Source organism: Dama dama, chromosome 11 (genome assembly GCF_033118175.1).
Source record: "Dama dama isolate Ldn47 chromosome 11, ASM3311817v1, whole genome shotgun sequence".
Classification (NCBI taxonomy): domain Eukaryota; kingdom Metazoa; phylum Chordata; class Mammalia; order Artiodactyla; family Cervidae; genus Dama; species Dama dama.
The window spans coordinates 89538933-89610708 of NC_083691.1; the positions used below are offsets into that span (position 1 = coordinate 89538933).

The window sequence follows — 71776 nt, forward strand, 5'->3', positions numbered from 1 at the left end:
TTAGCCCAAGAAATACAGTGCTGAGTGAAAACAGATGTGGTTGTGCGTTCATGAACCAGGTCAACATACCCTTTTGAGTATCTTGGATCCTCAAACTCCCTGCTCCAAAATCATAAGTGGATTTGGGAGGGAGGATATTTTTCCACTATTTTACCTGACCCCTCCCCAACTCCGCAGGAAATATGGCCTCCCTGGAGTCATGAGGATTAAGTAGAGAAGACAGAATGAAACTGGCTTGCAGATTCTTAGAGGACTTTACCAATCTTGTGAGCATCACAGGAGCAGCTGCGAGGGCATTGCAAGGCCAGTAAAAGGGGCACTAAACCTTAAAAAGCTATACAGTCGTTAACACTTGTCTGCATTGCAACATCTTTATTTCCTTCCCATTACAGTAACTACCCACACCCATTTTAAGCAACATCTTTTATTTGTGTGAGCCTAGGCTAATTACTTTGATTTCACAGTTTCCTCACTTGTAATATGTGGTTAGAAATCTGATATTTTCATGGGGTTGTTGGAATGATCAAATGAGATAAAGATACATAAAATAACTTTATAGAACTTTAATGTACAACACAAATGGATAGTCATTTATTCAACACAGTTTTCTTCTTTAAATCAATCATATTTCATAAATAGGTACTTAACAACTTTGAAATATTCTGGCCCGGATGGCTAGGAGACAGGATATAGAATAGCACAGTGCTAGCGGTAAAGAATCTTTCTGCCAACACAGGAGATGTAAGAGATGCGGGTTCAATCCCCGGGTCCCCTGGAGGAGGGCATGGCAACCCACTCCAGTATTCTTGCCTGGAGAATCCCATGGGCAGAGGAGTCTGGTGGGCTATAGTTCATCAGGTTGCAAAGAGTTGGACAGGACTGTAGCAACTTAACATTCATGCACATGCAGTAGAAATGTGATTCACATATGTAATATTTAAAATTTCTAGTAACTATATTTTAAAAAGATAACAGACTGGCAGAATTTATTTTAATAACATCATTTTAATTCACTATCTCCAAATAATATCAACATGTCACTTGTGTAAAAATTACAGGAGATACTTTTATACTCTGTCTTGGTACTAAATCTTAGCTGTCCTATATTTTACACTCACAGTGCATCTCATTTGGACTAGCCACATTTCAAGTGCTCAACAGTCACGTGTGGCTACTCTGTTGGACAGCAGACACTAATTAGCAAGGCCAATAAAAATTAGTTAAGATCCATGCAGTACTTTATGATTTCCACAACCCTTTTGATACATAAATCCCGTGTAAGTCTGAGTAGGTGGCTGTTTAACATCTCCATTTCATAGAGGAAAAGAATCAGCAATTCTGTGTACTTTGCTCGAGGTCATCCACTAGCAAATGGTGAACTCAACTCTTATCTTCAAACCTTTCTTGTGCTTCCTTTTCTAACAAGAAATACAAAGGGAAACTTTAATATTATCACATACATAGATCCAAAGGCTCATTGTACCAAGGCATGAAAAGGAACAGTTCTTTCAAAATCTATCTACAATTTCCTCTTCAAAAATCCTGCCAGTTTAATCTCACCAGAATATTTTACTTCCATTATCCTAGAAATGTGTGCTTTGGATAAACACTTTCCAGGTCTGAAGTACTATGGATGTAAATGATACAGGTGGGCTTAAAAAAATCCTACCTGTCTCTCAGATACTCTCTATGATGTAGGGGTCTACTTTTAATTACTCTTAGGGGTTAAACTGAAGTGTTTCAGAGTCCCAGATAGGTAAGAAGTGAAAAGACTCCTCTTTTCTAGTTTTTTTTTTCACTGTTTAATGGATTTATTTTTTCCATTTATTTTTATTAGTTGGAGGCTAATTACTTTACATGGTAGTAAAGTAGTGGTTTGTAGTGGTTTTTGCCATACATTGACATGAATCAGCCATGGATTTACATGTGTTCCCCATCCTGATCCCCCCTCCCGCCTCCCTCTCCATCCCATCCCTCTGGGTCTTCCCAGTGCACCAGCCCGGAGCACTTGTCTCATGCATCCAACCTGGGCTGGTGATCTGTTTCACCCTTGATAATGTACATGTTTCGATGCTGTTCTCTCTAACCATCTTTTCTAGTTTAAAAAGCACATATGCCCCAAATGTTCAAAGTATAAACAGATCCAGTTGGCTGTCAGGGGAAGAGGCGCCTAGAGCTGGGTTTCTTTTATAAGATCGGCAGGCATGTCCGGGAGATGGGGGTGGGGAATTTGGGATAGGTTAGCTTGAGAATTGCCCTGCGAAGTCCCTCTCCCTAGACTGATGTTCCTGAAGAGATGCCAATGGCAGCTGACTGCCCTCCTAGCCCAGGTTGCTGCCCAGAACCGCCTGGAGATGCCCATGGAGGCGCACAGGTGCCCCAGCTTGACTCCCAGACCGGACTAGTATTGTCCCCTTCCGACCTCCCTTTCCCTGTCCCCATCCCTATAAAGAATGAGAGCTCAGTGGTGTCTGGAAGGTAACAAAAGGCTTCTAAAACCTGTCAACAACAAATAATCAGTCGATCTAAGAAAGAAATGGAAAATTTTATTCGCGCCAAATTTGCCGATTATAACTCAAGAAGAGCACCTCAGAAAGCTCTAAGAATTGTTTCACCTGTTAGAAGTGGAAGCACAGGGATTTACCTGGTGGCCCAGTGGCAAAGAGTCCATGCTCTCAGTTCAGGAGTCCTGGGTTCGATCCCTGGTCAGGGAACTAGTTCCCACATGGCGCAGTTAAGACCCGGCAGAGCCAAATAAATAAATAAATGTTTAAAAGGAAAAAGAAAAGAAGTCAAAGCACAGTAATACAAACTGTTTGAAAGACAGCTGTACATTAAATATTATTGACAGTTTACAGAATCCAGATCTAAGTGCCATGTGACCCTCTATCAAGAATGAGTGTTATCTTTAAGAAGTCATCTTACTGATGCCAGAATTTTGCTCTTTATGGTTAAGCAGATATTTCTGCCGAAGGGGAGGTTCGCAGAGGCTTGGTCCACGCCTAACGCAGATACGCAATGCACAATAGGTGGGGGAAGAGGAGGCCAAAGGGCAGATAAAACCTTGAAAGTTTACATTTTTCTTGCCAAAAAAAAATACGAGTTTTTTTTTACAAACCAAATCTGCTAGTTTGCCTGGCATACTACAGCCTCCAAACAGCCTCCACAAAGAACCCAACATTCTCTGTAAGACAGTAAAAACTGAACGCTCCCTTCTCGGCTTACAAGGACAACCTGGAGAGCTTTCTCGGTTTCCAGCCCGCTTCTAGTTACTCTCGGTTACGAATATTCACACAAGGGAAGTGTACAGTGTGCGTGGGTACTCATGGGCGCATGGTGTGACTCTGCCATCGCCGGGCTTGTGTTGGGTTGACCAGTGCGATAATTCTTTAAGACCTCCAGTGATCCCCAGTCCCATATCGCGAGGCTCTGCCCCCGACCTGCGTCACGGTCGGTTTCACCTACAGTCTACGTGGCGCCCAAGCTTTGCGCATGCGCGAGGCGGAGCTGCCACCAACTTCCGGGCAGAGAGGGGCGAGCGAGGCAGTGATGGGTCTGGCCTGAACGCCCCTTTCGGGCTCCCCCACTTGGGATCCCGTATCCGTCTCCAGAAGCAGGGCCTAGGAGGTGGGGAGGAGGCCTGCAGGAGCCGCCGCGGACTGCACTTACCCAGCCGGGCGCACCAGCCAGACGGGCCGCTCCGGGGCTGGGGCGGGCCGCGGCGCCACGCCCCACGCACGCGCACGGGGAGTCAGCCGGACCGCACCGGTGTTCACGTGACGCGGGGCGGTGCCCTGCGGACTGGAGGGAGGGAAGCGAGCGGCGGGATCCGCGGTGGCGGCAGCAGCAGCATGGTTGCGCTGTACGGGGGCGTAGAGGGGTGAGTGCGGTCCGGAGCGGGGAGGCCGGGAGGGGCGTCCTGGGCCACTCTCGGGCACGACGAGCGGGGGTGAAAGGAAGGCCGTAGGCGGGCCGGCAGGCTGGTGACCTCCCGCCTCCGTGAGGGTTCGGCCACCTGGGCTCTGGGGCCTTGAGGAGGAGTGTGTGCAGGCGCAGCGGTGCCCTTGGGTGCGCGGTCGTGTACTTTGCAGGCACTGTTTGCCACGGCCACACCCCGGGGTCCCTCCTTTGTGTTTTGTGGCGGAAACACGCCCCTTTCTCCCACGAAAGACCCACTCCATCGGAGTTCTGCTGGAGCAGCTCTTTTTTCCTTTTTCCCCATTCCTGCTCCCGAGAGTTTTGCAGAACAGGTGTCGGGTGTGAAGTTGCTGGACTGGGGGTGGGGAGCGGGAGTGTGGTGGAATCCGGAACAGTGAGCTTTGCCAGAAGGTATCTGGGATTTAAGGGACATCACAGGTGGCGCAGTGGTGAATCCGCTTGCTGCTGCAGAAGACGCATTGGATCCCTGAGTTGGGAAGATCCCCTGGAGGAGGAAGTGGTAGTCCGCTCCAGTCTTCTTGCTTGAGAATCCCATGGACAGAGGAGCCTGGTGGGCTACAGTCCCTAGGGTTGCAACGAGTCAGAAGCGACTGAGCGCGGGGACACACAGACAGACCCACGACCTAAAGCTGGGGTGGTCGGAGTGCTAGCCTGTCCTGATGTCTGAAACCTCTCCATTTTTTTTCTTTTTTTTTTTTTAAATCCTCTCCGTTCTTATTGGCACTTAAGGCTCCTCACCCTAGATCCAGCCCTCTTGTTCTTGCATATTTCCTGCTGGGAAGCTTGTCTGCCAGACTTTTTGTCAGACTTTTTGTAATAACTTTTCTCCTCCGTATCACTATGGGCAAGACTCTTGCCCTGTCTGGGCTTCAGTTACCACATGTGTGAAGTGAGAAGAGCGATGAACAGAATGATCGCCAAAGTTCCCTGCCAGTGACAACATTCTATGAATCTGGGTGTGTCAGATCAGAGTAGAGAGTGGCTTTTGTCTGAGCTAGAGCATTTTTTAATCTGAGCTTGGACGACGACTACAGCAGTCACATCTCACTGCAGACACATACATGGACCCTAGAGTCTTTTCTTTCACATGCATGGTTATGATCGATCTCTCCTGCCCTGTATCTATTGCAGTTTTTTAAACTAAGTACAGAAGTTTGTGTTCATCCTGGTCATAGTCATGTGTAACATACAGACTTTTTTTCCAGTTTGTTAAGTTCTTTGGGGACAGTGTGCCACCTCATGCATTAACTACCCCTTGAAACTTCTTGTCATCTTTGAGTTTGATCAGCAGGTCTTCAGTGTCCTCTTCTGATAGTCCTAAAAGTACTGATCAATAAAGAAACATACATCACACCACCACAGACCTCCCTCCAAAACTACCATGTCCCGGGATTTGACCATTTAGTTGCTTAAGCAGGTATTAACTCTCCCTCCCATCTGGTCAGTGTCTCTCACAAGGGTGTCTTAAAGACCTTGGCAGCTGAAGCTGCTAAAGGCAACCTGTAGCTACTGTGAGAGAAGTAGAGAGACATGCAGTTCCTTTTATCTACCTGTGCCAGGTGTGAGGGTAAATAAATGATCCAGAGCTTGACCCCATGGAACTTAGAGTCTAGTGAGAGGCAGACAGGAAAACAGCTTAACACACTTAATACAGAGGAGTCCGGGGTGAGTGGGGTGGCGAACAGTGACACGGCTGAACTAATGGCGCTGTGGTGGCTGGCCACACATCAGAGGTTTCAAGGGCAAAGGGTCTTGGAGGATAAGTAAGATGCCCCCTAGGGAAGCTGAATGGGAACTGCATTTCGGAAGTCCAAGAGAATAGCAATCACCCAGCCACAGAGGGAGGTTTGGGAGTGTTAACTGGGTTTGCTAAAACTATCTCCCTCGCACTGGGCTCTGCCTGTGACAAGGACTGCACAGGTTTAGCTGTATCTGCAGGTTTTTGAGTTAAGACTGAGTGCCCCCTTGTGTTCTGTAGGGGAGGCACACGATCCAAGGTCCTTTTACTCTCAGAGGATGGGAAGATCCTGGCAGAAGCGGATGGACTCAGCACAAACCACTGGGTAAAGGCCACACTGAGGGGACGAGTAGGCTTGATTGTGGTTTTATCCTTTGTAACTCCTGTTAAGGTGGTGGCTGGGGGCTCACTTAGCAGCCTTTGGGGCAACACAGGTCATGCACGCCTTTGTAACGCCTCCTTCCCTTGATTGGGGCCAGCTGATTGGGACAGACAAGTGCGTGGAGAGGATCAACGAGATGGTGAACAGGGCCAAGCGGAAAGCAGGGGTGGATCCTCTGGTTCCTCTCCGAAGCTTGGTGAGTCTGGGTAGCGCTTGGGAATTAGGTCACAGCAGCGCTGAGACAGTGAGTTTGGACTGGAGGAGCCTGGTGACTGCAGAGGGAAAGACACATACATTCTTGTGGCTGCACTGTCACCTACAAGCCACAGGATTGGAAGAGCAGAGGGCTTTGGAGAGCCTTGAGGCCTTGGTTTGAATCCCAGCTTTGTCACTCAACATCTGGGTGACCCTCGGCACGTTACTTATCTTGTCTAAGCCTCAGTTTCCTCATTTGGGAAATGCAGATAACAGTAGCTACCTCAGTTGCTGGGAAAGTAAAATGACATGATACATCCCAAAGTGGTTCGCACAGAGCCTGAAGCATGAGCGCTGGTTAAATGTTAGCTAGTATTCCTGGCTCAGAGCTTAATCTCAGGTCACTGTAGCGCAGGCTTCTCCCTGGATGTGTTCGTGAGATGTCCTGCAGGCCTGGCCAAACCCCATGCATTCCAAACCAAGCTCCTCTCTCCTCTGCTTGCTCCTCTGCCTGGTTTTTCTGAGGGCACTGTGTCCTTCCCAGCTCCAAACCTGGCAGTGTTGACTCCCTTGTCTTGTCCATGCTCTGTCCCAGTTCTTGCAGCCTCAGCCTTCTGCTGAGGCTCTGTGGGGTGGAAGGAGGACTGGGCTGCATGAACAGGGAAGGCCCAGCTGTAGAAAGCAGGGGCAGTCATCAGGAGGGGAGGGGGTTGAGAAAGGAGCTGGGTCTGGGCCTCTGCTTGCTCGCTCACGTCCCGCGTGGCCTAGGGCCTATCCCTGAGCGGTGGGGATCAGGAGGACGCGGTGAGAATGCTGATGGAGGAGCTGAGGGACCGATTTCCCTACCTGAGTGAAAGCTACTTAATCACCACCGATGCCGCCGGCTCCATCGCCACAGCTACGCCGGATGGTGAGGAGGTGGAGGGAGGGGTGAGGTTGAGAACCGGTTTTCTTGGGGAAGCCCCTTAGGTTTAGCTGGCAGAACTTGACTTGCAAATGTCGGGGGAGCAGCCTCCACCACGGCCCCCACTCCTTTCATTAGCAGAAGCTTGCTAGAGCAAGGACTGGGCAGAGGAGGGAGAGCAAGAAGGGTGCCTTCATAGGAAGTGAGAAAGGAGTCAAACACGGGAGTCCACTGCAGAGGAGGATTGGGCCGTGCAGTGATGAAGCTGGCTGGGGGCAGCGACCAGTGCTGAAAAGACACTGGGAGGAGCTCTGTGTTGGGAATGTAAAAGCTATGGCATCATGAGATGGCCTGTTTTGCCAGCTGTACCATCTTGGAGAAGTTACGGAACTCTCTGAATTTAAATTTCCTCATCTGAAAAATGGGGATAATTGTCTTGAGGTGGTTTAGGGTCTTGAATGAGTAGCACCGTGTGAACGGGGTCTCACACAACCCCTGGCACACGGCAGGGACTTGGTAAAGCAGGTAGTCACTTGAAGGCTGGCTGGGCAAGGAGACACAGACTCGGGTTCCTCTTTGGAGAAGGGCTCTATGTGACTGAAGTTCTTTTGAGACCCAGGCCCTCCACCTTCAGGCAGGAAACTAGCTTGGCTGGGTTTTCTTTACAAAGCTGGGTGGTGATCCCTTTGCTTGGGGCTGGTTTCTGTCCTTTCTCTCCTCAGTCGGAAGCTGGGAGCTCTGTGCAGAGCCTCGGCCACGCTGAGCCTCCTGTGCCCTTTCCAGGTGGGATCGTGCTCATCTCTGGGACGGGCTCCAACTGCAGGCTCATCAACCCCGACGGCTCTGAGAGCGGCTGTGGCGGCTGGGGCCACATGATGGGAGATGAGGGCTCAGGTGAGCTCACGCCGACTGGGCCTGTCCCAGGGTCCTGGACCTTCCCTCCCTGCAGCTCTCCATCTTCCTCTCCCCTCAGCCTGAAGACCCCTGGGGACTCTTGGGGGGAGAGCGCCTGAATCTGAGCACAGGGTAATGACTAAGAGATCGTAGAGATGCAGTTGCTGGGTGAGTGGCAGGCCCTGCTCTTCAGCAGTAACTTGCACCCTGAACTCAGATTCATGCCTCAGCATCACAGCTGTTGCTTACCTCTGTTGACCTTTGGAGGGAACTGACACTATGAAGGTTAAGGTCATGGATGTCAGGCGATGCATGCTAGTCTGCTAGTGGGAAAAGGGTATAGAAACTCCTCCCACCATCACTTCTTTATAGGTAGCAGGTGTAATGTTTTCATGAAGGCCGTTATGGTCTGGTTCCTGGCAGTGATGACAGTGGTTTGAGGGGCAGCTGGCTGACCCAGCCTTTATTTGGGGATGGGAGCGGAAGTGACACAGCTTCACTTGTTCTGTCTCCTCCTCCAGCTTTCCCTTATGTGGATCAGGTACAGTTTAATTAAAGGACCCCAGACTGGGAATCGGGGCACCTAATTCTCTGTAATACCCAACCCCGTCTAGGTCTGAGTTTCCTTCCCTGTGAATTTGGGGAGATTGCCCTATCTTCTTAGTCCTCTCTGCTCTCTGCAGCCTACTGGATTGCACACCAAGCAGTGAAAATAGTGTTTGACTCCATCGACAACCTAGAGGCGGCTCCTCATGACATTGGCTATGTCAAACAGGCCATGTTCAACTATTTCCAGGTACTTGCACCCAGTAAACATGCCCGTGTGGATAGGACAGCGGGAGACTGAGCAGGAGTGGGTTCGGGAGAGGGACTGGGTGGGCCAGGGGAAGTCAGGGTGAATTGTGGGTCAGAGCTGGAGGACGGAGAAGTCGTCAGTGGGGACAGGATTCAGAATGAGGTGGGTGCTGCTTTCCCCGAGTGTCAGGCATGAGAAGTGGGGCCAAACTAGACTTCATCCTTGGGCAGCTAGACTCTGCGGGGAGGTGAAGGCAGATGCCATTTTAGGCTGGAAGGAGAGGTGCAGGGTGAGATTGGGAGCCAGTGCACACAGACCCAGGGGCAGCAGATTCGGTCTGCCCAGGTATGCTGGACTGTGAGCCACCTCTGGCCTGTATGGTCAGGGAGGAGAGCGGTTAAAGAGGTGGGCAGGGAGAGCTCTTGGGAAGGTACAGCCTCCCACCCAGGGCGGCAGGGATTGACTGTCCTAGTCTGGGCTGTGCTCATTTGCAGTGGGTTAGGAAACAGTTGCCTTTAGCTACACTAGAGGTGGACGTGGGGAGGAGAGAAGGGAAATCAGTTTATTTGATAGGCTTCTCTGGTTGAGGGCCCTGTGAGCAAGCAGGGCTCTCACCTGACTCAGCAGATTGGTTCTGAACTCCACTAATATGTCTGCTCCTCCCTCTCTTATCCTTTAGCCATTAAGTTGTTACAAAGATTAACTGATAGGGTGTGTGACATGCTTAACATGCTCAAATTTTTGTGCCTCTCCCCCCTCCTCCCCCACTTCATTTTAGTAATGTTATCTAGGGAGTCCCTCGTTCTTTGGGACCTTCAGAGGCGTCACAGGTGTGTAAGTTTGTTGTGGTAGAAGATGGACCTGTGGTGAAATAAACGTGTGGGGAAAACAAATCAGTTTCTTTCCGATCTACCCTGTGACATTTAAGGGAGAGGTGTGGTGAGCAGTCGTCCTTAGCACCTGAGTTCTTTAGTGAGACCAGACTGCTCAGCATTGTGTTCCAGCGACCCTTAAAGAGCAGTAGATGCCATGCTGGGGAAAACAGAACTTTTCTCAAACGACGCATCTTAAATCCTTGTACTCTCTCAGGCTTAAACAAATATTACTCCAGCTTTTCTGACAGCAGAGACGGCAGGAAGGCCACCTGGGTGGGCAGACTGGGAATTTCCCTTTGCCTCTGCTGACTGTCTTGTGCCCTCTGTCTCCCAGGTGCCAGATCGGCTAGGAATCCTCACCCACCTGTATAGGGACTTCGATAAATGCAGGTTTGCTGGGTTTTGCCGGAAAGTTGCAGAAGGTACTAGAGATGGGGCAGGGTTTTATCTGATTTTGTTCTGCAAAGACCTTCCTAATAGGAGGATGGAGTAGGATTCAGATGGGGATTGGAAGTCAGTTTCCCTTTGACCAAGTGACCTTAGTTTTCTGCTACCATGGGCCTTGGTACAGTAGGCCATAGGGTGGAAGCAGAAGGATGCTCAGGTTGTGTGGACAGGTGTTTCATGCTGCCTGTTTCTCTTCTTGACAGCTATCAGGGCTCGTGCAGGCTGTATGTCTATATCTGAGACATTCATGAAGCAGTTGTCCTTTGGGTGAATCTATAACTTTGTTTTTTAACCGGTGATACCCAGAGGACGAGGGGATCACAGAGAGGTTAGGCACATTTGGTTAAACATCAGGAGAAGTTGAGCGAGGTCTCGTGTGTCTGCACATTGCTTTTTCTCCACTGTACAGGCCATACTCCTATAATTTCGATTCCTGCAGCCTCAGGGCATTTTAGGGCCCCCTTAGATCCTGCTGGCCTGAGGCCCTTTCAGAGCAGAGCCAGGAAGGGACTGGGCTGACCAACAGCAGACTGTTGGAGGTGGGTGGCGGGCCCTGGCAGCCAGTACCAGCTATGCTCAAGTTCTGGCTTCCCAGAGCTGAGAGACCCTCAGAGACAGACTGAGTGACTCAGTGAAGTTAGAGACAGACCAGGCACCGGGTGGGCTCCTTTCTTGAGTGCCTGGAGTGAGCCCCCTCTGTGCAGGACACTGTTCTAGGGTGGAAGTTCCTAGTGGGGGGTGGGGGAGTGAGGACGAGAGGCCCCCTCGGAGGCTGGCTTACCCACCCGTCAGCAGGCGAGCCTCGACTCTGACTGAGCCCTCGGCTGGCCATGGTACTCCTCCAGGGCTGCCCAGCAGCAGAGAAGGAGAACAAGACGGCAGCTCCCTCGGTCCTCACCCGCTCCATTTCCTCCTCCCTGCCCAGGTGCTCAGCAGGGAGACCCCCTTTCCCGTTACATCTTCAGGAAGGCCGGGGAGATGCTGGGCAGACACGTTGTGGCAGTCTTGCCGGAGATTGATCCGGTGAGTTGGGGAAACGGAGGTTGGGAAGCTGCTGACCCACATCCGGCTCTTTGCTGTTAGGATGAGGTTGTCCCTTCAAACTCTGTGTAAACTGGATACAGCTCTAAAGTAACTGAGGATATGAAGAAAATTCTGTGGGAAGTCTGTAACCAAAGCAGGGTTTGGTTCAGTGCCTGCCCTTCGAGGCTGGTCCCTGGTGTTTGTATCTGTAACAGATTGGTTGACCGTCGTGTCATGCTGATGTGTCTGGTTCAGTCCTGCTTCTGTCCCTTCCCCTCCCTTCTCTTTCCTTGCTCTCTGTTGCTCTTTAACCCATTGTTCCTTTTCCTTCTTTCCTTTGCCTTTTTAAATCTATTTTCCTCCCTTTTTTCTTTTTCCTTGAGTCCACCTTCTGGCTCTTGGCTAGAGGGAGAATGTCTAGGGTAGGTTGGGTTGGTCCTAAGAAACTGCCTCCTCTGGCATCAGCGAGGCTTGGTCGCCCCCAATTTCCATTTCTGCTTTCCGCCAGGTCTTATTCCAGGGAGAGATGGGCCTTCCCATCCTGTGCGTGGGCTCTGTGTGGAAGAGCTGGGAGCTGCTGAAGGAAGGTGAGCGTAGGCTGGGGGGCCCTGTGGGGATGGGCAAGGGCGAGGGATGGGGCTGGAAGGCGGGTGGCCTGGGCAAACTGCCTGCCTCAGGGAGGACTTGGGACCTGGGCCCCGAGGCCTGGACAGGCTACTGATGTCTCAGGCCAAGACCCTCAACCGTCACGCTTCCAGGGAGCCTTTGTTCACTGTCCCGTCCAGCTTCCTTAAACTCTTAAAAAGAGTTCTTTTACAAAGGATTTACTAAATAAGCCCCACCTTTTAAAAATTAAAGACAGATCTAACTTGAAGTTGGAGCTTCTGACCAGCATGTCGTGACAGCCCAGTCATCATAATCCTACCTAGAAGGACAGAAGTGTGCCTTCTGCTACCTCGCAGCTTGTGTAGGTGGCTCTGTGGTTTTCATGACACTGCAGTAGCTCTAGGACCCGACGGAACCCCCAGGCGGCAGGGGGGCCGCGGGCTCCAGGATCCCACAGCCATCCCTGGGCTCCCACTACCGGCTGCACCATCTGTGAGGGGTTTGGCAGGTGGCTCCCCCACAGGAGGCCTCCGAGCCTGGGCCTCTTCTCTCCCTCCCTCCGTCCCCACCTTTTTCCTGGTCTCTTATCTCTGTCCTCTGCATTCTTTGCTCCAGGTTTCCTTTTGGCACTGACCCAAGGCAGAGAAATCCAGGCTCAGAACTCCTTCTCAGGCTTCACCCTGTTGAAGCTTCGACACTCCTCCGCCCTGGGCGCGGCCAGCCTTGGGGCCAGGCACATCGGGCACCTCCTCCCCATGGACTACAGTGCCAATGCCATTGCCTTCTACTCCTATACCTTCTCCTAGGGCACCGGCCCTGGCTTTATCCTCTCTAAGCAAGCCCAGTGGACATTGGGTGCTGGAAGGCGGAGGCTTTTTCTCCTTTTCCTTTTTTTTGGTAAAAAAGAAACACATATAAAAGAAAATAAATGCACTTTAACCACTCCCCAGCTGGATGGTTATCAAGCACATTTGCTGTGTACATCCTCAGCTTACTTGCCAGCAGGTATCCCAGAGGGCTCTGAAATGGTTTTAGCTCGGGGTGTAAAGCCCCCCGCTCAGGTGCTTGACCTGTGGTCTGCAGTCTGCTCCCCACGCGGTTAGATAATCCATCTGTGTGCTGCCCCCGCCCCTCATGCTAGAAACTCATATGCTGATCTCAATTTTCTCCTGTCAATCTGGGTAAAAATCCCTTCCTGACCATGTTTAGTGGAACAAAGTGTTCTCCATGGGGAACATCACCAAGAATAACTTGAGACATATCGTAGCCTGTCTTGATAGTTCCTGTAGGATTTAGGGGACAGGAGACAGTTCTAATCTGGGATAATTGTTACCTCGCTGGATTTGGTACTTATAGGAAAACAGCAGTTTGCAGTTCTTCTGCTTGAAGGAGTTCTGAAGAGGTTGTGAGAATGGCTGAGCTCCAGGAAGGCCAACTAGACGCAGCTAGGGCGACGGCTGGCCTGGCTCCCGTTACAGGGTGACACTTCCTGTTTGTCATGTGGCACTGGGAATGAGCCGCCGAGGAGCAGACACGATTTCCTGTCCTCTGGATACTGCAGTTTGATTGATGAAAACAAGCCCAGAGATTCCTGTTCTGTCCATGCTGCACGGAGAAGACTGAAGACAGAATCTTGAGCTAGAGTGGCTGCCTCTCTGGGTGTCTAGATCGTAAGCTGTTAGCAGGCACGGATCATGTCGTAGACATCAGTTCTCAAACTTCTGTGCATCAGTTATTGATGAGCTTGTTTTAAACTTAGATTTTTCCCCGTTTCATAAGCTGATTCAGTGGGTCAAGGATGAGGTGACATGGTGTTTTCATTTCTACTAAATATTTCGGGTAATTTCTGCTGCGGAGGTCCTGGATCTGCCCTTGAGGGAGCTCTACCCAGTAACTTTGGCGTTCTTATTAGGCTTATTTCCCAAGTCAGATGACACTGTTAACTTCACTGTCTAGAGCAGAACCGTGAAGCAGAGCTTCAGTCCCATCAGCCTAGCTCAACACAGTAAGAACTCAAGCCAACTCCCTTCTGGAGGGACAGTCAGCTCTCTAGGTACGGTTCAGACCACTGGGGTCAGCTCTCCGTCAGCCTCCAGTGCATCCTCTGCCAACAAGCGTGCGGAGTTGGGGACACAAGCAAAGTGCCTTTACTCCATCTCAGTAACACAACTGATGAGCCACAAACTTTGGAGACATCTTCACATGATTGCAGGACCAGGGTCTAACAGTATTTTGGATTTAGAATCTGAAACTATTGGTGAAGAATTTAAATAAAACATATTTATGTTCTTCAGGGAACAGCCATCACTTCATACTGTTGTCAGGGCTCCACTATTCCAGTTGAACAGTGGAGGTCTTAGGAGCACAGCGAGGAGCACAACTTGATTGACTTTAGTGCCAACTCATAAGTGCTCACTAAATGCTAGTTGAGAAAATGAAGGCAACACTCAAGTGTACAAGGTCAGACGTGTTCCTGTTTCCTTTGGCCAAAGGAGATGTGATGGGGTAGCTTATTCTCCTGTCAGGCTCTGTAACACAGACGTTGCGTACAGGTCATAAGTGATTTTTAATGAGATTCTCCTTTAAATTTATATAATATCCTTCCCTAATAAGATAGGATAAATGAATCGAATTCCATACTGCCAAGCCACTTGGAATGCATGTATTCACCTGAGCTCAACAGCCAAGCAAGACAGCTGGGAACAAAAACTGCACTTGAAGAGGCCAGCATTGCCTCACTCTACCTGCGTTACCTCGTGGACAGCATGCCCTCATCTGCGCCACCCAGTCGGCAGTTACTGAAATGTCTGCCAACTGTGATGAGTGCTCTGAAGGCTTTTAATATAGATTAAAAATGAATGATACCCTTATACTAACAAAGTTTGGTGAAAATATGGGCTGTACTGTTTACAGTATCTGTACTTTATTATACTTAGTTTAATGAAAATTTTGAATGAAAGTTCTAAACGATACACATCTTAAACGCTGGGAATCGTTCAGGCCCTGTATAGAATCAGTATCTCAAAAAGCTGTAAATAGGCAAGTCAGCTCAGATTTTTAGAAACCTGATTGTAAGAAGGAGGCAAAGAAAGGCACTCAAAACCCATCAGCTAGGGTCTGAACTCCTGATCTTTCTACCATATAAAATAAAGCCTCTCAGGGCATCAATGGGAGGTTCAAGGGAGGTAAACAGTAACAAACTAACCTCCACAAGAGCAGGAATGATGCCTGCTTATTACCCTCAGCAGCCCTGGTGCCTAGAACAACGCCAGGTACCTAGCAGGCTCTCAGACTTGTTCAGTAGTTGCAAGGTAAATACAGAATCCCTTTAATTGTTTTCTAGAGAGGAGCAAGTTTTGCCCAGGAACAGGAAAAATAACACCTATCCTTCAAGCTCAAGGATTTCCTGTTAACCACCTCTGTTCAAAGGTACTCACATTATTGCCAATATTACTACCATGTATTAAGTGCTGATCATATGCCAGGCTGTCTTTGAAATTAAATGTGGTCAAATTTTCACAACAGCCCCAGAAAGAAGGTGTTAATACCTTGACAGATAAACAGGTTCAGGCCAGAGGCACTAAGTGATGGAGATGGGATTCACTCAGGTCCGACTTGCAAGACAATGCCCTTAATACTTTGTAACTTTAGAGTGGAAAATTGTGCAACTAAAACTGATTTATATTGAGACAAAATCACACACCCCTCCTCTAATATAATGACCCCACTGAAGGAAAAACAGTACCACTGCCAGCAAATGCATTTTATTCTCATTTTAATGAGATTTTCAACAGCTGCCACTTTGTTTGTATAGCAAATTTTTTAAAAAGTAACTTTTTTCCATTTTTGATATTTTTATGAAAATTATTTTCTTCAATTTTAAAGCTCTGCCCCTCCCACAAAGAAGTATTAACAACTACCATGTAATGTATACATAGGGAAAAAAAGGAACAGAAACAGCTTTTAAACACCTGAGAAATAGGGAAAAGGTCCAAAGTCCAAGCCTGGGCCTGCTGGAGGTGCTGAGCTGCCCTGGCCTTGTCAGCACTTCACCATCCACACCAGCAGATGCACAGGTCATGCACAGACCGCTGGGATGTACCACAAAGTTCATTCCCTTTCTCCTCTTGACGGCTTCTGCTGGCTGGCCTCTTCTTAAATCGATCCAACAAAGGCAGCACGATCTTAACACATGTTCAGCTTTGTAATGGAAATAACATTAAATTCAGAGATTCCTCTGTCTAGCTGAGGAGATAAAAATATCCAACACAGTATTGATGGTTTCATTTCTTTCCACTCAAATACATGCTCATTAACTTGTTAATTATCAGATGCTTCAGAAGCCTGACAATAGACGGCATGAAATTTTCATACAAAAAATAAGTTGCAAAATTATAAAAATTTCTGCAGTAGTTCAGGCTCCTCATGGAGCTTCTGATGACAGAGCTGGTTCTGATAAGCAGTTCCTTTGACAGGCACAGCAGCTCCCCCATGAATCCTATGTTCTCAGGGTTCCATTTAGACCCCAAGAGGTTGAAATCCAAGTTTAGTAAGACTCCCTGCTGACAAAATGTGGTATATCCATCACTGGAATATTATTTAGCAATAAAGAACAAACTAGTAACATAAAATACATGTCATGGATTAACCTCAAAAATACACTAAATGAAGTAAGCCAGATACAAGAGACCAGATTGTATGATTCCACTGAGATTATGTCCAGAAAAGGCAAATTTATAGTAGTAGATTAGTGGTTGCCTAGCTAGGCAAGTACCATGGGTGCCATGTAAACAGACATGAAGGATCTTATTGAGGGGGATGAAAAGGCTCTGAAACAGAATTGCATGTCTGTGCCACTCAGGAAAGTTACTAAAATCACTGACTTGTACACTTGAAATGGGCGAACTTTATGATAATATGCCTCAATAAAGGTGTTAGAAAAAAAAGTCCCTGTCTTGGAAACCACCCATCAAGCATTAAACATTTCCAAAGGCCCACAATCAACAAGAGAGATTCTTAATTAGTGTTGAGTTACAGAGTGAAAACATTTTCCACAGCCTAGAGTGTTCCCTTACTATTTACAGTATTAAAAGGGAGCCAGTAAGAAGGTAGGGCTGGGAAAGAAAGCTCAGCAGACCTCACAAATGAGACTCCTGATAACAAAACATAAAGAGCGTCTTTCTTGAAAGATGGTGCATCTGTTCCTTTGTAGATTTCTCTTCTGTCCCCTGGGGGTAGGGTGATAAAGCTGTGACACCCTGTAGAGATCAGTGTAGTTAGCTGTCTCACTGTATGACACCCCCTGTCCCCTGGCAAAATCTGGGCTGTGGATCGCTATGGAGGACTGGGCAGTGAGACCAGGTAGAGCTAGTGTGGTAAAGAACCTGACTGCCAATGCAGGAGACTTAAGAGGCTTGGGTCCGATCCTAGGCTGGGAAGATCCCCTGGAGGAGGATATGGCAACACACTCCAGTATTCTTGCCTGGTAAATCATGGACAGAGGAGCCTGGTGAGCTATAGTCCATAGGGACTGCAAAGAGTCGGACACAACTGAGGCGACTTAGCATGTACACACGAATAGTGTGAACTCAGGACGCAGTGAGCCATGTACAGAGGCCGCGTAGGAAACCTGAATATGTCCCTGGGTCAGCCTCCTATTCCCCTGTCCTTTGTCACTAGTGGCAGCTTCAAGATGGGAGAAATAGAAGATTAAAAACAGAGGGGAAAAAAACCTTACTAAATTGTGACTAATCAAGCCTGTGGATGAAATTTGCAACGCAGCAGAGCAGTGACCGCAGAGAGTAGTACACTGTCTACCACACGGGGACCAGGAACCAACATCTGTGTGGGCAGTGAGAGGGGAAACGATCCACATGGTTCACATGGGTGACTGTGGGCAAAGGCAGGAGGAAACCAACATTCCTGATGCTCAACAGATCTCAGCCAGTCCTCCTGCTCTCTCCACCCACTTCCCAAATGAATGAGCTCTGCATCTACCCCAGAACAGAGTGGCCAGGGATATACAGTCTTTCCCAATTGCTCTCCAAATCTTGGTCAAAACTGTCAGGTCTCTGGCTGAGCTCATACATCAACATAATCCAAATCAAACAACACTATTAAAGGTAATGCCAGGACCCCTAGCGAAGAACACTTGCGCCCTCCCATCTCGGCAGTGTGGCGTCCTGGGCTCCTGTGTTTATATACTGGCTCTGCAGATGCCAGGACCCCTAGCAAAGAACACTTGCCCCCTCCCACCTCGGCAGTGTGGCGTCCTGGGCTCCTGTGTTTACATGCGGCTCTGCAGCAGCGCTAATGCAGAAGTTTCCTTTGGTTACTTCTTCACACAACTTTCCTCCCTGACATACATGGATTTACACTCTGAGGTCAAAGTGTTTGACTGACCTTACTTCCCAGCATCTCCAAACACAAGACAGAACTTTGCCATTATAGTAATACACAATTTGAAAAATGCTGATTACCTCTAAAAACACTTTAAAGTCATAATTAGCATTGTAACTTTAATAAAAGAGACCCCAGCTGTTTTGACTTTGGAAACTAAAGGTGCTGCAAAGGTCCAGCCTTTTCTTTACAATTTTTTGGGGTTTGACCTTATGTGACACCCTAAAGTCAACTGCCGCAGTCAGAAACTGGCCCAAAGACCCAAAGCTGCAGGTGCTCAGACCTAGACTGTATCCATCAAATTCTCTGTTGCAGTTCAAAGGGCTGGAGAAACTAAAAGGCATTTCTTTTTTCTCCTTGAAGAGCAAGAGATAAAATACTTTTCATTTTGGAGTTGAAGAGTCCAATAACCACAAAATCAATCACTAATAAAATAACACTGGGACCAGTCAGAATTACCAATTGTTAAAAATACATGTTCTGTTTCTATACTTAAACTTCCAGTTGCCAATAAAAACAAAACAAAAACTAAAAGAGTAGTGACTTAAATTCAACATCATAATCATCACTTAAAATAATACCAGCCTCATCCTGAAAAGGTAAAGGTATCTAGTCTGGCTTGCATCCATAACCTCCCCTAAGAGGCAAAGTCTGAGTCCAGCCTTTCTTCACTGAAGACCCAGTAAGACCCACATGCATTTCCTGCTAAGGAGCTGGCAAACTGACTACAGCTGGACCTGTGGTCTGGGTGACAATCGTGCTCCCACCTCACAACATAAAACAGATGGAGAAAAGTTAGAATGCAAGAGGAACCATCAGAAGCACAAACATACACATTAAAAAGGAGGTCACATGCTAGCCGCTTCCTGATCCTGGGATCAGCAAACTGCATCTCAATAGGACTGGAAAGGCCAGTCCTCAGGTTTCACTGCTTATCTGGCAGGAAGCTTTCTTAGTCCTGACCAAATATGCCTTCTGAAACCACACCGACATCCAAGACGAAACCCCACAGCAGGAGGGGAAGCAAGCCACTGGGACCACACCTAACAGTTAGCCTATCCTGTTGTCAGAAGGGCACGCCTGCGTCAGGGTGAGGGAATGGCTCGATGCAGATCCCTGAAGGACTTCCCAGACCAGGGGCCACATAAGAAAATCCGCGGTCCTCTTTGTGATGGAGACACCATGGTCTAGAAAATGGCTCCTTCTGCAATCCCAACACACTTTCACCAGCCTTTAGAATTCTGAGCTTGGACAAGTTAATGCAGACTGAAGGAGGAACAGCAGTCCTGGAAGAAAGAGACCTCTGTTTCTACACTTCCAAGGTCCTCGCCTTATCAGAGGCAACAATTCCAGCTGAAAGCTGAAGCTGAAATTAAGACATTTCTTTATTTGTAGCCCTCCCTGATCACAAGTTAAAAGAGTTCCATTCTCTCAAGGTAGAGGCTTTGCAAATTCAGGATCCCATCTGGCAATACGGGCTCATATTTCAATCTGACGTTAACCTGCGGCTGTTAGAAAAGTCAGCAAAGGACCTCATAAGAAAAAGGAGAAATTCTTAAGTTTTCCAGACCCTAGCCCTTTCCTTCCAACCTCTGTCCCATAAACACATACTGAATTTACAGACTTTATTCAAGTTCCATGATCTTTTCCTGACAGGCTTGTCATATATGACAGTGGCGGTCATACAGAGGGGCCACTGTTCTCCTCAGGCCCCTGCCAGTCCTCGCCCATTCTGGGAGAATGGCCAGGACCAGAACGCTCTTTTTCAGACCTGACTCTGCCACCAACCTCTCCAGCACACAAAGGCATCTCCTGGTGCCCAGCTTAGTTCCTTAATGAGTATCAACAACAACAACCAAAACATCTGTGACCTGTGGGCAGGAAAAGAATATACCCAGAAAGTTCAACCTAGAAAATGCAAAAAGCTGGGTGTGTGGGAACAGCAAAATTTTATAACTGCTGAAACTGTCCCGGTGCATCACACAGTCACAGGGTCAAGCGGGACTCACTCTCCTAGGCTTTTCTGGAGTCCTTTTGCATAATTCTGTAAGGTGGGGAGGCGCATCAAACTGAACAGAGCTTCTTGCTAGCGTTCTGAAAAATACATGGGCTTATAAAAGTACACAAACCTTTCTAAGGAAAGTAAGATACAGGTGGACCAAGTCTTCACAGGGCCAGGAAAGAACTGTCAAAATAAATTTAAGACGATAACTATCAGGATTCAAGGATGATCTCTCCAGACTGAAGCTGATGGCCAGCACTGCATGCCTCTCACACACCTTTGGTAACAGTCTCTTCTTAAAAACAGAATAGGGTTTGGGGCAGAAAGGAGACAGGGGATTAGACACCATGAGAGTCGAGGTGGCAAATCCACCCTAGAGCTCTTTTACCTTGTAAATAATGAGTCTGACGGTAGCTGTAAACAGAGGCTTAAGAGTAGGTCAACAGTAAATCAATGACTCAAGTGACACCACCATCCCAGTCCTCTCCTTCTATACTTTCATTAACCATCAAAAGGTGGTTGATGAAAGCTGGTTTATCAACCATCTAAAGTACTGGTAAACCAGTACTTTTAAGCCTGTGTTTTCTTGAACGGGGTTCAGGCAAGGAGACATGAGCTCAGCAGGCCAGTGGTAATCCCAGCACATTGCAGGAAACCCCCAGGGGTCGGGGAGCTGTATACTCTGGTTTACAACACCTGCTTCTTCCAACTGTCCCTCTTCCCATCCAGCTCAACAGACTGAATATGTAGTGCTCCAGGTGTTCACTGCCCTTGGTAAGTAGACAGCAGGGTGGGTAGGGCATCTTTAAACACCCAGATTTTCTTGGTCAGCTTATTCTTTTAAACACACAGCAGAACATTCCTGATGAGGGCATGGGGAAAGATTGCAATTTCCCTAAATCGAAAAGCTAATAAAAACAATAGGAAATTGCTTCAAATGAAAGTCAGTAGAACAAAAGAGAAATACTCAGAGGCTTGTAGAGAAAGACCGAGCACATCAGTTACTCTGCTCACAGTGCCAAGCTAAACCGCTGTTCCCTTCCCCGCTGTGCACCCCCTGCCCATCCCCCCCTCAGCTCCGCCTTCCTGTGCAGCGCTGTCCCCAGAGGCGGGACACACGAGTCCTCAGAGCTTCCCATCAGCTCAGTACTTCACTCCTGGTATAAATTCCTTGGCATCCGGGTTCAGGTTACTTTTGCTCTGAAATAAGAACCAAGAGATAATAAATCCCAAGGCAAGCTGCACTTTAGCACTTTAAAATTTATTTTCTCCTTGCTTCTGTTATTACCAGTACCTTCCTCTCAGCCCAAAGGAGAGAAACAAACAGAATTCCTTGCAACTCAGGCCGTTATTACTGGACTGTTCTCAGTGGCTCCTGATGGACTCAGCCCGCTGATAACCTCATTTTCTCCTCCCTGCTTTAGACTCCTGTTCCCTTCATGATGCTTTCATTAGAGGCTTGTTAACTTGGACTCAAAAAATAATTTTTCAGTTCACAAGTACCTTAACTCAATGAAAATCAAAGTACTCCATCAAACTAGACTGGTTACCACAATCCCTATATTATTTTTGTCTATCCTCTCTTTGGTTAGCTACTCTCTTTAATCACAGGATCTTGATCTAAAACCTCAGCAAACTGCCAGGCAAAATCATTCAGACATGAATTGTGCAAGAACAATGTCACTTATGGAATTCTGACATTAAGTAAACATGGAAGGCAGGGAATTCATTTATCTGGTCTTCTAATTATAAGTGGAAAACAGTCTGTTAAAGTATGTTCCTTCCAAAATGAACCAGCAGTTTTTATAAGAGAATCATTCAAAACTATAAATACAGATTTGAGGGACAGTAAAAGAAAAGGACAACAGTAAATGATAATTTGAAACCAAACCTCTTCCATGTTCAAATTTTTATCCTTAATCCCAATTCTGTTTTGAAAATCCTGCTGGAGAAAACGAAAGTTTGTGATGCCGTAGCAATCACACTTCCACAGTGCTTTCAGAGGTGCAATGCGTCTTCAGTGCACCCCCTTGTTAATGCCCAGTGATGAGGGAAGAAACAGTGACTGAGAGGGCGCCAAAGCTTGCCCGAGGTTGTTGGGCCAAAAACAGAGACTGTGACTCCAAATCCTATATTCTTTTCACTATGTCACATGTGGAACTACGTATGCTCTTACCAAAATATCTTCAGAATCATGACCATCACTGACCGACAGTCCATTCAACTGTTGTTGCAACTGTCCCATGGCCTGAGGCAGGTCTCGAGATGGAATAAACCAGTCTTGGTCTTCCTCGTCCAACATCTCCTGAAAGCAGCGGTCCAGGAATTCTTGCTCCTGCAGCTCCTCCTCCACCTGGCAAGCAAAGGGGAAGAGCTCAGACTTAACTGTCCCAGTGGGACTCACACTTTCTAGCTTTTTTTCTACCTCTTTCTTTCAGAGGTTATTACTTTGCAACTAAGAATGATCTTGTATGAGATCTACTAAGAATTATGATGCTTCTAATGAAAGGCTAGAAAAAAATATAACTTTTAGTATTTTCAATCAAATTCCATAAAAAATAAGACTGAGGAAATAATCAAAATAGCAGAAATTCCAGGTCTTCACAGATCTAATACACAGATATTTTTCACTCATATAGCACTTAACAGAAAATCATTTTAAAGCTTGACATTTTTTTTTCAATCTTATTGAGAGGCAGTTCTTAAATTTCCCATTTTACAAGTATGAAAAGGGTCCAGGAACTATGTAACTAGACTACTATGTAACTATGTACTAGACTACTACCTGGACAATGGAGATTAAACCAAAACCAACTCCCAGCTTCTGGTCCACATTTCTAGTAATAAGGCCCCTTTGGGAGAAAAATACTTTCAGAACCTTAGAAAGATATAAAGAACACTTTCTGGCATACCAGTAGAAAATTCTTTCAAAACAAGAAGAAATAATACGAATGTTTAAACAACTTGCATATTTCTGAAAAAGAGTGTCTTAAATCTAAAGCAATATATAGTAAGGATATTTTATACTTCTTTGCAGACCTGTTAACTCTTGGTAAAGAGTATGCTTCACTCTGGAGACTAGTGTGATTTTAACAGGCCTCCCGCTTCATGTTTGGCCATCCCCTTCCTGCAGGCTGCCTGGTGACTGATTCACATTTTCATATGCCACCAGCAGAGGGCTGGTCAAGCAAAAATAATCACCCAAACTAGCTAATATAGTTGAATCCAAAGGAAAAGTCACCTGTAGCAAGACTTCCAGGTATCCTACAGTTGCCAAATGCAACTGTAGGCAGAGCAACATGATATGATGGAGGGCATCAAGTTGTTGCAGAGTCACCTGTCTACCTGAAGTGCTTACCTGGGGCTGTTAAAACTACAGAGATATAAGACAACTGATTACTGCCGGATCTTTGTGGAAGCAGTCTAGCCTTCCCCCACCAAATACACTCTCTACCTCAGACTTGCATTCTGCCAGTCCCTGAGTTCCTACTTGGGGCATGCCAGGCTGGTCTGTCTGCACACAGCTACTGTTTCCCAGAAGCCTACACCAGAACACCATGGCATTAGATCCTCTTTTAATTAGCATGATAGAAAAATTTCAATATCATCCTCCAAGGTATCTTCAGTTTGGTCTCTTAGCAACTGAAGTTGCTTTTTGGTCAGCCCTGACCAGGCTTCTACGTATTTTCAAGTTATTCTAAAGCCAATGAACACATTTCTCTTTTGACAGACTGATGGTAAAATATAGCTGCTGAACTACATGTATCACTAGCCTTTCACTTCTTTACCTGTCTGTTGAAATCCTCTTCATTCTCCATCCACATGTACTCTGCAAATGGGTTTTCCTTCTCATCATGTCCATTTAACACCTGGTCCTCCTTGGATTTTATACTGGATGATGTATTTGCCACACTGGATCCATTCATTATGACAGAACCTATACAGGAGCAAAAGAAAGGATAAAATGATACAAGGATCAAGGAAATGAAAAGATTCTTACAGATGCTTCTGATGTTCTAAATCAAAGTTGTCAACTACAGATAAACAGAAAATGCTAGTCTGTAACTAGTTACCTATACCGATGTACAATTCTTTAAGAGTTAAAAGAAAAAACATCTCAGCTTAGTTAGCCTTTCTAGGCAAGTGGGATGGGTGCTGGGTGGGAGGGGACCTTTTCAAGATAAATTTCTGTAAGTTCTAGAACCTAACCAAGATCATAGCTTCCCTAACATTTAAATAGGTAGAAAAAATACATTCTTAATAAACATTGTAAACAGCTGCCCCCTATTTTGATTTTTTTGTTTTCTTTAATTTTTTTTTTTTTTTTTTTGCTTGTGCTGGGTCTTAGCTGTGGCATGCAGGATCTTTAGTTTCAGCATGTGAACTCTTAGTTGCAGTATGTGAGATCTAGTTCCTTGACCAGGGATTGAACTCGGGCCCCCTCCACTGGAAGCACAGAATCTTCGCCACTGGACTACCAGGGAAGTCCCTATTCTGATTCTTATTAAGCTCTGTTTTTCTTTAAAACCTATTTCAAAAAATAATACATGTTTATGGAGTTGGTGATGGATGGGGAGGCCTGGGGTGCTGTGATTCATGGGGTCGCAAAGAGTCGGACATGACTGAGCGACTGAACTGATCACACTGGAAAGCAAAAAGGAAAAAAGTAAGGTCATCAGCTGTCTAACTATACAGAGCTAAAAATGATTCACAATGTGGTGGATATAAGCTTGCTGACTTCCCCTATGTACATACAGACACATATACACACACCCATTCCCCAAGCACCCATTCTTATAGTAACAGCATGATGCTCCATCATTTGCTCTTTCTCACTTCCATATTAATAGAGACATTCTGTCAGTTGGTGTGTTTCCAATGTTTCTGTATTATAAAGGTGGGATGAACTTCTTGTGTTCATTTCCTCTAATGATTTTCTTAAGATGATTCCTAAAAATAGAACTGCCATATAGGAAAGAATGCTTGTTTTTTTAAGGCTCGTGATTTGTTGCCAAGTTGCCATAAGAGTTTAAATTCCCATTGGTATTATGTAAGTGGCTGTTTCTCTGCACTCATGAGTATTCTTTTGGCTTCCAAATTCATTTTGGTACGCTTGCTATCATCTGGAATGTATTTATTTTCAGTTCTTTATTTAAAATTTAACCATTCTTCAAAAACAGTTGTAGGACTTTCCTGGTGGTCCAGTGGTTAAGAATCTGCCAGCCACTGCCGGGGACACAGGCATGACCGCTGGTTCAGGAAGATCCCGCAGGCTATGGGCCAACTAAGCCCTCGCACCACAACTACTCAGCCCAAGCGCCTAGAGCGCGTGCTCTGCAACAAGACACGCTACTGCAACGAGAGGCCCTTGTGCCGCAACTGAAGAGTAGCCGCCAGTCGCTGCAACTAGCGAGAGCCTGGCACAGCAATGAAGACCCAGCACAGCCAAGAATAAATAAATAAAAACTTAAAAAAGCAAAACAAAACACTGTAGTCTTTACTCTCTATAGTACCTCCCCTAAGCACTTGTAGGTGATGAGCATGGTGTTAACATTACTTAACTATTCTGTTTCATATGTATAATTTTTCTAGATTCTCAACTCCTGAAACACAAGATGAAAGTTTTTATATTTTGTAACCTTCCTCAATATCAGGAACTCCATAAATACCCATAGATCATTGTGCTTAGGCAATTTTCCCTTTCTAGCCTGTCTCCTTTCAATCTCAGCTCAGTCCTCTATCCAGCGCTCCCGGCGGCATCTTTAAGTTTTAATACATTATTTTCTCACTTATTTCTGTCTTGGTAACATTCACGAAAAAGTTCCTCTCTGCTTCTGGGTACAGTAAAAGTTACTGAAGTTTTTTCAATTTTCAAACCTGTTATAAACATTAGAAAATATAATCTTAAAAGACAAAGTACAATAGTGAAGAGTATTAAGAATAAGGGCTTCTCTGGTGGCTCAGTGTTAAAGAATCCGCCTGCCAACGCAGGGGACACTTCCATCCCTGGTCTGGGAAGATCCAACATGCTGTGGAGTAACTAAGCCCGTACGCCTCAACTATTGAGCCTGTGGTCCAGAGCCTGGGAACCACAACTACTGAGCTCACACACAACTACTTAAGCCCATGTGCCCTAGAGCCCATGTGCCACAACAAGAGAAGAAGGAATAAGAAGCCCGAGCACCACAACCAGACAGTAGCCCCTGCTCACCCCAACTAGAGAAAAGGCCAGTGCGCAGCAACGAAGACCCAGCAAATAAAACTGTATTAAAAAAGATGGAGAAATAATTCATCGATAGTTCAAAGAGAATTTAAGACAGAACCCATGTAATTCACTGTTGGTTTAATTAGGGCACCTAGTATGAAATATATCAGTTTAATATATTTTAGAGACAAAAGAAGTCAATGATTATTTCAAATACTGCTCCAGAATAATAATCCCATAAGGCTATAAAAGGGGAGAAACCAGTTTTTATTTTTACCGCTTCCATTTTCAGCATAACAATGACAGAACCAAGTATGTTCCGAATGTCAGGGTAACTGAGTAAATAGGTACTCCTAATCAGAGACTCTTCACAGGTCTTGAACCTTGATGGACAGATTACACAGCACTTTCCAAAGATTCATTTGGCAGTTGCTCACTATTCTCAGCTCAGTTGGTAAAGAATCCGCCTGTAATGCAGGAGACCCCAGTTTGATCCCTGCGTCAGGAAGATCCCCTGGAGAAGGGACAGGCTACCCACCCCAGTATTCTTGGGCTTCCCTGGTGGCTCAGCTGGTAAAGAATCCACCTGCAATGCGGGAGACTGGGTTCAATTCCTGGATTGGGAAGATCCTCTGGAGAAGAGAAAGGCTACCCACTCCAGTATGCTGGCCTGGAGAATTCCATGGACTGTATAGTCCATGGGGTCATAAACAGTCGGACACGACTGAGTGACCTTCACTTCACTGTCAACACAGTGATTTCTCCCCACATTATGGAAGTCACCCACAGAGAATCAGAGCTCCATTTTCTAAAACATCTGCCTTTGCCACCAAAATAAATCCTGAGTGCCCATTACCATCATGAGAAAAGGAAAGCAGAGTTAAGAAAGAACAGAATAATCCTAATTTAAGAGCAAGGCAGAGCACAGAGAACACATTGCAGGATATACCTGGTCATGAGAAAGGGAATGGAAAATTACCACAAATTCAACATGGGGATATTACCTAATTTAACACAAACACTTTAGAAAAGTCAAAAACACTGTGACCGGGACTGTCACTACTAGGAAAGCTGTTCTCTCCACAGCAGGTTATATAGTGTTGGTTTGTATTTTATACCATTCCACCTTTTCCAAACAGTTGGGAAGTTTGGTTTCTCTAAACAGTAGCAATCCAAGAGCGTAATTTGTATAGGGCTTAACAATTTATAAAGAAATTTCATATCTATGCTCTAACTAAAAGTACATATTCTGTCCAACCTCACTTAAAAAAAAACACCCAGACAGTGCTAAAGACCACAGAAGGCCCTGGTTCAGCCGTCAGGCACGCTGGGTTGCTGGGTCAGCTCAGTAACAACACTGGCTTGTGGGCCCCTTGGGTGACAGTGACAACTGGTGCTGAACGTGCCTCTTGACGTTAGTAATGGGGTGAGCGTGGGGCGGTTTTGCTGAAGAATGGTAAATCCTAGGTTTTGAAGGTCATCTTCCCACCATCAAGTCCTCAGATGAGACAGCCGTTTCAGTCGACCGCTTGCACTTTATGCGATTCTGAGGTGGGGGCACCCAGCTGGGCTGCTCCCAGATTCCTGACCACAGGACTGTGACAGTAAATGTTTATTGTTTTAGCCTGCTAAACTTTGGGATAAGTCCTTATATAATAATAAATAAATAACACAGGTATTCAGTAAACACAGACATCTAGCTCTGCCATATAAACCACCAGTTGCCACTCGTCTATTAAGAAGACAAACGTGCAGTCTGAAGTAGGTCATCGTTTGAGGAGTTCTTCAAGAACTAGACCTCAGTAGCACATAAAGGATTGATGTCTGGTCTGTATCTAAACTGCATTAAGAAATCTAAGAACTATTTGAAACTCATTCCCCGCCTCCATCTCACTTTCCCTCTTAAATATGTGGCAAACATGCTGAAAATGGAAAATAATGATTGACATTTGGCTGAAGATGGTAGAGCATGTAGTCAAAACAGGAATGCTAAGCTCCTGCCAAGCATATGATTTAGCACTTTACCTTGGTCAAGAGTTTGTGTTTAAGATATTTGGCTTGAAATAGAGGTCTTGGTTCCCAACCACAAAGAACTTCAAGACTTTTAATATACCTAGGATATTTCCAGAATACTTACTTCATCAGTTCAACACTTTGAAAAGCCACAACTTTCAGATCCAACAATTTCTCCAATCCAAAAATTGGCTATTTTTTTTTGAACCTAGATGAGATTTTTTTTTCAGAAGCTAAAACTAGATTATGCCCAGGATAACAACTTGACTGTCAAGAATACTTGGAACTATTGACTCAATTATTGGGAAAAAGTCTACTAAGTAATTTATATTAAAACTAGTCTCTACTATTATATTTCCTACAGTTTTGTTAAGTTCATTCCGTCTGGTGGTTGTTGTTCCATCGTTAGGTCATGTCCGACTCTTTGCGACCCCATAGACTGCAGCATGCCTGTCTCCTCTGTCCTCCACTATCTCCTGGAATTTGTTCAAATTCATGTCCACTGAATCAGTGATGCTATCTAACCACATCATCCTCTGCTGCTCCCTTCTCCTCCTCCTTCAATCTTTCCCAGCATCAGGGTCTCTTCCAATGAGTCAGCTCTTTACATCAGGTGGCCAAAGTATTGGAGCTTCAGCTTCAGCATCAATCCTTCCAATGATTATTCAGGGTTGATTTCTTTTAGGATTCACTGTTTGATCCCCTTGCAGTCCAGGGGACTCTAAAAAGCCTTCTCCAGTACCACAATTGAGTCTGGTGAATACCATTTAAAAAATTAAACACTGTGGGTTAACAGTTTTACATTTTATTTTACTTCAAACACATTGCCACTAGATTCAGGCTTTGGTCTTTCCCAATTACACCTTAATAACTCAGGTAATTAGATGCACTCGCTCACTAGTTTCTGTGTGTCTACCCTCAGCCCTGTGCTTGGCAGCTATTTTCACAAGGTACACAGTTGTTTCCCTCATGGTATTCACATCCTCTCAGGAGAGAGATAAGCAAATAGTTAAGAATGATTAGTATTAAATTAAAAGGAGAGGCAGAAGGAACTACTAGAAGACAGGAAGGCCCAATCTAGTTCAGGAGTGGGGTGTGGCTAGGGAGGGCTTCCCTGAACAAGCAACATTTAGATTGATTCCTGAAAAATTTGTTAGCTAGCAGGAGGGATGAGAGGGAAAACCATGTGCAAAGACTCAGAGGCATAGGAAGGGAACTTTCAAAAACTATAAGAAGGTACATACACATATAGTTGAAGAGTCAAAGGAGAACCAGTTGGAGAACGGCCAAGGAAGAGAGATGAGGCTGTGGAAGCAGATGGACCTGATCATCTAGGACATCAGAGGCTACATGGAGAATTTTGGATATCATCCTAAAAGCAATGAAAGCCACTGAAAGCGGTTCTCAGCAGCACAGTGACATGACTCAATTCATATTTTGAGGTCACTCAGGCTGCCATATGGAAAATGGATTGGAGAGACAGAGAGAGGATAATGGGAGACCAGTAAGGCAGCTAAAGCACTAATCCGGACGAAAAACAAAAGGTAGCTGCTTAAACTAGGACAATGGCAGTAAGAAGAGAGTAGATAGATTCCAAAACTATTTTAGGTGTTTCTGGGGAGGAACTGGATGTGGGGAGACAAGGTGAGGCAGATATCAAGGATAACTTTGGCACAAGCACCTGGGTGAGCGGTAATGTCACTCACTGAGCTAAGCAACTCTACGGGAAGGGCAGATTTTTCTAGGGTGGGGATGGGGGTTCGAGGCATAAAGGGTGATGAGTTCTATTTTGGACACATTAAATGTGTAATGCCTCTGAAACATTCAAATGGTGACATAAATAGGTTGTTTGTATGCATCAGTAGGAGAGGTATGACTAAATATAGAAATTTGGAATAGACGTCTACATACATGGTAACAGAAGTCATGGGCCTAGAATATTGCCTAGGGAGAAAGGGCAAAGTCAGATAAGACAAGGAGATAGAAAAGGAGACTGAGAAGGAAACTAGAAGAGTGTGCCATCACAGAAATCAAGGGAAGACAGAACCCTTCCCTTATAGTGAGCTGAAAGGTAGCCCCCCCAAAAATATGCTCAGATTCTAATCCCGAGAATCTGTGAAGACTACATTATTTAGAATAGGGGTCTTTGTAGATGTAACTAAATTAAGAACCTTGAGATAAGTAGATCATCCTGCATTACCCCAGGAGGCCCTAAATCCAATGGTAAGTGTCTTGTAAGAGAAAAGCAGGAGATCTGACATGGAGAAAAGGAGGCAATGTGACTGGGGAGGGAGAGACGGGAGTGATGGGGCCACAAGGCGAGGAATGCCTTGCAGGCACCACAAGCTGAACAGGCAAAGAACAGATCCTCCCCTCTTCTCCCCTGCAGTCTCCAGAGAGAGAGAGTCCAACCTGATTTTTTATTTCTTGACTTTTTGACTTCTAGCTTCCAGATGGCAAGAGAAAAAATTCATGTTGTTTTAAGCCTCTAGTTTGTGGTACTCTGCCACGTTAGACACAGGGGACTGATATACCCAGTAAGGCAGGTATGTTGAAGGCTAAAGTAAAAAGTGAAAGTTGCTCAGTGAAAGTGAAAGTCACTCAGTCGTGTCTGACTCTTTGTGACCCTGTGGACTATACACAGTCCATGGAATTGTCCAGGCCAGAATACTGGAGTGGGTAGCCATTCCCTTCTCCAGGTGATCTTCCCAACCCAGGGATTGAACCCAGTTCTCCCGCATTGCAGGCGGATTCTTTACCAGCTGAGCCACCAGGGACGCAAGGTCAAAAGGAAGGCTGAGAAGTGTCTACAGAATTTAGGACCATGGAGCTCTCTTATGACCATGATGAAAGCAGGATCCTTAAAGAGAAATGAGGGAGAAAGTAAAATGGATGAGATATGAATTGCAGCTGACAGGAAGTAATCAAAACTCTTTCAAGAGGCCAGGTGCCAAGGAAAGGAAGAGGAATGAACAGGAACTAGAGGGATGAAAGGTCCCTAGAAACTATTTTTAAAGACTGGAGAGTCCAGACCATGTTTAAATGTTCATAGAAAGAGTCTAGTGGAGAGGGAGAGGCTAGAAATAAAGGAGAAAGAAGGAAATCTGATAGTACAGGCTAGGGGAAGGTAGGAAGAGATACTTGTTTATTCTTTTGAATAGCTAATACATTCCGATGATTCAAAATCTAAATGCCTGGGATTCTTAATTAGTAACAGATACTTAATTATAGTAAAACAGAATTACTAATTAAGAACGGATGATGAGCATAAAGTCAGAGCAAGGGAAGCACATTGGGAGAGACATTTAATCCATTACAAAGCCTTACTCCATGAAACATTCTAACTCCATGGCAGATTTTCACTTCCCTGGTGGCAGGAATATAAGTCTCCCTGTCCCAACAGTTGCTGGATAAACCTACCAAACTCTAACTCTAGAACTTGCTTTTGTTTTCTCTTCTAATTTTTCTAATATGTGTGTGTGTACATATAACATATACACACATTTTAAAGCTACACAAGCACTATAGAAAGTAATTTTATAAATTTTAAATACATACTGCAAACCAAAAACAACGCAGGAGGCTGCAAATAAGAAATGAGTTTATTCGGGATCTTAGGAATTGAACTCAGAAAACACAGATTTCGGTAACCCCAAAAGAGGGGAAACAGAGATTTTATTTTCTTGGGCTCCAAAATCACTGCAGGTGGTAACTGCAGCCATGAAATTAAAAGACGCTTGCTTCTTGGAAGAAAAGCTATGACCAACCTAGATAGCATATTAAAAAGCAGAGACATTACTTTGCCAACAAAGGTCCGTCTACTCAAAGCTATGGTTTTTCCAGTAGTGATGTATGGATGTGAGAGTCGGACTATAAAGAAAGCTGAGTGCTGAAGAACTGATGCTTTTGAACTGTGGTGTTGGAGAAGACTCTTGAGAGTCTCTTGGACTTCAGGGAGATCAAACCAGTCAATCCTAAAGGAAATAAACCCTGAATGTTCATTGGAAGGACTGATGCTGAAGCTGAAACTGCAATAGTTTGGCCACCTGATGTGAAGAACTGACTCATCTGAAAAGACCTTGATGCTGGGGAAGATTGAAGACAGGAGGAGATGGGGATGACAGAGGATGAGATGGTTGGATGCCATCACCGACCCGATGGACATGAATTTGAGCAAGCTCTGGGGAGTTGGTGATAGACAGGGAAGACTGGCATGCTGCAGTCCATGGGGTCACAAAGAGGCGGACACGACTAAGCAACTGAACTGAACTGAAAAAGAGTACTCCAAGGAAAACAAAGAGTCATAAAGACAAAAGGACATAAGATTGTTAGAAGTTGCCTGACGAGTGGGGCAGAGAACATATTTGAATACATAATAGTTGAAAACTTTCCTAACCTGTAAAAGGAAACAGACAGCCAGGTCCAGGAAACACAGAGTCCCAAGCAGGATCAATTCAAAAAGGGCCACACCAAGACACACTGTAATTAAAATGGCAAAAATTAAAGATGAAGATAAAATATTAAAAGCAGCAGGGAAAAGCAATGAGTTACATACACGGTAACGCCCATAACGCTGTCAGCTGAATTTTCAGCAGAAATTCTAAAGGCCAGAAGGGACTGGTACAATATAATTAAAGAGATAAAAGGGAAAAACCCACAACCAAGAATACTCCACCTGGCAAGGCTTTCATTCAGATTTGATGGAGAGATTAAAACTTTTTTCAAATATATTTATTTTTGGTTGCATTGGGTCTTCATCATTGAACGTGGGCCTTCTTTAGTTGTGGCAAGCAGGGGCTACTCTTTGTTGCAATGCATGGGTTTCTCATTGTGGTGCATGTGTGCTAAGTCACTTCAGTTGTGTCTGACTCTTTTGGGATGCTATGGACTGTAGCCCTGCCAGGCTCCTCTGTACAAGCGATTCTCCAGGCAAGAATACTGGAGTGTGTTGCCATTTCCTCCTCCAGGGGATCTTCCCAACTCAGGGATTGAACCCACATCTCTGAAGTCTCTTGCACTGGCAGGTGAGCTTTTTTTTTTTTTTTTTTCCTTAATACCACTAGCACCAGCTGGGAAGCCCTCTCATTGCTGTTGTGGACCACAGGCTCTATGCACACAAGCTTCAGCAGTTGCAGTATAGGGGCTCAGTAAATGTGGCTCACGGGCCCCAGAGCACAGGCTCAACAGTTGTGGCACATGGGCTTAGCTGCTCTGTGGCATGTGGAATCTTCCTGGACCAGAGATCAAACCCATGGTCCCCTGCAATGGTAGGCAGATTCCTATGCAGCATACCACCAAGGAAGTCCTCAAAAGTTTTAAAAGAAGCAAATGCTAAAAGATTTCAGCTCTACCAAACCAGCTTTACAAGAAATGTTCAAGGGACTTCTCTAAGCAAAAAAGAAATGGTCACAACTAGAAGCCTGAAAACTACGAAAGAAAAAAGCTCACTGGTAAAGTCTACATTAAAGGTAGTAAATTTAACTACATACAAAGTTAGTAGGAAGGTTAAAAGATAAAACTAGTAAAATCATCTATATCTTCAATTAAAGGAGTCACAAAACAAAATGGTAAAATATGATGACAAAAATAGTAATCATGAGAAGAAGGGAGTAAAAATGCAGAGTTGTTAATATGCGCTTGAAATTAAGAGATCGGCAACTTAAAATAAATAAACATATTGCTATAAGTAAACCTCACTGTAACCATGAACCCAAAATCTATAATAGATACACACAAAAAAAGAGAAGAAATTCAAATGCAACACTAAAACAGTCATTAAATCACAAGTGAAAGTAAAAGTTGCTCAGTTGTCTCCAACTCTTTGTGACCCCATGGACTATATACAGTCCACGGAATTCTCCAGGCCAGAATACTGGAGTGGGTAGCCTTTCCCTTGTCCAGGGAATCTTCCCAACCCAGGGATCGAACCCAGGTCTTCAGCACTGCAGGCGGATTCTTTACCAGCTGAGCCACCAGGGAAGCCCACACAAGAGAAGAGAACAAAAGCAAAATAAAAGAACAAATAGGAAATACAAAAATAAAATGGCAATAAATACATATCTGTCAATAATTACTTTAAGTGTAAAGAGACTAAAGACTCCAATCAAAAGACAAAGATAAAGTGTCTGCCCGCAATGCCAGAGACCTGGGTTCGATCCCTGGGTCGGGAAGATCCCCTGGCGAAGGAACTGGCAACCCACTCCAGTATTCTTGCCTGGAGAATCCCATGGACGGAGGAGCTTGGTGGGCTACAGTCCACAGGGTCACAAAGAGTTGGACATGATTAAGTGACTTCACTTCACTTCTTCATTTCATACATAAATATATAGGTTTCCCTGATAGCTCAGTTGGTAAAGAATCCATCTGCAATGCAGGAAACCCAGTTTGGATTCCTGGGTCGGGAAGATCTTCTGGAGTAGGGCTGGCTACCCACTCCAGTATTCTTGGGCTTCCCTTGTGGCTCAGATGGTAAAGAATCTGCCTGCAATGTGGGAGACCCGGGTTATACATGAGGGCTTCCCTGGTGGCTCAGACGGTAATGGGCATGCCTGCAATGGGCAAGACCCAGGTTTGATCTCTAGGTTGGGAAGATCCCCTGAAGAGAGAAATGGCAACCCACTCTAGTACTCTTGCCTGAAAAATCCCATGGACAGAGGAGCCTAGTAGGCTACAGTCCATGGGGTTACAAAGAACCAGACATGACTGAGTGACTTCATTTTCACACGTATATATACTGCCTACAAGAGATTCACTTCATACCTAAAGCAACATACAGACTGAAAGTAAAGGGATGGAACAACATACTCCATGCAAATGGAAATCAAAAGAAAGCCAGGATAACAATACCTATACTGACAAAATAGAATTTAAAAGAAAGACGGTTACAAGAGACAAGGATATTACGTAATGATTAAAGGATTAATCCAAAAGGAAACTGTAACAACTGTAAATGTATATGCACCCAACATAGGAGGATGTACACATATACAAAGCAAATATTAACATAACATAAATACAGACATAAAGGGAGAAATCAACAGTAATGAAATAATTGTAGAAGACTTTACCACCTCACTTACATCAATGAACAGATCACCCAGAGAGTAAATCAATAAGGAAACACTAGCCTTAAATGATACATTAGATCAGATGGACTTAACAGATATATACAGAACATTCCATCCAAAAGCAGTAGAATACATTCTTTTCAAATACAGAGGCAGCATTCTCCAGGATACATCACAGCTAAGCCTTAGTAAAATTTAGAAAATTGAAATCCTATCAAGCATTTTTTCAACCAGAATGCTATGTGACCAAAAAATTAACTATAAGAAGAGCACTGCAAAAATATAAACATGAAGAGGATAAACAATATGCTACTAAACAACCAATGGATCACTCAAGAAATCAAAGAAGAGTTAAAAAAATACCTGGAGATAAATAAAAACAAAAACACAATGATCCAAAATCTATGGGATGCAGCCTGAGCAAGTAAGTTTACGATGATATAAGCCAATTTCAGAAAATAAAACAAATCTAAAATAAACAACCTACACTTACACTAAACAAACTAGAAAAAGAAGAACAAAGCCCAAAGTTAGTAGAAGGAAAGACATCATAAAGAATAGAGTAGAAATAAATGAAAGAGAGACTGAGAAAAGAGAAAAGGTGAATGAAACTAAGAATTGATTTTTTGAAAAGACAAATAAATAAAATTGATAAACCATTTGCCAGACACAATAAGAAAAAAAGAGGGCCCAAATAGATTAAATCAGAAATGAAGTTATTAACAACAACATGGAAATATAAAGGATCATAAGAGATTAATATAAGCAACTATATGCAAATAAAATGGTCCAACTAAAAGAAAAGGACAAATTCCTAGAGAGATACAATATCCCAGATTGAACAGGAAGAAATGAAAAATATGAACAGATTAATAAACAGTACCGAAATTAAATCAGTAACTACAACAATGCCCAAGTAACAAAGTGTAGAACCACACGGCTTCATAGGTCAATTCTATCAAACACCTGGAGAAGAGTTAACACCACTCTTTCTCAAACCATTCCAAAAATTTGCAGAGTAAGAAATGCTTCCAAACTCATTCTATCAACCAGCATCACCCTGATACCTAAACTCAACAAAGATACAACAAAATAATAAAATTATATGCCAGTATCATGATAAACATAGAGGCAAAAATCCTCAATAAAATATTAGCAAACTGAATCCAACAATGCTTTAAAGGGATGCTTCCCTGATGACTCAGTGGGATAAGAATCTGCCTGCGATGTGGGAGACACAAGAGATGTGGGTTCAATCCCTGGGTGTGGAAGATCCCCTAGAGAAGAAAATGGCAACCCACTCCAGTATCCTTGCCTGAAAAACCCCATGGACAGAGGAGCGTGGTAGGCTACTCTCCAAAGGGTTGCAAAGAGTCAGACACAACTAAGTGACTAAGCATGCATGTAAACACACCAAGATCAAGTGGGACTTATCCCAAGGATACAAGGGTTGTTCCATATCTGCAAATCAATCAGTGTGGCACACCACACTAATAAACTGAAGAATAAAAATCACTGGTGAGAATTGTGCTTGACTCTGACACAAACAGGAAAATATTTGGTCCAGTAAGTAGATAGACTATTACTGTTATTTTAGGGTAAGGGTTCCATAAGTATCCTGAGTTTCCAGCAGGTGTTCTGGATGACTTCATCAGGTCAAAAGGTCCGATTCCACTCAGGTTGAGATGTCACTTCACTAATGGGCCTCTCAAGAACAACAACAATAACAACAAACAAACTAATGGACTCCAAGCTCCATTTTAAAGAGCTCTCTTACCAAAACAGACTCGACTTTGATTTTCCCTTCACCATGTAGGACGTTGTATTTTGCACTAATTTATCTGGCTCCTTGTTTACAAAGTTTTACTAAGTATATGAACCCATCAACTTTTCTCCATCATCTGGTGGAAGATGAAGGTGTAAAGGAGACAAATGAGGGGGAAGATGAAGGTGTAAAGGAGACAAATGAGGGGTTCAACTTTTTTGAGGTGGGGAAGGTAGGGAGGACACGTAACGTATATATACAGAGATTTTAAAACAAATTTTAGGTCAATCTTGAATTAGAATGACCTTGTCCCCTCTATTTCCATTTCATTTGTTCTCAAAGAAGCTGCATGGCCTATAACAGGAAACAAATAAGTAATCACACTGCTAGGCTTTCCTATACTGATCTCAATACACAAATGCTCCATCAGTTGTCTTTCACTGGATGCAAGAAAAGAACTTGCCAAGAGAATGTTAATATGCTTGTTAAGCAATATAATTTGTTGGGCCTGAGCCAAGGCCAGACATTTGTATATATCCATATATGTATTTTTTTATTGGTAAATATTCATTTATTTATTTTTGGCTGCATTGAATCTTAGCTGTGGCCTGTGGGATCTTAGCTCCCTCACCAGGGATCAAACCTGTGTCCCCAGATCTGAAAGGTAGCTTCTTAACCATTGGCCCACCAGGGAAGTCCCCCAACATTGCATTTTTGTGTGCATGTGATCCTGATATACAGAAAGGCTAAAGGCTAAGACCAATTCCTCTAAGACAGTGGCAAACACTATGTGGAATAGAACAAATCTCAATTTCCCTAATTCTTACACATCAGCAGTTCTCAAATTGGTGTTTTACAAAACATCAACCTTGTGAATGCTCTTTGCAAAAAAATTTTTTAATTAAAAAAAAACTCATGGTTTCCAGTGGTTACCACTCCACACTTCCACTGTGGGGGACACAGGTTTAATCCCTGTTTGGGGAACTATGATCCTGCATGCTGCAAGGTGAAGCCAAAAAACAAATTAATGGCCAAGTATAATAAATTCTTTGATCTGAGAAGTCTTAACTACCAAGTATTTCACTAATTAATTAATTACCTTATTTACTTATCTGATTATTACATTTTAAATCTAACTAACAACTCACAAACCTTTATAAACAATGCCTAGGATGTTCTGTGATATTACAATTATTCTACTGGAAATGTACAGAACAGACACCAATAATTCTCTATACAGCATTTAAAGCCACTTCCAAAGGCAGAATCAACACTTGATTACAGTCAATATAGCACGTTCTGCTTCCCCAGGTGAAGACCATCAATTGTCTGTCCTCCCAAAATAACATCAAGCAGTGGTTGGGGACTTTGACATCTCCATATACAGTATTAAATGCTACTAAATACAAGGTATTAACTGCTACTAAATACAAGGTATTAAATGCTACTAACAGGGAAGATATTGCAAACTGAAGTCTTTAACAGATAACATTAACCAAAATATTCTTATAGGCAAATTATTATATATGAAATGTGTAACTTTTCTGAATAACAAAGGCTTCTAAATGTCTTAGACTGATATGATGACAGTTCACCTTGCTTTTAAAATGTATTCAGTTCAGTTCAGTCTCTCAGTTGTGTCCGACTCTGCGACCCCATGAATCGTAGCAGGCCAGGCCTCCCTGTCCATCACCAACTCCCGGAGTTTACTCAAACCCATGTCCATCAAGTCATTGATGCCATCTAACCATCTCATCCTCTGTCGTCCCCTTCTCCTCCTGCCCCAATCCCTCCCAGCATCAGGGTCTTTTCCAATAAGTCAACTCTTTGCATGAGGTGGCCAAAGTATTGGAGTTCCAGCTTCAGCATCAGTCCTTCCAATGAACACCCAGGACTGATTCCCTTTAGGATGGACTGGTTGGATCTACTTGCAGTCCACGGGACTCTCAAGAGTCTTCTCCGACACCACAGTTCAAAAGCATCAATTTTTCGGCGCTCAGCTTTCTTCACAGTCCAACTCTCACATCCATACATGACCACTGGAAAAACCATAGCCTTGACCAGACAGACCTTTGTTGGCAAAGTAATGTCTCTGCTTTTTAATATGCTATCTAGGTTGGTCATAACTCAAATGTATAATAATATTAGAACTGTCACTATAGAAGCCTAAATACAATCTCTGCCTAAGGTCTCCCCCACCTCCATCCCTATTTTACAACTGATTACACATATACTCGATTGATAATTACTTGCTATTTATTTTGGGAATGGTCTATTTATAACCTTGGAAGTTTCCTGAGGACAAGAATCAAGTCTTTTACACTTTCTGTATGTGTGTTAGTCACTCAGTTGTGTCTGACTCTTTGTGACTCTATGGGGCCTACCAGGCCCCTCTGTCCATGGGATTCTCTAGGCAAGGATACTGCAGCAGGTTGCCATGATGTTCTCCAGGGGATCCTCCCAACCTAGGGATCGAACCTGGGTCTCCTGCATGGCAGACAGATTCTTTACCCTCTTGAGCTACCAGAGAAGCCCCTTTACACTTTCTAGCATGCTTTTATGTGCCCACCAAGTCTTTAATAAACAATCTGTTGACAAACTACCATTTCTAGAATGCTATATTCTAAATTTCACATCTTAGGAGGGATCTCCATGCTTTCAGGGGCCTGGACATGGGCTGAGTATTCTTCACTGAGTGTTAACAATTATTCCGCATAGCCAGTGAATGACAGTATCACTCAGGAATCTGTTTTTACAGGTTAACTTACTCCTGAGAGGGAAAAAAACCTCCTAATTCTATTCTTTGAAAATATTTTACATGTTCTTGTTTACTATTTTAGCATTTAAAAACACCAGGTGGCTATAACATTCTTTTCACTAGCTGCAGAGTCTTACCAGAGAGGATTACCTAAACTGGAAGAAATCCATAACATGAATCTCAACAAATATCACCAAAAAGGACCACATACTCATTTTATTTGATACATTTCTAGAAAAAAAGAATTGTTTTCCACATCATAGCAGGGAAAAAGGAGCTAAGCAGTTGAAATGCACGTGTAATCAGGTTAAGAAAACTGTATTCACTAGGAATCTTTTTAGGAAAGGTATCATTTAGGGTGGGAGAAACTCCTTTAAAATTAATTTGCTGTAGAAGGTGAGTCCTTGAGAGGCCAGAGTAAGAGAACTGTTTCATGGGAGAAAGTGAAAGACTTCCCTGGTTAGTGGGAACACAGTGCTGGAGTAAGGTAAAGATGAAAAAAATGAGTGGTACACTTCAGATAGTGAAAGGCCTCATACTGCATAATGTGGACTCTACCCGAAGACATTTAATTTTTTGTAAAACTACTAGGTCCATATAACGCTTAGGAGTTTGTAGGGGTTTTGGTGTGGAAATCATTGCTGAGGCAGGATTTGATGACTAAGAACAAGAATGGAACAGAAGCAGGTCATGAATTGGGAAAGTGCAGCAACCCAGAACCTCTAAGGGAAAGAGAGGGCACCACACGACAATCCAGCTACACAGAGGGAAGCACATTAGCTACCCAGATACCAGCAGGAAAAGATGAGAATAAAACAAAAGCTCTTCTACGTACTTCACTAACATTCTCTCTTAATCTCTACAGCAATCCTGTTGAGATAGATGGTCTGGTTTTTCAGATGAAATCTCCAACATTCAGAGATTAGTTTTCAAGTAAGGTGCAATCTAGTGAGTGCCAGAATTGGGGCTTAAACATGTCTTTCTGTGCCCAAAGCCCACACTCTTAGCCACTACTCTACACTCTCACACTTCTCACTTTAGTTCCAGATGGCTCAGATATAAAACTGATTTTTCTCAAAGATTGCAAATGGGAGTTGGGGGAACCAGGTTGAAGAAAAATGCCCCTCAACAAAAGGACTAGTCTATGGAAGGAAAATGCAAATGAGGTCACATCACACACCAGTGTGTTAAATCAGAATAAATTATTCCCTACCATAAGCACACTCAGCTCCATTTAATTTGAAGCTTGCCAGCACTCTGAGGTTGAGAAAGCAGACCCCAAATACGTCCATCCTACTCCATGCACAACTCCAAAATCCACAAAACTCTAAAAGCTAAAAGATTTCCATATGTTTCACGTCAAAACTCAGTTGACAGTAAAACTTGGCCTGAACTGATGTGAAGCTATATATAGCCTTCATTTAATTTACTGACAGTGAATACTCTTGCTTTCCTCAGAAACATTAATGTGTGTGACTACGGGTTCTACGCCAGACCCCCCCTGAAGCATTACATAACATACAGAGAAAGCATCTCTAAAATATGAAAAATTCTAAATTCCAAAATTTATCTAACCAAAGATTTAGGACCCTCTATGAAGCTGTATTTCAAAGTATTTAAAAGCGACTTAAAAAAATAAAAAATAAAAAAAATTTAAAAAGCAACTTAAAAAGAATGAGTAGATAAGAGATACTCAATCTTTAGGATTTCACAGACCAATCAATTTTTACAAGTATTTCGAGGACAACATAAGATTATAACTTGTTTTAACTAAATAAGGGTGATAGAAAACATCCTTGAAAAGTGAAAGTGAAAGTCGCTCAGTTGTGTCCGACTCTTTGCGACCCCATGGACTATAGAGTCCATGGAATTCTCCAGGCCAGAATACTGGAGTGGGTGGCTTTTCCCTTCTCCAGGGGATCTTCCCAACCCAGGTCTCCCACACTGTAGGTGGATTCTTCACCAGCTGAGCACAGGGAAGCCTAAGAATACTGGAGTGGGTAGCCTATCGCTTCTCCAGCAGATCTTCCCGACCCAGGAATTGAACCAGGGTCTCCTGCATTGCAGGCGGATTCTTTACCAACTGAGCTACGAGGGAAGCCCAGAAAACATCCTTATCAACATAATTGTATAAAAGGATATTTTAAACACCACAAAATATAAAAAGGTCTTAATTTAATGCAAAAACTTCTAATTCTTTGTATTGAATAAAAACACTATGTGGTCCTAACTTTATCTTACCACCTGCCTGACTGCTGAGTTGCATCAGTCGTGTGTATCTCTATGCGACCCCATGGACTGTAGCCCGCCAGGCTCCTCTGTCCATGGGATTCTCCAGGCAAGAATATTCTAGCGGGTTGCCATGCCCTCCTTCAGGGGAGCTTCCCGACTCAGGGATAGGACCCGCATCTCTATGTCTCCTGCATTGGGAGGTGGGTTCTTTACCACTAGCGCCAGCTGGGAAGCCCTTTATCACTGCTGGTGAAAATTCACCTAGGACCAGCACTGGTACAGCCTGAGGCATGAGTCCATCTGGCTACAAAAGATTTCTTCAGGAAGTTGTTAAAAATGCAGCCCCCAGGCTCCATTCTATCAGACCAAGATTCAGGTCTCTGGGTGGGGCCCACAAACACACCGTACGTTAGAAAGCCAGTGGTTGTGCCACGAGCTTCAGAAGCAGGGGCCTGACCTCTAGGATATAGTTCTCCTCTCCTTTTCCTCCTCCTAATCCTCCTCTGTGGGGGTGGGAGGAAAACGAGCATGTTTCCCAGCAGGGAGTCTGTCCCACCCACTGTCTGCAATACCAGTTATTCCTCCAGCAGTCAATGAGGGACCAGCTGGTCAACTTGACAGCTACGGGCGTCAGCAGTGGAACAACAGAAACGAGGTAGCAGACAAGTGAGAAAAACTTGTTGAAGCAAAACTCCTTCAGGAAAAGGTGTGGCTTCCAGAGTTGATGCCTAAATTCAGAACAAGTATCTTTGTCTTTAGCTAAAATAACCATAATTTAAAAATATATATATTTCATATATGTACGTATGTGTGTGTGTAGATGTGTGCATATATTTGTGTATTCCTTCATAGCTGTCTTCTGCACCCAGCTTCTATGCCAGGTCTATGATTTTGGCCTTCATTTTTTATCTTCAGAAGGATTATGAGAATTACTAGTATCACCTCAAACAATGTAATGCCTAACCACTTAAAAAATCCATAAGATGCCTGATGGTTTTTTTTTTTCTGTTTTTTTTTTTTTGCCTGATGTTTTATGAAGCAGATGATATTCTCCAACATATAAAATAATTCCAGTGAGTTTTCTTTTTCAAAAATAGTTTTTCTTATTCTCTTAAATGACTGTTTAAAAAATTTTAAGAATAAATATAGCTAATATCTTTAAAAACACACAAAACTTTCATTTTAATAAGCACTCAAAGCACTTTCCCAGTTAAAACAAACATCAGCCCTTCTAAAGCAAGGCTAAATGTTAAGTGGAGAATACAGAAGAGACATAACCCCCATTCTTACAGGATTAATCACTTAATCCTATTTGACCAGAATCCCCTGGTCTCTAAGCTTTTTGCAAATGAAATAAAATTTCTCACTTGATATTTGGCTAGGATTTCCAATCATGAAACAAGAATTATGTCATATCCCTATATACTGCTCATTACCTGAACTCAGACACTATGCTTAGCAGCAACAGTTGAGTCTTTCATGATCTGCTCCATAACCTCCTCACTTGTTACACTCCCAGACTAAATTCAGCTTTCTTCTAGAACCAGATTTCTAGAATTTATAGAAATTAGTATACAGCAATGGTTCTCAAAATTTAGTCCCTGGTCCAGCAGCATCAGTATCACCTGGGAACGTGTTAGAAATGCAAACTACCAGGCCCCAGCCTAGACCTGTGGAATCAGAAACTCTGGGTGGGGCCCAGCAATGTGACTCTGAAGCACCACTGGTTTACAGCAAGTAGAAAAACGGGTTTCCTTCTATATGTCCAAAGCCAGGGGTACTGTATACTCTATCTTGACATGGAATAAAGACATCCAATTAAGACATACTTTCCTCACAACTCCCACCCTCAAGTTAACAAGTCAGATAACAAAACAAGCTGCAAGCAGAGATTTAGTTTGAAATAGATGCTTAACAGGCATCAGTTCTCATCCAGTCTGATTTCACGCAATACATTTACATCCTCTTACATCCAAGTTCTAAAAAAAGATCTTCAGAATATGTGCCTCATATACTTATAGTGATTCTGTAACAAAACATCAACTAGGTCTGAAGATATCAAACTTACTAAAGAAGAAAAGTGGAATTATTTGCTATTAGAACTCCATTGCATTCAACAGGGAGTTCAAGTTTAGGACTTCTTTCACCTTTATACTTTCCAAGTTAATAGAATTAAACCAGAATTCTCCATTCTTCAAAAGCTTCTAGCTAGGTAGAATTTTACTGCATGACCTTGCTTTCAATGGTGACTGAAAAGCCCTGGTATGCACATTTAGTATATGTAGACAGTTACATCTGGTAAACTCTCAGATGGTGAGTGCAACCTCAGCACAAGCCTAGGTAATGGACACTGAGAACGCCACTATCAAAAGCAAACTCTCAAATAATTACACTCTTTTCTGCTCCTGTTTACACTATACTAAAATCTCATACACGCGTGCTAAGTTGCTTCAGTCGTGTCAAATTCTGTGCGATACTGTGGACTGTAGCCTGCCAGGTTCCTCTGTCCATGGGATTCTCCAGGCAAGAACACCACAGTGGGTTGCCCTCCTCCAGGGGATCTTTCTGATCCAGAGATCAAACCTGCGTCTCTTAAGTCTCCTGCATTAGCAGGTGTGTTCTTTACCACCAGCGCCACTTGGGAAGCCCTATTAAAACCTCACTTTCCCTGATTTTAATGCATTCTAAAGGATGGGCAAGACCAGTCTACAGTCCACAAAGTATACTTTCAAAAAGCAGGTAATCCCCATGAACTGGTTCAGAACACAAACAAATGAAGAGAACCTTCTGATGATTAGTACACAGGTTTGTGCGTGCCAAGTTGCTTCAGTTGTGTCTGACTTTGTGTGACGCTATGGGCCACAGCCTGCCAGGCTCCTCTGTCCATGGGATTCTCCAGGCAAGAATCCTGGAAAGGGCTTCCATTTCCTTCTCCAGGGGATCTTCCCGATCCAGGGATGGAACCTGTGTCTCTTATGTTTGCTGCATTGGCAGGCAGGTTCTTTACCACTAGAGCCGTCTGGGAAGCCCACAGTATACAGGTAGCTCAACACATTAAACAGAACAAAAATAACACAAAAGAAAATCACAGATCAATTTCCATGCTATAAGAACAAACCTAAGGATACCAAGGGCTTCCCTAGTAGCTTAGCTGGTAAAGAATCTGCCTGCAATGCAGGAGACCCCAGTTTGATTCCTGGGTTGGGAAGATCTGCTGGAGAAGGGATAGGCTACACTCCATTATTCTTGGGCTTCCCTTGTGGCTTAACTGGTAAAGAATCTGCTTGCAATGCAGGAGACATGGGTTTGATCCCTGGGTTGGGAAGATCCCCTGGAGAAGGGAATGGCTTCCCACTTCAGTATTCTGGCCTGGAGAATTCTATGGACTGTATAGTCCATGGGGTCGCAAAGAGCTGGACATGACTGAGCGACTTTCACTTATGGATACCAAGGACGGAAGGAGAGTGGGATAAAATGATAGATTGGGATGGACATATATACACTACTATGTATAAAGTGCACTTCCCAGGTGGTGCTATTGGTACAGAACTCGCCTGCCAATGCAGGAGACTCAAGAGATGCAGGTTTGATCCCTGAATTGAGAAGATCCCCTGGAGGAGGGCATGACAGCCCACTGCAAGCCTGGAGGATCCCATGGACAGAGGAGCCTGGCAGGCCACAGTCCATAGGGTCGCAAATAGCGGGACTCAGCCGAAGCAACTTAGCATGCACACACATGTATAAAATAGATAACTAAGGATAACCTACTGTAAGCACAGGGAACTCTACTCAATGCTTTGTGTGACCTAAATGGGAAGGAAACCCAAATAAGAGGGGATATATGTATATGTATAGCTGATTTCCCCTTATTGTACAGGAGAAACTAAAACAACATTTTAAAGCAACTGTACTCCATTAAAATTAAAAAACAAAAACAAAAACTAACTCCATAAGTATGCCAGAACTATTTTAACTAAGAAATGTCATGGGCTCTAGATTGAACAACCAGGGAACAGTGAGTTAGTATGTGAAAAACTTGTTAATTTTCAAACTAGCAGACTTCACTGAAAATTAATTAATTTTTTTTGAAAATTAATTTAAATGTGTTATGAGGTTGGAGCCCTAACAATATTCACATATCTTTTGATGAACTCAGCCTTATTTATGTTATTTGGAAAATTTAATGCTATTTGTGTTCCGTAAGTTAAGAATGTCTTAAATATACTTTTAGAGACAATATTTTTAAAACATTTTCCACGCTACAAACATATAATTTCAAATAAAACAGGATCAAATAAAACCAAATTATTTAAAAATAAAGCAAAACAAAAAAGTTATGATCAAATAGGGTTCAGCCCAGAAATGCAAGGATGGTCTAAAACTAAGAAATAGGAAAAAAAAAAAAAACAAAAAAACTCTACCTCAGCATCTCAACAATTAAAGAAAAATAGATATTATAATTCTATTTTTGGAAAGGTTTATATGCATAAAAAGGTCCAAAATCAAAAAATAGAATGTTTTGGGTGGCAAAATTAAAGATATTTTTCCTTTTATTTTGCATTCTGAATTATTACTTTAAAAAGTGTGGTTTTTATAATCAGGGACAAATGTTCTTTTCTTATTCTTATATTTTCTAATGTATGTATGTGCCGTATAAACTAGAGGGCTTGAATTTCCTGCCTCTTGAGGTAGCTCAGACCACTTTGGGAATGTGCACTAAACAAAACTGCCCTATCTTCCTTTTTTAAAGGTCCTTCTATAGTGACACAGGAAAAAAAAAAAATTAGGTAAGTTTAAAAATATTAGAAATGTAAATACAATTAAAAATAATACATATGCATATGAAAAAACACAAGTGAATATTAAAAAAAAGCAGCTATTGAAGCAATGGGGACTGCCATTTGGCAGTTTCAATATTTTTTTAAATATACAAAACCGAGTAAACAAGAAAAATAAAGCTGCGAAATCTTTCCTGGGGCCTCTCTTGCAATCTTTTCCACTATACTAATAACTATGTATTCACCTGATACTAAAGAGATGGGCAGCACCTCAGATCCTTTTTTCTCCTCTCTTTCTCTTCACTCCATTTCATCCATTCTTTCATTTATTCACTCATTTTTTTGAAAAGGTAATACAAACATATGATTCAAAAAATTTTTATTTATACATATATGGGCTTCCCAGGTGGCCCTAGTGATAAAGAACCTGCCTGCCAATGAAGGAGACATGAGAGACATGGGTTTGATCCCTGGGTCGGGAAGGTCCCCTAGAGGAGGGCATGGCAACCCACTGCAGTATTCTTGCCTGGAGAATCCCATGGACAGAGGGTCCTCGTGGGCTACAGTCCACAGGGTTGCACAGAGACACGACTGAAGCAGCTTAGCACGCATGCATATGTAAAGGCATATACAGTGAAATCTGATTCCCACTTCTATTTCTTTCATTGGTTTCTTATATATCATTTCAGAATTTCTTTTTGCAAATTATAAGCAATATATATTCTTATTCTACCCTTGTTTTTCTCTTCCTCATTCTTCTTACAGCTATACAATATTCCATGGTTTTGGATGTATCAAGGTTTACTTAACTAGCTCCTGTTGATACACTGGAGTTATCCTTTTCATGCAACTACAAACAATACCAAGCATAACTATGTAAATACATTAAGCTCATTTCTGAATGTGTCTTTCATGACACTTCTGAAGTGGTACAGGATATTAAATTACTGCAAGGTGACTCATTTCACCAGGCAGAGAAGTCAGCTCCTATTCTCATTATACATAGCAATATGTAGCAAAAGACTTAACAATTCCTTGGACCAAGCAAATGTACTCTTAGGGGACCTAGAAAAATAAAGTGACCCCAACAAAACACCCAAGATAAACCTGTTACTATTAAATACTGCATATGCCCACACTAATATGCATAGAAAGTATACATCCATCAAAATGTTAACCATTGTCTCAGTATGGTAGATCTATGAAATGCTTTGTAGCTTTTCCCTATCAATACTTTTTAATTTTACTGTGGACAATAAGTACTATTTTTATAAAATAAAATTAAAAACTAAAAATGTTAATGAAAATTAAACTGGATGCATTTCTTCAGTCTGTCTTTTATTTGTATATGACTTCAGAATTCATGAAGTGTTTATATGCATCATTTAATTCTTATATTACCCCTATGTACTTTCATTTTGTCAAAATGGGAAAGGAAAAAAATGTAAAAAGAGGCTACAGATGGTGAGGCAGTTGTTTCCCAAGGTCATTCAGATAGAAAGTTGGCAGAGACAAATCTCAAACATAGATCTTTTGACTTCAAATTCATATAAAAAACATGATCATTGCTTCCTTAGTTTTAACAACACCTTGGGAGTTAATCATAATCAGAATTTGACAGATGAACTAAAATTATGCAGCAAGATCATTAATTAATTCTCATATAACCAAATCTTATTGAAAAGAAAACACTGGCAATCATCCCCTGAAATTCCAGAGTCAGAAAAGGGTGTGGATTTTCAGTATGCTCTTAAAATGCCCTACTAGAAAAATATATGTCTAATATGGCCTAAAATGAATGCAAAATAAAAGCAGCATTCTCTCAAGGTGGAAGAGTACCATTCCAAGAAGGCCTCTGCCTCCCCCCACCACTGACTCCTGCTCTGGTTCTATACCTTCCCACGGTGTGTCTGATCACTTTATAGAATTTCAAAATATTAACAAGCCATACTTTTCAAGGGAGGAGGTGATCATATAATAATCATTTTTAAAATTTGGGACACATTGACCAAGATGATAATAACTTGGCTAGAATGTATTCTTTCTCTCCAAATGTCTCTCCTTCTTATCTATGAGATTATAGAATTATACATTATTTTACATTATACATTACATGCATACATATTATGTATACATACATACATGTATACATATTATACATTACATTACATAATTATACATTACAGTGGACATAGAGACTACTGATAAATCTTGGTTTGGTAAAAATACATTTTAATTCATCATTCCTCAAATTCTGTCTCATATAATTCTGTTCCAAAAGATGTTTAGGTATGCTGTGGGGGTGGGCAGAATACAATGTAGCCCTTTTGGAGAGCCATGACTCACAAAGGATGTTAATATAATAAAGACTTTAGAGATGCCCTGCATTTCAGAAAACTTTAACCCAGTTTATTTTGACACAAAATTCTACTGTGGCATAACTATTCACATTTTATGCTCACAGACACTGCCTGAACATATCTAACTATTAACTGAAGGCCCAAAACAGATATAGCAAAAAGGGATAATTCTTAAAGTCTTTCCTACCACTAATTGTCTTCACAAAGTCCCTAATTTTGGTCTAGTGCACTCCTAACTCTTCACCCACCAAGGCACAGCTCAAATACCACCTCACTTGAGAAATCTTCCTCCAGCGTTTCATATTATGAAATACTCCTTTCTCCTGGGTCAGACAGCACTTTATTACCATCTCTATTACCTTACTTACACAATAAATCATTTATCTGTCTCCCTGGTAGCTTGTAAGCCTCTTGAGAGTAAGTTTGATTACATTTTCAGCACCTTGAACAGTGCACACACATAATGACCTTCATGATGAATTCACTACAGTGTAATAGTTCCCAAAAGTCAGTATTTGTATTTCTAAACTGTTGACACTCTGCCAACAACCTGAAGATATTATACTTTCTCCCTAAAATTTGCATCTGTTACTGAGAAGGTATGATCATAAGTTAATTCAGTTGTGACATGCCTTCCGACCAAGCCCACTGATAGTTTTTTGGTTTTCGTTTGCTGTTTTAATCTGCTAGGAGTATATAATAAACTTCATTATCTTTTTATATCTATGTGCCTTTGTACCTGCTAGTCCCTATTTGGAATGCTGCCTCAAGGTTTTATTCATCTAGAAAACCTTCCTACTCATTCTTTTTTTTTTTTTTTTTTCTACTCATTCTTTAAGAACCAGCTTAAGCAGTATTTTCTCTGGGAAGCTTTCCTATCCTTCCATCCTCTCAGGAAGAGTTAAGGAATTCCTTAAGTCAGACATTTGTGCATTTATTACCATGCCTCAGGCACAGAGCTAAGTACCCAGGATAAAGGATGAAGATGTTAACCCTCCCTCATGGAGAATAGTCTAGTAAAGAAGACAGCCATATAAACAAATAACCACACTATAATAACGTCAAATGCAACATCAAAAGGAAGATCTATGCAATATTTGACATGTAACAATCCCTTTGTTAGGTGCTTTATTAGACACTGTCTATGATCATGGTAGGCAAGTATTTTAATAGGACAGAAGTCCATGAAATTCTAAGGACCGCTCTATAATCAGTTGTTTTCTGAAGAAACTGTCATCAAGGGGTTCTTTCTGTATATGCTACAGTCTGTGTCATAGATAATACATGAAACCAATCCTACTTCTTTGGCTACAAACTCCTGGACTAAACTCAGAACTCTAAGGACAATCTACAGGCTGAACGTGAGGAAGATCACTTAGGACATGGCTTGGTTCAAAATTTTGCTGTATAGGAGTCCTCCATTTTGTAAGGTGACAAAAGAATCCAATCAGATACTCTCTCTTAGGAAACACAAATGTTGAGTGAACAAAACAAAAGAAAGCAGGTCTTCAGAGCTTAAATTCTAAACCTATCCTAAAACTGAAAGCACTAGGGCCAACAGACAATATGGTGGCAAAGATGATATTCCATTATAGTTACATTAAACCCTCATCATCAAAAGTAATATGTGTGTGTCTCTTCCTCTCAACCAACAAGGGCCTAGCACATCAGATCACCACTTCTGAAATCAGGAAACAGGCTCTAAAAGTTCAACAGCCCCTCAGATTGGGAGAAAATAATAGCAAACGAAGCAACAGACAAAGGATTAATCTCAAAAATATACAAGCAACTCCTGCAGCTCAATTCCAGAAAAGTAAATGATCCAATCAAAAAATAGGCCAAAGAACTAAACAGACATTTCTCCAAAGAAGACATACAGATGGCTAACAAACACATGAAAAGATGCTCAACATCACTCATTATCAGAGAAATGCAAATCAAAACCTCAATGAGGTACCATTACACGCTTAGTCAGGATGGCTGCTATCCAAAAGTCTACAAGCAATAAGTCCTGGAGAGGGTGTGGAGAAAAGGGAACCCTCTTACACTGTTGGTGGGAATGCAAACTAGTACAGCCGCTATGGAAAACAGTGTGGAGATTCCTTAAAAAACTGGAAATAGAACTGCCATATGACTCAGCAATACCACTTCTGGGCATACACACTGAGGAAACCAGATCTGAAAGAGACACGTGCACCCCAATGTTCATCGCAGCACTGTTTATAATAGCCAGGACATGGAAGCAACCTAGATGCCCATCAGCAGACGAATGGATAAGGAAGCTGTGGTACATATACACCATGGAATATTACTCAGCCATTAAAAATAATTCATTTGAATCAGTTCTAATGAGATGGATGAAACTGGAGCCCATTATACAGAGTGAAGTAAGCCAGAAAGATAAAGACCAATACAGTATACTAACGCATATACATGGAATTTAGAAAGATGGTAACGATAACCCTATATGCAAAACAGAAAAAGAGACACAGATGTACAAAACAGAATTTTGGACTCTGTGGGAGAAGGCGAGGGTGGGATGTTTCAAGAGAACAGCATTGAAACATGTATATTATCTAGGGTGAAACAGATCACCAGCCCAGGCTGGGTGCATGAGACAAGTGCTCGGGCCTGGTGCACTGGGAAGACCCAGAGGGATCGGGTGGAGAGGGAGGTGGGAGGGGGGATCGGGACGGGGAATACATGTAAATCCATGGCTGATTCATGTCAATGTATGACAAAAACCACTACAATACTGTAAAGTAATTAGCCTCCAACTAATAAAAATAAATGGGAAAAAATAAAAAAGTTCAACAGCTTGACCAAAGTCACTCAGGTGGTAGGTGGCAAACACAGAAATTAAAGACCAGATCAATCTGATCCTTCTATAATATCCCACCAACTATATGAGTAAACAGCCTCAAAATCAACCAATGACAAGTAGAGAGGCTCAAAAGGCAGAGTATATGCATGGAGTAGAAGAGAAATGTACTGGAAATCAGTATGTTAAGAGGATGTGAAGTGGGAGGGGCCGCACAGGGCTTTATCTTGGTCAAACTAATCTCTAATTCCAAACTAGACCTCTCTCCTGAGCTCCAGACTGTTAGCCGTCTGTCTCTGTTATTCAAACGGAGCATCTACAAGGGAGCACCTTAGTCTCTAGTTTGTACACCACAGTCTAAAACAGAGCTTGGCTTACAGTAAGTGCTCAATAAATATTTGCTGAATAAATGAATAAGAGAATGAATTCTCAAAAATAATTCTACAGTGAGTTGCAGGGACAGTTGCCCTGAAATAGATTCCAGGGCTCATTCGCAAGTACACTGGATCCTCATTATTTGTGGATCCTCTATTTGCGAACTTGCCTACTTGCTAAAATTTACTTGCAACCTCTACATCAACACTGATGGTGCTTTTGCAGTCATTCACGGACATGCATAGAGAGGCAAAAATTTTGAGTCATTCCTGAGTATGTTCCCAGATAAGGTCAAACTAGGCAGTGCTCTGCCTTTTAGTTTCAGCTTTTGTGGGGATGACAAAGGACGCAGGTCAGTAGAGGGCAGTGCAGTGCAGGAAGCTCTGGCTTGAGGGGGGTGGGGTGGGGGTGGGGGGGCAGCCAGCCGAGCAGGGTTTCAATCTGAACTCTGGCACTATTGGGGGTTGGCCTCACGTAAGTCATTTAACACTTCTGCACCTCATTTTCTCTTCTGTAAAATAAAGAAATAGAATCTACCAGAATTGAGTTGTATTTAGGAAAAGATTCAAATCTATGTGAGATATGAACATACTTTCCCTAGGAGCAATCGTTCAGGATTCACTAATTTAGTGCTCTGTGTGATTTTACATATTCTCATGAATAGTGAGAATCAACTAATTATTTATAATGAGGTAACAAAAAATACAGATAATAATTATTTGAATGGAGGGGAGGCAGTGTGAGGCTTCAGTAAGATTTTCAAGTAGGACCTCACCAGGCACAGAAGGTACAGAAAAGTCTTTTAAGAGAGAACAGTACCTACAGAGAAAAGCCCAGATATGTGAAAGAAGCAGGTAGTTTGGGAAAAGGCACTTCAGAAGGTCTACAGCAATAGGACGTGAGGCGAGAACACCATGCCACATTGCTTCTCCATGCCCTGTACACATCTTACACTATGGAACCTCTCCTTCCACATCTAATTCTTGGTTTACAGGTCTCTCTTCCACCAAACTATGAGCTCCTTAAAGGCAAGGTCTCTAGAAGAAATCGTAGTTATGGTTCTAAATTTGCGAAGGAGTAATTACCAGGCACAAATACATCTGAAAAGATGGTACAAAAAAGAAGTTTGGTTTTCAACTACACCTTATACTAACTCACAGTAGTGTAATAACCAATTCATAGGTTTATAATTTGTCTAGGACTTTTATTTGATGATTGCTAATAATTCTGTCATAATTTTGTTGCTGTGTTCTAGACATCTAGGCATTTATTAGAGCAGTTTTAAGATTTTCCTCTTTTCAGTGTGATTTTCCATATTAACAGGGCTCAAACATATGGTCCATTAGACAATGCTGCCTCTTCAGATTAAAGACTCCTTTTAATTCTATTAGACTTCTCTACATACAAGATACAGTTTTACCATAGTAAAATACAAGGCAGTATTGATACGTGTCACAAATAAGATAAGGAAAACAACAAGAATTTTTCACAAAGGCTTGTAAAATTCTGGCTAAAACACAGCAGACACAACGTTAAACTCACTGCTTACATTTCCCCACTAAGAACTAGGAAGAATAACTTGAATTTATGTAAAGTCGTGAAACTAAGCACAGTTTGAATCTACAAGGCTTCGGACACCTGTATTTTCTTTCTTCCTCCCTTCCCCCATGCACAGAGGATAAAAGACCAATCTGGCTCATCCCCATACTTCAATTTCCTCCATCCCCTCAAACAAAATCCTCACCGTCCAACATCCAAATTAATATTTTCAAAACCCTAAAGTCTCAATCAAAACTGAGTATGATAGGTTATTTTTTCCTCATAAAAATTCTTGGCATATTTTATTTAGGCATAACATAGTTTGTACCATCTAGAAACATATGGCTAGAACCACCACTAATGAAACCCAAACTATTATGAAAGTGAATCCAAATTCTCTGTGAAAGGGGAATACAAAATGCTGTTTTTAAAGAGATTAATACTGTATTATCCAAATCACAGTGCTATACAGCCAAAATATGTCCTATATTTTATGACTAAGTAGAGTAGTCAAGCCATTACTTACACTGCAAACTCTCCCACACCCCAGTTAAGCTGTTTCAAGTATAACCCAATTCTATTTGAATAAAAATAATAATAATACATTTAAAACTTTCTTGCTGCCAGTAAACCCTTCTCATTTGCGTTTTCAAAAATGATCACCAAACAACTATAATGGGGCAGATTTCATAAAGGATATAATGATCAAGTGCCATTTTCAGGAGGGCAAGAAGCGGCTACCATTAACAAACTGATTAAAAGTCCCCAACCTTCAAAAGCTCCCCGTACTGTATATTCCGCGTCTCTTGGGTTCACCTTCCAGCTGCCTGGTAGGGGCAAGTGGAAAATGTTAGTTTCTATGAGAGATGAGGACGAAATATAGGGGATGGGAGGGAGCAAAGGGCCGACTCGCTGAAGGGAAGGATGAAGAGAAGTGACCAAGGTCCCTAACTCTCAAGAGGTATCAACAATGAAGTCTAGAATAACGCGGGAAGCGGAGAGTGATTAAGAAACGCAAATAAGGCGGCGGGGGCGGTGGTTGGGGTGGGGGGTCCCGCGAATGGGGGAAGGGCGAAGTGCGCAACTCCTCCACCCTCCCGCCTCCGAGAGAAGGACCGCAGGAGGCAGCACTGGTCATTTTGCCTAGCAGTGTGGCACCCACTCGGGCAGTAAAAGGACACGCAAGCCTGAGACTTCAGTCCGAGTATTAGAAGGGGGCTGGGGGGTGGGGCAGGGGTCAGGGAAGTTGAGGGCGGGGTTGGAATACCGCGCGGGTGCGGGGAGAAAGGGACCACAGACCGCCCCGCGCCCCCGAGGGCCAGGGGCTGACCCCAGCGGTCGCCCCTTCTCGTCGAGGGCCGCGACGTGGGACCTGCCGGCTTACCCTCCCCACAGGAGCTCGGGCAGACAGGCGCCGCCCCTCACAGCCCCGAGGGCAGCGCAGAGGGAGGCGCAGGGCCCCCCAGAGCCGGGAGAGCGGTGCTTCCCGTGGGTTCTCTCTCCGGCAGCCCGGCGCGCGAGCCCACCTGCGTTAACTAGAAGCCCCTCCTCCGGACCGTCCTCCGCTACTCTTCCGAGAACCTCAGCCGTCGCCGCAGAGGTCGCCGTCGCCAGAACAGTCTCGGTCCCTAGTACCAAGGCGCGAGCCACAGAACCGGGGGAGCGCCTCTACCACTCGTCAGGTTACCTCGTACTGCACACTGGCTTCTCACCCCGCCCCCGGACCCAAGCCATTGGTTGCTGGGCACCGCCCCATTTGTCTATTGGACCAAAGAGGATGCCGCTCAGTCACCTAGAAGGGCACGTGTGCTGGTGATTGGCCTAAATGAGAAGCAGTTCCCGCCCACTCCCTCAGAGATATCAGCTTCTGATTGGTACTAATGCCTGTCTTTTCGCTCCCTTCGTTCTTTCCCTCCGGGTGGAGCGTCTGCTTGCGAGAGGCACCAGCTCTGATAGGCTGAAAAGACGCTATGCTTTTCCCGGATAAGGCACTGGGCCAAGGATCCGTCCGGCCCCACGTGGGGGAGGAGCCCAAGGCCCAGCATCTCTGGGTTTGTTTACACAGGCTCCTGCTCCTGTTTCCTTCCATTGGCTGAAACAGCAGCAGCCGCTCCCACCGGGTTGCGCCAGTCAGTCTAGCGTGGTGCGGGAGGGGCCGGACGGGGCATGGAGGCGGGCTTCCCTGGGATTTCCCCAGCTGTCAATTACCAAGGGAGGTGCTTTGAGGAAGGCTGGCTGGAACCTGATGCAGCCCTCCGTTGAAAAAATTTGGGAACTTGGGCTTTTTGGAGGGACTGGAGGGAAGGAGAGGGGCTCTTCTATATGTCCAGAGACAAATCTAGCTTCTTGAATATTTAAAAAATAAATAAAACCTTACTATCCCCTTGGATTTACGATGTCCAACCTTTGCTTGCCAAGACTTTGAACTTTATCCTTTCAGGGAGTGGGATTTCTTTATGGAAGTTTTTATACATCTTTGTTCCTCCCTACCTCTCATGTTAACTGTATACATAACATAAAATAGAGGCTAAGTAAGTGATTGATGATGATCCAAGCTCCAATCCAAGCTCTGAGTGTATGATATGGACAAGACAGTGAAGCTGCCCCCGGGGTGCTTATTCTGTAGCTGAGGAAACTGACAATAAACAAGTAACCAATAAAAAATAAAACAGCTCAGTCAGAATCAGTTCAGTTCAGTCGCTCAGTCTTGTCCGACTCTTTGCGACCCCATGAACCGCAGGTAGCCAGGGCTCCCTGTCCATCACCAACTCCTGGAGTCCACCCAAACCCATGTCCATTGAGTCAGTGATGCCATCCAACCATCTCATCCTCTGTCATCACCTTCTCCTCCTGCCCTCAATCTTTCCCAGCATCAGGGTCTTTCTAAGGAGTCAGCTCTTCGCATCAGGTGGCCAAAGTATTGCAGTTTTAGCTTCAACATCAGTCCTTCCAATGAACACCCAGGACTGATCTCCTTCAGGATGGACTGGTTGCATCTCCTTGCAGTTCAAGGGACTCTCAAGAGTGTTCTCCAACACCACAGTTCAAAAGCATCAATTCTTCAGCTCAGCTTTCCTTACAGTCCAACTCTCACATCCATACATGACCACTGGAAAAGTCATGGCCTTGATTAGATGGACCTTTGTTGGCAAAGTAATGTCTCTGCTTTTTAATATGCTGTCTAGGTTGGTCATAACTTTCCTTCCAAGGAGTAAGCATCTTTTAATTTCATGGCTGCAGTCACCATCTGCAGTGATTTTGGAGCCCAAAGAAATAAAGCCAGCCACTGGTTCCACTGTTTCCCCATCTATTTGCCATGAAGTGATGGGACTGGGTGCCATGATCTTAGTTTTCTGAATGTTGAGCTTTAAGCCAACTTTTTCACTTTCCTCTTTCACTCTCATCAAGAGGCTCTTTAGTTCTTCTTCACTTTCTGCCATAAGGGTGGTGTCATCTGCATATCTGAGGTTATTGATATTTCTCCCAGAAATCTTGATTCCAGCTTGTGCTTCCTCCAGCCCAGCGTTTCTCATGATGCACTCTGCATAGAAGTTAAATAAGCAGGGTGACAATATATAGCCTTGACGTACTCCTTTTCCCATTTGGAACCAGTCTGTTGTTCCATCCAGTTCTGACTGTTGCTTCCTGACCTGCATACAGGTTTCTCAAGAGACAGGTCAGGTGGTCTGGTATTCCCATCTCTTTCAGAATTTTCCACAGTTTATTGTGATCCACACAGTCAAAGGCTTTGGCATAGTCAATAAAGCAGACATAGATGTTTTTCTGGAACTCTCTTGCTTTTTTGATGATTCAGCGGATGTTGGCAATTTGATCTCTGGTTCCTCTGCCTTTTCTAAAACCAGCTTGAACATCTGGAAGTTCATGGTTCATGTATTGCTGAAGCCTGGCTTGGAGAATTTTGAGCATTACTTCACTAGCGTGTGAGATGAGTACAATTGTGCGGTAGTTTGAGCATTCTTTGGGATTGGAATGAAAACTGACCTTTTCCAGTCCTGTGGCCACTGCTGAGTTTTCCAAATGTGCTGGCATATTGATTGCAGCACTTTCACAGCATCATCTTTCAGGATTTGAAATAGCTCAACTGGAATTCCATCACCTCATGGCCATCATCAAAAAGTTTACAAACAAATATGCTGGAGAAGGTTTGAAGAAAAGCAAATCCTCCTACACTGTTGGTGGGAATGTAGATTGGTACAGCCACTGTAAAGAACAATATGGAAGTTCCTTAAAAAACTAAAACTAGAGCTACCAGGTGAACCAGCAATCCCACTCTGGTGTATGTATCTGGAGAAAACAGTAATTTAAAAAGATATATGCATCTTAATGTTCATTGCAGCACTCTTTGCAATAGCCAGGACATGGAATCAACCTAAATATCTATCAACAAATGAAAGGATAAAGAAAATGTGGTACATGTATACAATGGAATGTAATTAGGTCATTAAAAGGAGTGAAATAATGCCATTTGCATTAACATGGATGGATCTAGAGATTATACTGAATGAAGTAAGTCAGAGAAAGACAAATCATATGATATCACATATATGTGGAATCTAAAGAAAGGGTAAAAAATAAACTTAATTACAAAACAGAAACAGACTCACAGACTAAATAAACAAATTAACAGTTACCAATGGGGAAAGGTGAGTGGAGGGATAAATTAGGAGTTTGGGATTAATATGTACACAATACTATATATAAAACAGATAATCAACAATAACCTACTTTAATTTGCGGATGGGTGGGGCTGTGCTCTCTCCCTGTAGGTTGGCCTGAGGCAGCCCAGTCCTAGAGTTTGCAGTCTCTATGGTAGGCTATAGGCTTTGTGGTAGGGGTAATGGCCACCTCCTCCAAGAGGACTTAGGCCAGTACCTTGAGCCTCCCAGGACTGCTGTTGCCAGAACCCCTGACCCTGTGGTAGCCACTGTTTACCCATGCCTCTGTGGGAGACTCCCAAACACTCACAGGCAAGTCTGGCTCAGTCTCTTGTGGGGTCACTGCTCCTTTCTCCTGGGTCCTATTGTGCACAAGGTTTTGTCTGTGCCCTCAAAGTTTCTGTTTCCCCAGTCCTATGGAAGTTCTATAATCAAATCTCACTGACCTTCAAAGTCAGATTCCCTGAGGGTTCCCAGTCCCTTTGCCAAAGATCCCCAGGTTGGGAAGGCTGTTTTGGGGCCTAGAACTTTCATAACAGTGCAAGAACTTCTTTGGTATAATTGTTCTCCAGTTTGTGGATCACCCACCAGCAGCTCTCAGTTCACTTCAGTTCAGTTCAGTCACTCAGTTGTGTCCAACTCTCTGTGACCCCATGGACTGCAGCACTCCAGGCTTCCCCGTCCATCACCAACTCCCGAAGCTTGCTCAAACTCATGTCCATAGAGTTGGTGATGCCATCCAACCATCTCATCCTCTGTTATCCCCTTCTCCTCCTGCCTTCCATCTTTCCCAGCATCAGGGTCTTTTCTAAGGAGTCATCTCTTTACATCAGGTGGCCAAAGTATTGCAGTTTCAGCTTTAGCATCAGTCCTTCCAGTGAATATTCAGGGCTGATTTCCTTAAGGATTGACTGTTTTGATCTCCTTGAAGTTCAAGGGACTCTCAAGAGTCCTCTCCAAAACCACAGTTCAAAAGCATCAATTCTTCAGTGCTCAGCTTTCTTTATAGTCCAACTCTCACATCCATACATGACTACTGTAAAAAACAGCTTTGGCTAGACGGACCTTTGTTGGCAGAGTAACAAAGACGGATGGGTCATGGTGGAGAGTTCTGACAAAATGTGGTCCACTGGAGAAGGGAATGGCAAACCACTTCAGTATTCTTGCCTTGGGAACCCCATGGACAGTATGAAAAGGCAAAAAGATATGACACTAAAAGATTAACTCCCCAGGTTGGTAGGTGCCCAATATGCTACTGGAGAAGAGTGGAGAAATAACTCCAGAAGAATGAAGAGACAGAGCCAAAGGAAAAATAACGTCCAGTTGTGGACATGACTGGTGATGGAAGTAAAGTCTGATGCTGTAAAGAGCAATATTGCATAGCAACCTGGAATGTTAGGTCCATGAATCAAGGTAAGTTGGAAGTGGTCCAGCAGGAGATGGCAAGAGTGAACATCAACATTTTAGGAATCAGTGAACTAAAATGGACTGGAATGGGCGAATTTAACTCAGATGAGAGGCAGCTGTATGGTGGGGCTAATGGTGACCTCCTTCAAGAGGACTCATGCCACACGCCCACCTCCCAGGACTGTTGCTGCCAGTGTCCATGTACTGCAGTGCTGACCCAGGCCTCTGCAGGAGACCCTCAAATGCTCACAGGCAGGTCTGGCTCAGTCTTTTGTGGGCTCCAATGCTCCTTTCCCTGCGTCTTGGTGCACACAAGGTTTTTCTTTGTGCCCTCCAAGAGTCTCTGGTGGGTATGGGGCTTGATTTAGATGTGATTGCACCCCTCCTACCATCTTACTGCGGCTTCTCCTTTGTCCTTGGACATGGGGTATCTTTTTTGTCGTGGGTTCCAACAATGGTTGTTTAGCGGTGTTCTCACAGGGGAAGGTAAGTGTACATCCTTCTACTCTGCAATCTTTCAGACAAGGTACTGTGCAGGGAATTCTACTCAATATTCTGTAATAACCTAAATGGGAAAAGAATTTGAAAAGTTTTAAGAAGAATTTGAAAAAAATTTGAAAAAGAATAGATATATTATACGTGAATCACTTTGCTGTAACCTGAAACTAATACAACACTGTAAATCAATTATACTCCAGTATGAAAAAAATTTTTTTAAATAATAAGATGTTATGCTTTGACTAAGCACTACAAAGAAAAATAAAGCAAGGTTAAGGGAATGACTGTTTCAGGTTTAACAGTTTAAGAGCCGTTTGAAGAAGGAATATTGAATAGAGACATGAATAATGGGAACAGTAGGAAGGGGGTACCATCCCCAGGGTCATTATGCTGCACAACTAGAATCACTAGTCATAATCCTTCATGTATTTCCAACTTGGGTTATAAGGTATATGTCCTTTCAGGACTGTCTACTCTTGTTTTAAGCTTTTTTTTTTTTTTTAACTTTATCTGATTAAATAAATAGATCTTATCAAAAACACATTTATTTTTTAGTTTATTTAAAATTTTCTTATGTCTTTATTGAATTTGTTACAATATTGCTTCTGTCTTATGTTTTGGTTTTTTGTCCACAAGGCATGTGGACTCTTAGCTTCCCAACAGTGATTGAATCCAAACCTCCTGCATTGGAAGGCAAAGTCTTAACCACTGGACACAATTGTATCTCAGTAAAAGTAGAGAAAAAGAAAGAGGAAGACATAGAACCAAGGAAAATGGGAGACAGAACAGAAGAATGAAAGGAAAACCCAGAAGAACAATGAAGGGGCAGTAGCTGGGCAGCATGCATAGAGAGCAACTTGCTCACAGTGGAGAAGAGAACTCAGGACTCCAGAAGTGATGTATCCCAGAAAATAATTGAATGGATATGTCAGCTATATGTATGGCTGTATTCACAGGCAGTTTTATACCTTCAGATGAGTTAGTGATAAATTCATGGAAGATTAAGGAGGTCTTCTATGAATATGAACACTAATAAGTGCAAGAAAAAGACAAAAGAAAAGGCACAAAATCATACTACTTTTGGTGGCTTAGCTACAAACAATAATAGCAAGCACACACATAGCACTTACTATGTGTTACGCACTGTTTCAACTGTTTTACATTTATTAACTTTAATCCTCACAGTGGCTTTGCAGGTGTCTCAGCAGTAAAGAACCCACCTGCAATGCAGAAGACAGGAGACTCAGGTTCAATCACTGGGTCAGGAAGATACCCTAGAGGAGGGCATGGCAACCCACTCCAATATTCTTGCCTGGAGAGTCCCATGGACAGGGAAGCCTGGAGGGCTGCAGTTCATGGGGTCGCAAAGAGTCAGACACCACAGAAGTGACTTAGCACGCATGCACAATCCTCTTAGTAGCTCATTTTTTTTTCATTGAAATTTATCTCTTTAAAAAATTATTTTATTTATTTATCACTGCACTGCATCTTTGTTGCTATGTGCAGGCTTTCTCTAGTTGTGGTGAGCAAGAGCTCCTCTCTAGTTGCAGTGTGCAGGCTTCTCACTGAGATGGCTTCTCTTGTGGAGGATGAGCTCAGTTGTCCAGTGGCGTGTGGAATCTTCCTGTACAAGGGAATGAACTTCAGCCACCTGCAATGGTAGGTGGATTCTTAACCACTGGTCCATCAGGGAAGTCAATTTGCAGATAAGAAATCTTTGGCAAAAGGACCTTGTTGAAGGTCACAGAGTGTATTCATTTCCTCTTGTTACTCTAACAAAGTACCACAAACTTAATTGTTTAAAGCGATATGCATTTATTATCTTGAAGTTCTGGAGCCTTGAGGTCCAAAATAGGTTTCAATGAGCTAAAATCAAGGTGTCTGCAGGCCTGCATTCTATTTGGAAGCTCTAAGGGAGAGTTCATTTCCTTGCTTTTTCCATCTTCTGGAGGCCACCTACATTCCGTGGCCCATGGCCTCTTCCTCCATCTTTAAAGTAAGCAGTGAGTCATCTTCTCTCCCTCCGACTTCTGCTTCCATCCTTACATCTTCTCTCTCTGACTCTTCTGCCTTCCTCTTAATAAGACATATGATTACACTGGGTGCACCTGGTAACCCAGGATAATTAGTCAAAATATATAATAAGTCAAAATCCTTGACTTAATCACATCTACAAATTCCTTTTTACATTGTAGAGTAAACTAGCCACATGTTCTGGAAATTAGGGCACTGGCACCTTTGAGAAGATATCATTTAGTCTAACACACACAGCTAGTGGTGGAGGCAGGATTCAAATTCAGATAGTCTGCCTCCAGAGTTCTTACTCTTGTGCTGTTGCCTCTGTGGCAGTATTTACATAGTCAGCCTCGTGTTGACACTGAATATGGATTAACACTGGAAGGCAGGGAGTGGGAAAGTAGATATGTGCGTATGAGAGCTAATTTCCCTTATTTCACAGCAGAAAGGCACTAGCTAGACTAAACAGATAGTTTAAAACAAAAAATTCAAGACTATATAACCAAATTATTAACATCTGAAGACAAATGTATCAAAAGAAAAGGCTAAAAAGTTGAAAAAGTTTGCCTCGATGGCAGAGAATGGAACTGGAGATTTTCATTGAAAGGCTTGGAATACCAACTGATTTTGTAAAACGTGTGCAGCTATTACTTTGATTAAAGAGATTTAATTAGAAAACCCTAAAGTGTGAATATGGGGCCTTGTTTACGGAGTTTCTATTTGCAGCATCTGCCCTGCTGGTTTTCACTCTCATGTTCCCCGGCTCCCTGACCTTGTCTCAGGATCCTGTTTCTTGCCTCTGGCTCCTTGCATGGTGATTAGATTTGGCTGAGTTCCTCAGTCTTGGCACCCTACCTTGGACACAGCTTTGGTATTTGTCCTCCAGCTGCAAGTCTGGGCCTCTGAGTATCTAAACCTCCACTGTCAGAAAGGTGGGGGAAGACAAGGACTGATCTAGCTTTGGTGGGTTCCAGCTATGACATATGGGTACAGAAATTCTTTCTGATTTCTTTGTGGGTTGAAGCCAAAAGGCAGAGACCAGAATCAGAGGTAAAAGTAGGGATCCTACACCTGGGAGTTCATCTTAGGGGCAATGCAGGGAGCAGGAGCCAAGTCATAGAGCCAATATGGGATGAGTGAATAGGGGTGAAAGAATGGAAGTTTCTTCCAAGATCAAAGAGAGAAAGAGGGGACTGGGGCACTCGGGTGGGCCTTGGCTAGGGGTGACAAACAAATGGGCCATAGCCCAATGGGCCTCTCATTAAGATCATTAAAAATACTCCAATAATTTATTTTTCTAGGTTCATGGTAGATTAGACTTTTCCTTCCCTTTAAAGTTAGACACAGACATTCGATTTGCTTTGTCCAGTGAAATGTGAGGGGAAGCTGTATGTGTTATTTCTGGTCAGGTGTCTGAGAGCAAGCACATTATATGCCACACTTTCTTCCTACCACAATCATGTAGGAAGAGAGCTGAGGTACTGAGATGGAGTCTCCATCAGCTTGGGTCATTTGAGTACCTACAATGAGCACAGCCCCCTGCCTCCTCACAGCAGATAGAGAGAATAAGTGACAAATTTTGGTGTGTTAAGGCTCTGAGACATTGGGATTGTTTGTTACCACAGTCTGACCTGACCAATCATGGCTGATGTACCAGAGCAGTGAGTACAAGGTGGAGTTTCCATAAAATCGATGGATGAAGCCAGAAAACCAAATTCATTCAGTGGATACAAAAGGTAGGAATAGTGATGGCAAAGTTAAGAATCAAGAGCTGAGGAGAGCTGGGATGAAAACAGGTTGGAAGTAAAATTGAGGATGCCAGCTAATTTCTAGGGAAGGAGCTGAATTAAAGTGAGAAATTCTGTCTTTATTATTCTCTCACTTCTGAACCACAGGCTCATCTGATGGGATTGAAGACTCCAAGTCAAGTGGACGTGAGAGGAGTCGAAGCATCATGACTATGCAGGTTGGTAGTGGAGGGGATCATGGAAAACACGGTGGGGGTATTCTGACTAGAGAGCTGAACAGAAACCCTGCAGGGACAAGGAGCTTTACAGAGACACAGTGATGGTGATGGTAGGTTTCCTTTGAGCTTTTGAATGAGATGTTCTCTTTGGTCATCACTCTGTGTGGTGAGCAGGGTTCAGGTGGACAAAGACACACCCCTCTAAACTGAGAGGTGACCTGGGAGCTAGGTGAGAAGTCAAATGATTCTGAAGGAAGATTAACAGATTGGCCTTGGAGGCAAAGACAGGGGCTAATATAGAAAATGTCCATGCTAGGAGGTTGGGTCAGAAACATGCAAGGAAGCACTGGGAGTTAGAAGGCAACAATTCCTCATGCTTCCCATGTATCCCTTGACTTCAGGATGGGAGTCTCATGTAACAGTAATGCACAGGAAGTCATTTTTGATTCTGTACTTCACAGACTATATTCAGGGTTAGGGAGATCTATTCAAGAAGCATGGCGACAGAACATCAACCAGAACACATGCTCCCTGGCAGTTTTGGTTGTCTAGAGTGTATGGGTTTGAAAATGCAGAACATTTATAAGATTGTGGCCTGCCTGGTGTGAACAGAACACCCTGCATGTGGCAGCTGTGGCAGGCTGTGATGGGATGCGTGTCTTAGCCTCAGATGCGGGGCCCTTAGGAAACCATGACTAAAATCTGATTTTAGGCTAGAATTCCATTGCCTGGGATAACATTTGGCCTTCACTGGGGTTCTCTTCCATGAGAAATGGGTACAGAGTTGAGGTTAACAGACCTGACAGCCCCCTGAGACACAGTTGCCCTCATAACTTTATAATAAAGAGACTATAAAATGCCAGACTGGCAGAGATAAGGTCAGGGCAGAGATGAAGTCTGCAGCCTGTGGATTACAGAGCAACTTTCTGGGACCTAACAAATCACCTTGTCTTCTGAATGAGTCAATTTTGGTACTTTCAGAGTAGGAAAGGAGTGAATGAATATTAGTACTATCAATGCCCCCCAGAGAGGATAATAAATTATACTGAAGCTTGGTGGTCTTGTGAGAGGTCTGTACAAAGATCACTGGTGTCTTGCCTGGAAATGAGTGTCATGGTATGTGAGTAGAGCTTCAGCTTCAGAGGGAATGCAGCTGCTTGGCAAAAAGTCAGGCTGGGCACATGTTCAACTGGGCACTTATACTAGGGAGGGTGGTGATAATGGGGCAGCTCCTCAGCTTCCCCGTCAACTGTGTACATCTGGAATCTCTGACACTGAATCACAGCGGAGCTGGGGTTCCATGGGCCCAAGCAATGCTGGCGGAGAGCAGGGATGCTTCCTTCAGGAGAGGCTCTGGTTGTTGGTCTTGTCTAGAGAGGCCAAAGAACTCAGATAGTGTGGCAGCATGGGACTAATTGCTGGCTTTGGATACACTGCTTCTAAGAACAGCTGGAATGACGTGATCTGGGTTACTGTTCTCTCTCTCTCTGGCCCTCCCTCCATTTCAAGTTCAGCAATATTGCCTCCTCTCATCTCTCCAATTATTTTCTAAGAAGGGTGGGACCAGTTAACTGCAAACTTTCATTTTGTTGAGTCAAATGTGCAAGTGGTATATGACACTTGTAGCCATATACCACACCTATAGTCCTTCTCCACACCTCTCCACACAGCAAGTAACTCTTTCTCTAAAGAAACACTGAACAAATATTCCTTAAGCGTTGACTTAATGAAGCATCAAATCATTAACTTCCCTGGACACCTGTGTGTCCTGATCTGGCCCTTCTCTACCTACCCTAAGAAGGAAGACTCTGCCCAAGTACAACTGGAATACGGAAAAACCCTTTTTTTAGTTGAGCCTGGAGCACAGCACCAAACATAAGGTTCAACTGAAGCATCAATCTGAAGATGCCAGATGGAGAGATGGGAGCAGGAATGAGGCCATGGAAGACAGAGCAAAGATAGGGTATCGTTCAACCCATGCCCATAGTTCAATTGGCATGGGCCGAACTAAGATCATCAGCTCCTCCTTGGAGCCTGAAATCTCCCTCCACACCACTCAGGTGAGCTAAATGCAAAAGGGTTCCATCCCGCTCAATAGGGACCCCAGCAGACCTCAAAGGCATAGTTGGCTGATGTTGGCACTGATTTGGTCAAATAAATTAGAAGAGCTGAGAGAAAGAGATCCAGAAGCAGGGTCCAAAAACATCCCAGAAGAGAGCCAAAGTCAAGACTGAAGAGGGCAATGGTGTCAGGGCTGAGAGATGAAAAAAATCAGACAAAATTTAAAAGATGGAAGCCAGGTGAAAGGAAGATGAGGACCAAGAGCCAAAAATGGGGGAAAGAGTGTAGCCAGGACTTGTAAAGAGGGCTGAGACACTCTAAATTCTTTTGTGTTAGGTGTCAACCTAACACGAGATAGGAGAGGATATAATGTAATTAAAAATCCAAGTGATACTAGCAGTAGTAATTTAATGGTAATGATGATTTCAGAGATCATTTAAAAAACAAGCTAAAATAGCTGTGGAATATATTTGGAATAGTTGGGAAAATACAACTATGTACTAGATGCTAGCATTAAGAAATGATTGTTCATTTTGTTGGCGTAATGGCGGTATTGTGGTTAATAGGGAGAATATTCTTAATTTTTTAGAGCTGCAAGATGAAATATTTAAGGATAAACTATCATGATAACTGAAAATAACTTTGAAATGGTTTAGCAATACAGGCACATATACTCATTGATATAGTCAATACAACAAAATGTTAACTATTTTTGGACTTAAGTGATGAGAATATGACTGTTCTGTGTACTAGTCTTTCTGCTTTTCTGTTTAAATATTTTTCTTAAAAAAGTTAAAAATAAGGCTAAAACATTAGCTTTTATAAGTGGGTCAATCAGAAACTAAAACACAACTATGTAATAAGTGATTATCCTGATGAGAAATCAAGACTATGTGTATGAAAATATGTTATCAATTATTAGTGTTGACATCCATTTGGCGAAAGGTCTTTAGCATAGAGACTTCGCAGACTAAATGAGGTTAGAGTTGGATAAGATAATTTCTGAATTTCTACAGCAGTTTCTTAGGTCTATCTTGATTTCAATGATCTAAATATTCATTTACAAGTTCATCTATTTTAAGGACATTGAGAGTGATGAGTTATTTTTTCTCTTGAGTGCTTGCATCTATTTAGTGAACCTTATCATTTTTGTCTAGCATTTTTAATTATGTGTGTGACTGCCTGATTTATTCCTCAATAATATTGCCACCTTTTTAATGATCATGTCTTAGAATTCTTCATTTCTCTACCTCCCAGGAACATGTCCAACAAGTATCTATTTATGGGTGAACTTGAAAGATTCATGTTGTGAATATGTTTGCAGAGCCCACGAACACCACTACTATCCAATTTATCTTTTGCAAACCATTATGTTTGTATAGGAGCTTGCATTCTGAACGCAAATCTCATCCACATTCCCAATTATTGAAGGGTTTCACTATATTTTAAAACCAAAATTCCAAGAATGCTTCCAGGTTCCAAATTTACCCCTCCTGTAATGGAAAATCTAGGGTTGACCTCTCCTGCTGAGGTGGTAGTTTCTGATTGCACAATATCATGTTCCCTTCCCTGTGTTGCAGGAGCCCAAATACTCTTTTGAGAATCTCTCCCCTCACTAGAAACACAGACTGTTCATTTAGCAATTAGAGCTGTCAGCATAGCAAGCTGGCAAGACAGCAAGCAGCTTCTGGCCCTGGGCAGGGAGCCCTTGGCAGAGACAGGACTTCAGGGCCTAGGGAACTAGGTAGGACAGTGACTCCAATTTGTTACTTCCCCAGCACTTATTTGCATCTTGTATCCTGGCAAACGACATGTGTATTAAGCATACTTACATGGTAGAGAGGAAAGTTAGAAAGGAAGTATAGCAAGAATCTAAGAACATGAATGGTCTGTAGGTCTCCAAGAGCTCAGATCTAGGTGATGCTGCCTCATCCATTCATCCCTCCATTCAACACCCACCTACTGACCATTTATTCTATTCTTCAAGCTTAGTGCTGAGGACTCACTGGTGAACGCGACCTGGTTCTTGTCTTTGAAGAACACACAGTGAGTGGAAAAGACTGAACTATAAATAAGAGCAACAACAGGTTTCAGACTTTATGGGGCATAGAGAAGATATACAAATAGGACCAGAATAGACTGTGGGTCTCCATAGTTTCTACCTGCCCCTTTGTCCAGAGGACCCAAATTTCCTAACTGTTTCAGTATGCTAATACTTTCTAAGATTCCTCTTTGAGGTTTTCTGTCACCTGAACAGGAAATCCTGAAATTCCTCAATTTTTTATGCTACGTGCTATCTGTGTATTTTATTTTGGCCTGTAAATGGTATTAGCCTGGGATGGCTATTTAGGTATCACATATATATAAATCTTGTCACCAAGATTTGATGGCAGTGATTATCTTGTACTCTTACATAATGGCAAGCACAGTGCTAATTATATAATAGCTACTCAGTAGGTATTTTGAATTGAATAGTTACTGAATTACAGAAGTCCCTTCATCTCTCTTTCTCAGATAGTTAGTGTTAGTCGCTCAGTTGTGTCTGACTCTTCATGACCCTATGGACTGGAACCCATCAGACTCCTTTGTTCATGGGGTTTTCCAGGCAAGAATATTGGAGTGGGTTGCCATTTCCTTCTCCACTTTCTCAGATATACAATATGAAATATTAAGAGAATTGCCCGACCTGCCTTACCTTCTAACACTGATGATCAAGACCTCTGAAGAATGAATATAATTTGTCTGGATAACAGTGAATAGTGTTCTCCATTTAATGGAATTCAGGATATAGTCATCAGGGAAGGATCAAGGTAGTGCTCTTTGCTAGTTAAGACTCTTTAGACACAACTGACAGAAACCCAACTTGGAATTCCCTGAAGCAAAAAAGGAATTTGTTAGTTTATTAAAGCCTCAGGATTATTATTAGAATCAAGTATCACTGGATCCAGTTATTCAGGCAATGTCATCAGGCCCTGTTTTTCTTTTTCTCTCTCTTCACTCTGTTCTCCTCTGTGGTAGCTCCATTGTTAAGCAGGTTCTCTAACTCTCATACGAAAGATGGACCCATGCAGCTTTTGGCTTTATGATTCTCATAACATCAATTCCAGAGAAGGACAAAACCTTATTCCCCAACCACGATCCTAGCACATTTCATGTAGTGACTCCAACTGGCTATAGTTGTGTCGCATGCCCACTCATTTGACTGACTGCTGCAGACAGTAGGAGGAAGCATCAGAATCGTCTAGGCCTAGGTCACCTTCCCACCCTTGCACCGGGGTAATGTTATTAGAACCACCTAAGGATGGGGAAGGGAAAGTTCTCCAATAGAAAAAGGGACATTGGGCAGACAAAAAACAGATATCCACAAACTTCTTGATAATATTTACCTAATCTAGAAGCTGGGAGAATTCAAGTGCATGTAGGGCAATGGAGTGTACTGAGGGACCATTATTTATCCTTTGGAGGAGTACTGCATCTTGATTTCCTTTTAAACACTAGTGGCATCTAACTGGTAGAAAGTGGGCTAACTGCTCCAACTTGTTCTTTACTAGTTGTCCTCTCGTATGCACAGTAGATGAGGTAAGTGGGCTTCAAGTAGGTTGTACTCCTTTTCCCAACTTACGGGAAGTTGTGGTTTATTTTATAAGTGGGTCAAAGTCCCACCTAGCCAGGTCAGCCCAGAGTAAAGAACGAGGTGAGAGAATGGAACCGCTATCAGGCCTCAGTCTACATGGAGCCATAGTGCATTGTGCCCATCTCAAAGCCCAGTCACAGACTGGGCCCATCAAGGATGCCATTTGATGAGTACATGTGTTTAACTCAGGGGTTTATCAGAGACCAAGCATATGAGCAAAATAAATTTCCCACCTCAACAACTGATAGACGGGTTACTAATAGTTTCTGGCCTTCCCAACTCTCCTCCCTAGGAAAGAGACAGTACTGATCTGGTTAATCATATTGTAGAATGGTAATTGGGCCCCGTTCATCACTGATCAAAATCATCATGGACTGGAAGATGCTCACTCACATAGCTGGTAATTGATGCAGCCTCAGTTGGAGCTAGCAGCTGAAGTGCCTTGGCTCTATTCCACAAGACTTCTCCATGTGGCCTGGGTTTCTTTCAGCATAGTAACTGAGTTCTAAGAAATATTTCCCAAAAAGGAAGCAGAAGTTACTCATTCTTTCAGGCTTTTGTTTAGAACATCATCTCCATCTCATTTGATTGACAAAAGCAGTCACAGTCCAGCCTGGATTCAATAGGAGAGAAAATAAACTTCACCTCTTTATGTCAGAAACACTATGCATAGAGAGAAAGGAGGAATTTTGCTGTTGCTGGAGGCCATCTGTGGACAGTAGCTACCACATACAGTTTGGGCTTTATCCTATCATAATAACATGATGTATTTTTAATCTCTAAAAAATTTCCCATTTGATGGTCAAACAATATTATCTTATTTAAATGTATATTTCCTTAATCACTAATGAGGTTATAAAATACATACACACATATAAATGTTTTTAGTCCATTTATGTTTTTTATAGGAATTGTCTTTATAGTTTTGCTCATTTTCTCTCTTATAATATCTTATTGACTTATAGGAGCTGTTTATATGTCATGGATATTAATCCTTTGATGCTTGTTTCAAATATTTTCTCCCCGTTTGTCTTTTTTAAAAAAAATATTTATTTATTTATTCATTTGGCTGTACTCTGTCTTAGTTGCAGCATACCAGATCTTCAGTTGGGGTATGCAAACTCTTAGTTGTGGCATGTGGGATCTAGTTCCCTGACCAGAGATCAAACTCTTGCCCCCGGCACTGGGAGCACAGAGTCTTAGCCATTGCACCACCAGGGAGGTTCCCCCATTTGTCTTTTAACTTTATTCTTTTTGCTATTTCAAAAAGTAGTCAGATCTACCAGTGTTTTCCTTTAGGTATTCTAGGGTTCATGTGTTCCTTGGGAAGGTCTTCCCTATGTTAATATCATAAAAACACTTTTCAGAATTGAGGTGCTGGTGCCACTGTTTCCCACTTGAAATG

At 43.1% G+C, this 71776-nt stretch overlaps 2 protein-coding genes and 1 long non-coding RNA gene across 7 annotated transcripts; 1 reads left to right on the forward strand and 2 right to left on the reverse strand.

The window, feature by feature from the left end:
• Positions 1-548: 548 nt before the first annotated feature.
• Positions 549-3761, reverse strand: LOC133065043 (uncharacterized). Its single transcript, XR_009694815.1, has 3 exons — positions 3670-3761; positions 2645-2714; positions 549-1418 (listed from the first exon to the last, which is right to left on the reverse strand). It is a non-coding gene; the product is annotated as an uncharacterized LOC133065043 (long non-coding RNA).
• Positions 3735-25659, forward strand: NAGK (N-acetylglucosamine kinase). 5 transcript variants are annotated; one of them, XM_061155666.1, is made up of 11 exons: positions 3735-3880; positions 5918-6002; positions 6157-6255; positions 7023-7164; positions 7942-8052; positions 8736-8848; positions 10058-10145; positions 11096-11193; positions 11702-11780; positions 15143-15228; positions 25381-25659. In XM_061155666.1, exons 1-11 carry the CDS (start codon positions 3852-3854, stop codon positions 25384-25386), a joined length of 936 nt encoding a protein of 311 aa, XP_061011649.1. In that variant the 5' UTR covers positions 3735-3851; the 3' UTR covers positions 25387-25659. The 5 variants fall into 5 exon arrangements, with proteins under 5 accessions (XP_061011649.1, XP_061011651.1, XP_061011648.1 ...); XM_061155668.1 differs by lacking the exon at positions 15143-15228 and having other exon boundaries at positions 25381-25658; XM_061155665.1 differs by lacking the exon at positions 25381-25659 and having other exon boundaries at positions 15143-15557.
• On the reverse strand, positions 15558-55819 carry PAIP2B (poly(A) binding protein interacting protein 2B). The gene is made up of 5 exons (XM_061155670.1): positions 55640-55819; positions 23989-24137; positions 22377-22553; positions 20328-21400; positions 15558-16044 (listed from the first exon to the last, which is right to left on the reverse strand). Exons 2-4 carry the CDS (start codon positions 24124-24126, stop codon positions 21344-21346), a joined length of 372 nt encoding a protein of 123 aa, XP_061011653.1. The 5' UTR covers positions 24127-24137; positions 55640-55819; the 3' UTR covers positions 15558-16044; positions 20328-21343.
• Between the last annotated feature and the right edge of the window lie 15957 nt (positions 55820-71776).

Bases quoted from the DNA above. Each gene is read 5' to 3' on its own strand.
- NAGK (XM_061155664.1), top strand. From the start codon at position 3,852: ATGGTTGCGCTGTACGGGGGCGTAGAGGG. The intron at 11,194-11,701 runs GTGAGTTGGGGA...GCTTTCCGCCAG, and splicing joins TCTTGCCGGAGATTGATCCG to GTCTTATTCCAGGGAGAGAT. The intron at 11,781-12,414 runs GTGAGCGTAGGC...TCTTTGCTCCAG, and splicing joins CTGGGAGCTGCTGAAGGAAG to GTTTCCTTTTGGCACTGACC.
- PAIP2B (XM_061155670.1), bottom strand. From the start codon at position 24,126: ATGAATGGATCCAGTGTGGCAAATACATCATCCAGTATAAAATCCAAG. The intron at 22,554-23,988 runs GTAAAGAAGTGA...TTTGCTTGCCAG, and splicing joins AAGAGGATTTCAACAGACAG to GTGGAGGAGGAGCTGCAGGA. The intron at 21,401-22,376 runs GTAAGAGCATAC...TTCTTATTTCAG, and splicing joins ATGATTCTGAAGATATTTTG to AGCAAAAGTAACCTGAACCC.